Consider the following 60,948-nt stretch of genomic DNA (forward strand, 5'->3'; position numbering starts at 1 on the left):
GACCGGTTTCTCGACGATCAGGAAAAGTTTTTTTATTTATTTATTTTTTTTTTATTTCCTTTTGCGAGATCACTCCCCCTTCCTTGGCTTCATCAAGTAGACATGCAAATATTCTCTCGAAAGGTTCTGTGGAATTATTCGTCAGCCTTGTATATTTTTTTTGGGTTTTTAGCTGTCTTCTTGCTTCCCAGATATATTGGTCAGTTGGCCACAATACTACATTTCCTCCCTTATCTGCCTCACACATCTTCCCTATCTGATAAGGCCCTAACCTAAGCTTGACTTTCTTCCTTGTTACATTTTGATGGACCAAATTTACTCGGACTGATTTTTTTCAATATCCTGTACCGCTAGCTCAAAATACCTTGATAGGGGAAAGGCAGAAAAAATTAGGAAGGAAGGGTTCATCTTGGTTTAAACTTACCCTTTTGTTCATATCAGTCTCATCATTTTCATTTTCCATAAGCAGGTCCATCAGATCTTGTAGGACCTGCCTATCATTTTCATCCAGAAGATAAACTATTTGCCGTTTTCAAATCCAATTCATTGCCTTGATAAAACATTTGTTTCAGTGTTTCAGTGCAACAAAATAAATAAAAATCCTGCTCAGCCTCAGATGTCAGGTTTTTTTTTTGTAGGGGAAAAACTTAATCCTTTATGCAACACTTTTTGTTCCAAGGGTGTTAAAGCACAGTTGTCAGGTTGATGACCTGAAGTAGATCTACCTGGTCATTTTCCTCTGAGCTGTCCAGCATCTTCTTTCTGTTGCTCCTGTCTCCAGGGCTCCCTATTACTCTTCCCTTTGAAAGCACGGCCTACCCTTCTTCCTCTTTCTGCATCTAAAAAATCCGTACTGGATTCTGATACTGATGTGTGTACATGGGGATTCCAGGGGTAATATTAGTTATATTCCCACAATTAAATAAAAGATTTGCATAGTGAAGTCTACCATTTTTCCCTTTACTATCCTTTTTTTATACATCCAGTTATATGCCCTTTATAATTCTCATAGGTAGGAGGGATACTAGGGATGCGCCTGTTTAGTCTCATCAGCTGGTATTCTGTGCGTGGCCACGCACAAGCTAATTAAGTTCCTGCCCCCTCCTTCCTCCTCTTACTTAAACTTGGGCTGTCAACAGAAGTGACATAGCCCGGAAGAAGCCGCTAGACAGCAGCGAATTGCGATGGCGTTGGGTGGCCCATCTCCTCTGTGTTCCCCGCTGGTAAGATTCTCTCTATCTCCACTCCCTATTACTCATCATCCTAGACTACGTCTTCTCAGTAGCCCAGCTACCCAACTTAGTCTCACCTTGCCTTTTCCCCTGGGCTCTTTTTCATTTTATATCTTGCATCCCCTGCATACCCTTTACATAGCGTTGTTGGTGTCTCTCCATTCATTGCACTACACAGCTTCACAGGCTCTACTTTGTTCACAGTTTCCTTCAGTTCACGTTTCCTCTTTGACACGTCCTTTGCGATCTGTGTGCATCTGATCAGGTGCAAATTCATTCACCTTATGATTTATCACCTTGTTTTGGAATAATAGTGCTTGAATCTTTATATTAATTACCAGTTCCATTTTCTCATTGATAAAATATATATATATATATAATTGGATTTGTGGATTGTCAGAGCTACCAACCTGATTTTTCCCTGAGATGTACCTTACCTTGTCTACCTCATGTTATGTTATACATTATCAGACAACCCTTTTACTGGGTTTAATTGTTTTTATGATATTCTGTTACTTTTGATATATAATAAAGACACGATTTTTTGAGATTATCAGTGTGGTGTGGTGTTGTCTAGATCCCCTTTTTCGTCTTTTTGAAATCGAGTAATATCTCTGGTCGTTTCCCCAATATAAAACATAGCAAGAGGACAGATAATGGCATACACTGCAAATGTGGATCTACAGTGTATAAAGTTCTTCTTTATCACTCTCCAGCCCCCAGGTCTGGCTCTGGTGAGCCAATCAGGTTCTTTCTGTATTCTAAACTCACTTTTAATCACCCAGTCCCCAATTGTCTGGGTGTTATATGATTGAAGCCTTTATGAATAATATTTCCACTACATGTCTTTGTTAAGACACATAGGTGGTGAGCATAAGTAACCTTTTTAAATGAGGTTTAATATCTCAGATTATATAAATACAAAGTCCATAGTACAATTCTTCTTAGTAACATAAAAATAGTTTACAAAAAGGATTTCAAATGAAATAAAAATTTAAGTTTCTGTGTCTCAGCAAGTGATGGAATGTACGTAGAGATGAGCGTAATGGAGTAATTACGCTTTCGCGAAATTTCGCGTAATTAGTGTAATTACGTTTATGGCCGTAAGTACATAATCGTAATGAAGGATTTCGCGAAATTTCGCTTAAGCGTAATTTTCACATTGCAACGGGTATTACGAAATTAATGCGTATGGTCATGCTCCCGAAGCGGAAAAGTTGACGCATGTATCAATGTTAGGTAGCCGCCGACTTTAAGGGTTAATAGCAAAGCCCCCTTAAATGCTAAGAGCCTCAAATTTGGAGAATATATTAAGGAGATCAGGAGGAATAAGAGGAAAACAATTTTTTTCAAAAAGACCTTATAGTTTTTGAGAAAATCGATTTTTAAGTTTCAAGGGCGAAAATGTCTTTTAAATGCAGAAAATGTCAGTTTTTTTTGCACAGGTAACAATAGTGTATTATTTTCATAGATTCCCCCAAGTGGGAAGAGTTTTACTTACTTCGTTCTGAGTGTGGGAAATATTAAAAAAAGACGTGGGGTCCCCCCTCCCAGACCTCTTTAACCCCTTGTCCCCCATGCAGGCTGGGATAGCCAGAATGCGGAGCACCGGCAGCGTGGGGCTCCGCACCCTGACTATACCAGCCCGCATGGTCCATGGATTGGGGGGTCTCGGAAGGGGAGGGGCAGCCAAGCTTTCCCCCCCCCCTCCGAGCCCTTGTCCAATCCAAGGACAAGGGGCTCTTCTCCACCTCCGATGGGCGGTGGAGGTGGAGGCCGCAATTTCCTGGGGGGGGGGAGGTTCATGGTGGAATCTGGGAGTCCCCTTTAAAAAGGGGTCCCCCAGATGCCTACCTCCCCTCCCAGGAGAAATGAGTATAGAGGTACTTGTACCCCTTACCCATTTCCTTTAAGAGTTAAAAGTAAATAAACACACAAACACTTAGAAAAAGTATTTTAATTGAACAAAAAACATAACCACGAAAAAAGTCCTTTAATATTTTTAATTAACCATTAATACTTACCTGTCCCTTTAAATAAATGATCCCTCGAAATAGCCTCGGAAATGTTCTATCAGTTACAATGTAACAAAGTTATTACATTGTAACTACGCCGCACCCGACGTCACTCGCCGCCGCCGCACACATTCCCGACAGAGCTCTGAGCTATATAGGGGTTCCTTCAAATCAAAAGGAACCCCATTGGTCTGCTAAGGACCAATGGGGCTCCTTGGAGCCAAAATACAAAGATGCTTCTCAGAGCTCTGAGCTATATAGCTCAGAGCTCTGTCGGGTCCGTGCAGGACGCTAAGTCCCCGCAGCTCCCGCTGCCCTCCCCGCCTCTCCCACATGTCACCCACATGTCACCCACATGTGGGTGACATGTGGGTGACAGATGTGGGCGGGGTGGACAGCGGGAGCTGCGGGGACTTAGCGTCCTGCACGGACCCGACAGAGCTCTGAGCTATATAGCTCAGAGCTCTGAGAAGCATCTTTGTATTTTGGCTCCAAGGAGCCCCATTGGTCCTTAGCAGACCAATGGGGTTCCTTTTGATTTGAAGGAACCCCATTGGTCTGCTAAGGACCAATGGGGCTCCTTGGAGCCAAAATACAAAGATGCTTCTCAGAGCTCTGAGCTATATAGCTCAGAGCTCTGTCGGGAATGTGTGCAGCGCAGACGCGTATGCGGCGGCGGCGAGTGACGTCGGGTGCGGCGTAGTTACAATGTAACAAAGTTGTTACATTGTAATAACTTTGTTACATTGTAACTGATAGAACATTTCCGAGGCTATTTCGAGGGATCATTTATTTAAAGGGACAGGTAAGTATTAATGGTTAATTAAGAATATTGAAGGACTTTTTTCGTGGTTTTTTGTTCAATTAAAATACTTTTTCTAAGTGTTTGTGTGTTTATTTACTTTTAACTCTTAAAGGAAATGGGTAAGGGGTACAAGTACCTCTATACTCATTTCTCCTGGGAGGGGGGGTGGGCATCTGGGGGACCCCTTTTTAAAGGGGACTCCCAGATTCCACCATGAACCTCCCCCCCCAGGAAATCGCGGCCTCCACCTCCACCGCTTATCGGAGGTGGAGAAGAGCCCCTTGTCCTTGGATTGGACAAGGGCTCGGAGGGGGAGGGGAAAGCTTGGCTGCCCCTCCCCTTCCGAGACCCCCCAATCCATGGACCATGCGGGCTGGTATAGTCAGGGTGCGGAGCCCCACGCGGCCGGTGCTCCGCATTCTGGCTATCCCAGCCTGCATGGGGGACAAGGGGTTAAAGAGGTCTGGGAGGGGGGACCCCACGTCGGTTTTTAATATTTCCCACACTCAGAACGAAGTAAGTAAAACTCTTCCCACTTGGGGGAATCTATGAAAATAATACACTATTGTTACCTGTGCAAAAAAAAAAACTGACATTTTCTGCATTTAAAAGACATTTTCGCCCTTGAAACTTAAAAATCGATTTTCTCAAAAACTATAAGGTCTTTTTGAAAAAAAAAATTTCCTCTTATTCCCACTGATCCCCTTAATATACCCTGGGAATTTGGTGTTCCTAAACTTTAAGCAGGCTTTGCTATTAACCGTTAAAGTCGGCGGGTTTTTAAATGTTTACATTTTTCCTTTGAAACTTTAACATCGATTTTCTCAAAAACTATAAGGTCTTTTTGAAAAAAAATTTTTTCCTCTTATTCCTCCTGATCTCCTTAATATATTCTCCAAATTTGAGGCTCTTAGCATTTAAGGGGGCTTTGCTATTAACCCTTAAAGTCGGCGGCTTTTTTATATTATACGGAGCGTTACGGTTTAACGCGAAATTACGGTAGCGTTTAATGCGAAATTACGCGTTGAAAATTACGCTTACGGTATTTTCAATTACGATTTTAATGGCAATTACGCTACTGTAATTTCGAATTGTAATCGCAAATTTCGCATCGTAATCGCAAATTTCGCATGCGTAATTTTAGTAATGTGAAATTACGAAAATTTCAGCTCAACTCTAAATGTACGTGTGCCAACCCCTCTTCCTTCATTTAAATAACAACTCAGCCCCTGACGTCTCAGGTTCCAAGCTGCCTTCTGATTGGTTAACTCAAATGATACTAACTTCTATCTACTAACATATTACTCAGCTACTAAACAAATGTAATCATTAATATTAAAATCTATCTACTCATTAATATACATATATTCTCACATGTATATCACTAATCTAAAGATGCTATAGTTTTCTTTCAGATACACATTTTTTTAGAATTCCTATATACCTCCTATATATCATTTCAATAGCCCCATTGTCCTGTTGTGGCTAAGGAATTTCCTCCCCCAACCCTCAATAATAGAAACCAGATGGCTAGCTACCTCGTGGGGGAAGGTGGCATATACATACCAATCTCTTCTCCACCAAGTAACTCTTGAGAGCGAGAAATGATGGACAAAGATTTCTGATCTTTATGAAAGCAAGACATATCTCCACAAATCCCTTGTTCACCTTTTCTAATATTTCCAAATGGGAGATTCCTTTTACATTAATTTAACAACCTCAGATATAAGTCTAATCAACAGGATGCTTGTCAATTAAACTTTATCAAAATACATCTCATATCTCCCCCTTGAAAATATTATTTATCACGTGCATAACTCACATTCTCGTCACGTGTATCCATTCATACTGGTTTATGAAGATTTGCCAAAGCTCCTCTTTCTGCTGAATCTTTGTCCGCATTAATCAAATTTACTAATTTCCTTTGAATCATAGTTTTGGTATATAATTCTGCTTTACTAATTTCTATTTTGATTAGTCTATAAAATTTCCTAATTCGAAATGCTAAAATTATTTGACATACAATGCAAAATACTACTACTATAAACTGATTATAGGATGTAGTAATAAATTTCCTGCAGCTGATGTCACTTAAGTTTTTTTCCTAAAGTACTTATCGATTTTTTTTTTCAAACTATTCCAAAACGACGTACTAGAAAATGTAACAAAATCATGCTCTACATTTTCCAATATTCCTTCTTTGTGGGTAAATCGAATTTCTGCCGCATGCAACTCTTTAGTTAGGGTTAACAACAATCCTTGGTCTTTAATTATTTCTTTTGTCAATTTGTCCCAGGGAAATTCATTAATTTGTGAAACATTATATTGTATAGGGAGACTATCAATATCTTCAGATATCAAAGATGTGATATTGATTCTTAAATCATTTAAACTGCATCTATATCCCCTTCTACACAATACAAACCGCTAACTAACTTTTCTGAATGAACACATGATTTAAAATGCCCTTTAACCATTTCTTCACTAGACATTACTTGAAAACAAACCTTCCTTTGTTCCACATGTGTAATTAGATCAGTGTGAGTGTTAACCCTTTCAATTCTTGCAGTGCACAGACTTTGATTGTGATAACATGAATGATAAATAGGTTTTCCCTGATTAGGCAGACAAATAACCTTTGATTGAAAATGTGAACATGATAAATCGATCAACATTACTTCCTTCATCCATGGCAAAATCATTATAAAACATTTGATAATACAGTAATTGTGTATCACTAACTGGAACCCCTAATATTTGTCACAGGCACTAAAATTTGTTCTTTACCCGCTATTGGTTTCATTGATGTACTAATGCATTCATTCTGATTGCATCCGTACCATTAATCCACAAATCTGATTCAATGCATATTTATATTTCTTAGGTAAACTTTGTAATATTCCTAGAGGTGTTAATCCTTCTTGGAAAGCCTGTGCAATAATTTTAAAATTTGTTGAATATTCAGTTTGGGTTTCCAAACATATCCTTGTCAACTGATTTTTTTTTTATCACTATCAATCAATATTAAAGCTATATCTTGCAAATGTGATACAGAAGGACCTAAAACAGATGCAGTTTGTATTATCATATTCTCCATCATTGGTTTATATTCCTTTGCACCCTTAATATTTTACCTCCCAACAAACCCACTGTTTCTAAATCAGATTTCCAAGTCTTTACATCCAAGCTGTTAGTTATGGCACCAATGGTTCCTGCACCTCCTAAAATACCCTCTATAATGCCTCGCTTGTTCCTAGGAAAAGGTTCAAAACTATTTTCAAACCATTGTTCCATTCCATGTATCGAATTTGCAAGATAATTTTGGCATATTGGATATCTTGTGGAAATTTTTCAACTTGAAATATTAAACTTCCAAACAATTGTCACAAATCTACCTTCTCTTAACAGTGGTTTTGTCTGGAAATGATTGAATTGAAAAGGACTCGCCTTGTAGAACTTTTTATCATTACAAATGGTTCTTTCAGGAGATTTGACTGATTTGAGTCATGTCACGTTTAGTAGGGAATCCTTGTAGACTAATACATTTATAGATGCCATTATCTTCCATAGCCACTTCAATTAAAAAATAAATCAATTTAGGCTTTATCCATTTTACACTCCCTTTGGCACCTTGATTAATCACATGGATATTACCCTTATAAAAATTTCCTAAAAATTCATTATTTTTACTCCATGTTAAAGTCGCATTTGGAGTTAACAATACACTAGTATTGCATATCATTTGTATATCCTTATAACCTTCTTTGATTTCTAAAGAACGTGGCATAACTTTAATCTCTGGATACACTATTTGTCAGTCAAATTTATTTTTTATATTTGCTACTACATCTCCTCTAGATATTTGAAATTCCCAAAATCTATTGATATCTCCTTCAACATCACTTTTGATTACATTACTATCAGGAAATAAGAATATCATATTTTGAGTCCATAAATTAATATTTTCTGCATTTTCACCATAAGTATTCGCATTTCCCTTTGTAAAATTTCCATACCAAGTCGCTGTATCATTACCATGAATTTCTACTATCCAATAATTTCAGTGAGTTTACAATTTTATATTTCCTATCATGTCATTATGTATATATTGACCTGTCAATTTAGTGAACACATTTCTTGACTCTATCAATGCTTGTACATCTATTTGTATTGTGTTGGAAGAACAATTGTAGACAACAATCACTATTTGAATTTAAACAAAAACATCCTACAATGTCATTCTTGTTATCTATTGTACTTTTTAGGAAAAATTCTCTGAAAGAGTAATTTCCTTTCGCAATCCATGGGTTACCTTTTTGATGAAACTTCAGATTCTAAGTTTGTTTGTGCAGCTTGCACAGTCAGCGTTAAACACTGGATCACTAAAGTAATCAGTCACACAGAGTAAACATCAGGAAAACGTCAATCAGTTTTTTTCTTTGTCTTTCATGGCATCCCCCTCGAATCCACTCTTTGGATCAATCTCCTTCCACTTGGATTTATGCCCAGACATACCTGTCAAACACATGCAGGATAATTATTTTGGAACATACAATTTGCATTGATCTACATGAACCCACATTTCTTGCTGCCTACGAACATTTTTAGCAGATTTGAGGTCTCAATTTTAATCATCACTTGGCCCAATGTATCAATGATTTCAAAAGGACCTTTCCAATTACTGTGCCATGGTCCTTGTTTTTTTAAAAATCGTGACCATCACTAATGCCCCTTTCACAAATTTTGAATTATGAGGTGGCACCATTTTCTGCATATGAGATGCAGCATGTGGCAAAATTGCATTCAAATTTTCCTGCAACAACTGTAACCATTTCGTTTTTTTTCTATAGCCTCTCTCTGTGGAGTAGACAATCTTGGTTCCTAAGGAAATAAGTGGCATTTTCCTTCATGTCATCAACTCAAACGGAGTATTTAGTAGTTCCATTAGGAGTGCTCCTAATACCCATCAAAACAAAAGGAATGGAATCCACCCAAGTATTTCCTTTCTCCATTAGCATTTTAGCACTTCTTTGTTTGGTTGTCCTATTCATCCTTTCCACAATGCCTGCTGACTGTGGATAAGGCACATGTAATTACTGCTTAATTCCCATGATATTACACATTGCTTGCATCACTTTTCCCGTAAAATGTGTTCCTCTATCACTAGATAAATTTTGTGGAATTCCCCATGTTGCAAATACATGACTGAATACAGTACTCAATGCATCATCTTTTCTCAAGGGAAAAACTTCTACCCATTTTGAAAAAACATCGACAACGAACGCATATCTAAAACCTTGTTTACCCATAGGCAATGGACCTATAAAATCAACTTGCAATGTAGACCAAGGACCATCTGCGGGTGGAGTTTTCTGTAAAGGTGGTTTGTCCTTTTGGCCTGGGATTTATCTGTGCACAAATCAAACAAGATTGAACTACATTCTGCACTGTTTCTTCCATTTTCTCCCAATAGAACTCCTCTTTCAAAACTTCTAACTTTTCCTGGCCCAAACTATTATGATTGAATTTAACAAATTCCACTTGTAAATGTTTAGGAATTACTGGATACAGAATTCCTCTCAGTTCGTAAAACATTTGATCCTTGCAAAGAAAAGGGGATTTAGGATCTGTCATTTGAGCTACTAACGAAGGATCTTTAGTCTGCTCTGCTGCAAAAGCTACTTTTGTGACATCATCTTTCCTTGCAGCTGCAACAGTTTAGATTTTTCTGTTCTATCTCTTCACCTCTCATTGCTGCTTCTTTGGCCAACATATCTGCCAAATTATTACCTTCAGACAACTCACTATCTTTTCTGTGAGCGGAAACCTTTACAATCGCACAAGCTAAAGGATTTCTTTCTGCAATCTCAATTGATTGTAACATGTCTTTATACACAAGAGCCTTGTTAGATGAATCTACAAAACCTCTTCTTTTCCAAATTGGCAAACCTAGCAATGAACGTGTTAACCAAGAACAATCAGTGTAAATCACTAAAGGATTTTTATTCTCCTTTTCATCCAATTCCAGCACTGTTTTGACAGCTTGCAATTCTGCTCTTTGTGCTGAGTAATGACCAGGTAATTTATGCTGGATCGCATAACCTCTTTTAGGATACCAGATTGCATAGCCTGTACAATATTTTCCATCAACTTGATATCTAGAGCCATCTACAAACACTGGTTCGTCAAACTTTTGGCCTTCCCGCTGGAAGAGAGGGACAAACGTTTCCGAACTCTCACAAGGACATGTATGTTCTTGCCCTTGGTAATCCATAAGTTGAGGAAGAATGTACTTAGCATTGTGATCTATCTGGATTTGTTTTGTCGACAAAGCTAATAACCACTGATTGAATCTTTGATTAGTCACACCTGGCAAATTCCTCTCTAGCAAAAGTTTCAAAGTAGAATGGGGCGTCTGCAAAATGTTAAAGAGACTCCGTAACAAAAATTGCATCCTGTTTTTTATCATCCTACAAGTTCCAAAAGCTATTCTAATGTGTTCTGGCTTACTGCAGCACGTTCTACTATCACCATCTCTGTAATAAATCAACTTCTCTCTCTTGTCAGACTTGTCAGCCTGTGTCTGGAAGGCTGCCAAGTTCTTCGGTGTTGTGGTTCTGTGATGCATCTCCTCCCTCCAGGCCCCTCTCTGCACACTGCTGTGTGTTATTTAGATTAGTGCAGCTTCTCTCTGCTCTATTATCTTTTACAAGCTGGATAAATCCTCCTCTGAGCTGGCTGGGCTTTCACACACTGAGGAATTACATACAGGCAGAGCTGTCTGTACTCTGCAGGAAGAAACAGCCTGACACTTCAGTGGAAGATAGCTGCAGGGGGAAAGAAACACACAAATGGTCTCTTGAGATTCAAAAGGAAGGGTGTATACAGCCTGCTTGTGTATGAATGTATTTTCTATGTGTGGACATACTGTACATCAACCTACTTCCTGTTTTGGTGGCCATTTTGTTTGTTTATAAACTTTTTAAAACTGTTTAACCACTTTTAATGCGGCGAGGAGCGGCGAAATTGTGACAGAGGGTAATAGGATATGTCCCCTAACGCACTGGTATGTTTACTTTTGTGCGCTTTTAACAATACAGATTCTCTTTAAATCCCACAATATGCTCAGTTGCTTTCACTGCATAATAAACTTCCAGCAAATGTCTGACACAAAATTCAAATCATTTTTCCACAGGTGTCAACAGTCTAGAGAAATATCCCAATATTCTCCAATTTCCACTTTGTTTTTGCAAAAGAACTACTGAAATGGACACATCTGAAACATGCACTTGAATAGCAAAACTAGCTTCTGGTGACTCATCAATTGTTGCTAAGGCTGGTGCATTTTGCAAAGCCATTTTCAAATGCCTGCATATGTCGATCTTCCCATGGGCCAAAACAATCTTTACTTTATCCTTGCAACAATTCATACAAGACTGCTGCTTTTTCAGCAAAGCCTTCTATGAATTCTCGCGAGTAATTTACAAGACCAAGGAATTGCCTCAGTGCTTTGTGATTGGTTGGAATGGGAAGAGACATGACAGCTTTAACCCTTCCCTGCAATGGCTGTCTTACACCATGGGCGATTTTCATTCCCAAGAATTCCACTTCAGTTTTCAAAAGTTTTACCTTGTCGGTATTTAATTTCAGACCTGCTTCTGACAAAATCATAAACAATTAATGTAGCAGTTGCAAATGCTCACTCTCTGTTTCAGTGAAAAGCAAAATGTCATCAATATAAGAGATAATACAATCTGGTCTCGAATTTTGATAACACCTTTGTCATAGCTTGACAAAAAATTGAACTTGAAGAATGAAAACCCAGGGGCAAACGCATAAATACAAATTGTTCGTTATTGTATTTAAACACAAATTTGTATTGACAACTCCTTGCCAGTTTAATGGAGAAGTATCCATTGGCTATGTTCAGACTTAAAAAATATTTGGCATTAGCTGATAATTTTGACATGACATCTGGGGTACTGGACACTATCAGTGTAATTTGGCGTATATTAATCATACGGAGGTCCAACAGGAAGCTGTCCGTTTGATCGCGTTTCATGACACTCCATAATGGTGAATTACATACAGAATTTGCCTTCAGTATTGCACTTTGATCTAATAAATCGTTGATTAATTTCCCGATTGATTTAATCGCATCTGGCGGCAGTTTGTATTTTTGTGGGGGAGGGTCTTTGCCCTCAATGTTGACTACATCTTTCATACTCCCCACTTCACTTCGAAACTGAGTCCATAGCTGAGGATACTTTTGTATGACAGCTGTCAAACTTGGATTGTCGTCAAACTCAGGCCATTTACGACAGGTGTTTTTGACTTCTGTCATGCAAATGCTATCCACTTCATGGAAATCGTTAGGGTCTATCAACACTGGTTTACGATTGATAGAATCTTTCCAAATCACTGCATTGCCAAGGTCAAGGACCCAGCCTCTTAGTGACATCACATCTGATCCAATTATAGACTCCGCCCCTTTGTAATGCCAAATATCAATTTCAGTCTGCAAATAACCTGGAATTTCAAGACACATTTTTGCACAAAGTAGCTCTGTTTCCTGTCTTGCTGTCAAAACCCACAACCGCAAATGTTTCCGCCCCAGGCTGCAATGGCAAATCTTTTGTTGTGACACTGATCTGGGCGCCTGTATCTAACAAAAATTAAAATTCCTCTCCCTGTAAAATACCTTTCACAAATGGTCTTCCGCAATTGTCTAAAAACAAAGGTGCTACAAATTCCAAGTTCCTGGTTGGTTTAACCTCAGCTAGTCATGGAGTTTTTAACAACCCCACTGATTCAAACCTGTCAGTTTCATCATTACCATCATAGCTGATCTTGATTTCATGTAACTGTTTGATCAGAGGTGCATATGGTGAAGAAGCATTAACTTCTTCCTCTGCACCTGGTGCAGAAGGCTTGGATTGAGAATTGACCAATCCATTCTTTGCCCAAATTCTTCCTCCTCTGCACATTTCTCAAAAACCTATAACACTTCCACTTGGTGTGTCCAGGCCTATCACAATAATAACAAACCATTGGAGATTTCTGTTATACCTGCTTCTCCTCATTCCTGCAGGGGGCAGCAACAGCTGGTTTTGAAGAAGAGACCTTACCTAAGTCTCCTCCCTGCATTTCAACATTTGCAGAAATGTTAGCTTTGATATTCTTAGTTTTGATCTGCCTGCGAATTTTGTCAAGGAACGCAGCTATTTGATTCAGATTCTCTTTTTCTACAGCAATGGTAGCTGAGATAGGATCCAAATATTGAAATTTCTTAACAAAAGCTTTTCTTAAAGCTAAATCAAATTCATCATCCACTGTAAGCAGCATGTTATATCTTTAAAAATTTCTGATTAAATTCAAAAGGATCAGTTTCAAGAGTCGCCTTTAATGACTCTAACAAATAAAAATTTGGAACTTCATCTCCAGTCATAAACTTTAGTAACTGTCTTAGTCTATCATCCTCACTGTGGTCTTTCTTCACCTCCAGCTGATAAAATAACGCTTGGTTCTAACCGTTAACTCATGTGACTAAGTAACCATAAACAGAACAGTCTTTTTTTGTTGGTCAGACAAATTAAATCTGTCCGTAAAATCTTCAAATATTGTCAATTTAACTGCATCCAAACTTTTATTAAAAGCTGGAAGCATCTGAAATATCTTCAACTGATCATGTATTTTTAATTTTAATTTTCTAGCTCTATCTAGCATTTCTTTTTTAAACATTTCTCTAGGACTCTGTTCCTCCATCTTTCTGACCTTCTGAAGTATAACTTACTCCACCCTCAATACATGTCAGTGAATCTGGGAATAGTTGCATTTTACTAGGATATCCACTAGGTGGAGCCTTTGATGGAGAATCTGTTGTGCCTGTATCTGTCCCAGATTTCGTTACTACAGAGATCAAATTGTTTTCTCTGTTTTTCAATCAATTGCTGTGCTCTAAATTCTAATTGCTTCTTCAATTCTTCTAAATATGCTGCTAAAATATCACAGTTGGGACACCCCTCTGACCCCTGCTGAGCTGTACAGATCTGAGATGCAGATTGCACGTCTGTGGCAACTTGTGACAAATTTTGCCTCACCAATCAAAGAATTAAACATCTGTACTAACTTCATTACATTTTTCGTTTTCTTTTTAATCTTACACAAAGTAAATGTAGAAGAATCTATTTCTTCTTTTGCAGCCATGCATTGGTTATACATAGAAATCCACAACTCAGAATCTCTGGTAAATCTCCCTAAATCCTTAAACATCAAATTACTCTTTTCTCTGCGGAAAAATTAATAAAATCCATACTTATCAGACTCTAGTCGATGGACTCCTCAACCGCCACTGGAAAAACGTCACTCCTCTGCGACCGTTAATTAAAGCTTCAGTAGATCCTCTTGGAAAATATCCAACACTTTCAGATATAGGAAGATTTTCTTTTTTCCCGCCAAAACCAGTTAAATGAATAAATTCTTCAAAATATCAATCCTCCCCGTGATGAAAGTGATTGAAAATATTGAAATAGGGATTGAAAATATTGTTTTCCAAGCCGTGCTGGCTCGCCAGTTGTTATGATTGAAGCCTTTATGAATATTTCCATTACATGTCTTTAAGACAAATAGGCGGTGAGCATAAGTAAACTTTTTAAATGAGGTTTAATATCTCAGATATGAATACAAAGTCCATAGTACAATTCTTCTTAGTAACATAAAAATAGTTACAAAGGAAGTTTCTTTGTCTTGGTGGGTGTGTGTGTGTGTGTGTGTGTCTAAGCAAGTGAAGGAATGTACGTGTGCCAACCCCTTCTTCCTTCATTTAAATAACAACTCGGCCCCTGACATCTCAGGTTCCAAGCTGCCTTCTGATAGGTTAATTCAAATGATACTAACTTCTATCTACTAACGTATTACACTCAGCTACTAAACAAATTTAATCATTAATCATCAATCTACTCATTAATATACTTATATATATTCTCACATGTATCTCACTAATCTGAAGATGCTATAGTTTTATTTCAGTTACACGTCGTTGTGTTAGAATTCCTATATATCTCCTATATATCAATATTTCAATAGCCCCATTGCCCTGTTGTGGCTAAGGAATTCCCCCCCCCCCCAACCCTCAATAATAGAAACCAAATGGCTAGCTACCTCATGGGGGAAGGTGGCATATACATACCAATCTCTTCTCCACCAAGTAACTCTTGAGAGCGAGAAGTGATGGACAAAGATTTCTGTTATTTATGAAAGCAAGACATATATGTCCACAAATCCCTTGTTCACCTTTTCTAATATTTCCAAATGGGATATACCTTTTTACATTAATTTAACAACCTCAGCTATAAGTCTAATCAACATGATCCTTGTCAATTAAACTTTATCAAAATATATTTCACTGGGCCAGTCTAAATGTGACCAGGGGGCGTTCACCCAGCTGAGGTCCTAGTTCTGGACATTTCTTAAGCATATTCCAATTTTTAGTGACTGCTCCCCTGATCTTCTGGGCCATAGGCAAGTAATCCAAAAATAAAGGGGATTGGAGACTTTGTATTACCAGGGGGATTAAACTCAATTATCCTTTCTCCCCTTACTGTTGAGATGCTCTCTCCTCCTGCTATCTGCCTTGTTAAAGGCCTGGACCAGCAAGGAGAGGGGATATCACTGGTTCAGAAACATAACACTTAGTTCCCTGCTCTGCTGGACAAAATCTTCCTGTTTACTGTTTCAATCTTAAGAACTGGCTATAGGGGATCCCATCATATTTATTTATATCTTAAAGGAAACCTGATGAACAGGGTGCCCTTATAATAAACATACCCCTGAAAGTGTGTGCCAAAAAGGCTATTCCTGTCATTTCTGTTCTCGTGCTCATTTTATTCTTTTTCCATTTTTCTCCTGTCTAAAATCCAAGATGGCCACCATTTGCTTCCGGGTCAGTGTCACTGTGTGTAAAGTTCTCCATCAAATAATGTATGCAGGGACATATAATATTAGGAAAAAAGCCTGCAGACATATACACATGGGCACAATTACTTTTATGTATTCCTGGAAAACCAGAGACAAGCACAGCTGATACTGCCTGAGATCTGTGTGCCGTCATTATAGAGCAGTGTCCCTGTTAGTCCCAGGTTTAGATGGGGAGAGATAAATAACTCAAGCCCAGATACAAATTAGCTGGGTAGATAAAACTGTTTCCTGAGCTGCTTCTCTCATCACAGGCACTGCTCTCTGTGATGCTGTCCTGTGCACAAATAGGGAGAACATAAGCAGAGGAGGCGTGCTTGAGCAGACTGCTCTCACAGATAAGAACACAGGCAGAGAGAGGAGGGTGGGCTTGAGCAGACTGCTCACTGCTATAGAGCTTCCTGATAAAGCAGCAGGGGGATTAGAAGCTCACAGGACAGAACAGAAAAACTGACAGCAGGGTAAGTGTCTACTAGTACATAGTATTAAAGCAGGTTGCTTTGTCTCTGGTACACTTTAAAAACTGGCTGTAGGGGTTCCCATCAAGTACATGCTGAGGGTGTTAGAGTAGGCAAAGAGAATTACCATATATATTCGGATACAAGTCGACCCCGTGTATAAGTCGACCCCAATATTTGACCCTCATAAGCTGGAATTTTTCAATTACTCATGTATAAGTCTATCCAGCAAAGTTAATGGCTGCACTCGAGGATCAGGATGGGTAAATGGATGAATTTCATCCAACATTGTAGTCATTATACCCTCCTGGCCCCCAAGTACAGCCAATAACTCTTCAAGCACACATTCAGTCATTAACCTTCTGCCTGTAACTCCATATCCCAAATGCATGCTGCCTGCAACTCCCCCATACCCATGCTGCCTGTAATTCCCCCCTCTCCCACCCACCATCACCCATAGGGAGCACCTGTCTCCATTTCACCCCTCACCTCCCACCATCACCCAACACTTGCTGCCTGTAATTTCCCCCTCCCTCCCACCATCACCCAACACTTGCTGCCTGTAATTTCCCCCTCCCTCCCACCCACCCACCATCACCCAAAAGGAGCCGTCTGTTTCAATTTCCTACTTGCGCTGTGTAATCTTGTGTGTTTTTAATTCCCTCCTCCCTCCCACCCACCATCATCCAAAAGGAGCCGTCTGTATCCATTTCCTACTTGCGCTGTTTAATCCCGTGCAAAGTGATTCCCGCAGCAGAAGCCATCACCCCCATCACGTGTGCTGCTTTCTCTCTTCTCCCTTCACTCGCACTGACCTCCGTGCTTTAGCATAGCTTCCGTCTTCTGACATCGGGAGGTGGGGCTATGCTACAGCACAGAGGTCAGCGCGAGTGAAGGGAGAAGAGAGGACACCGCACGCTGATGGGGGTGACGGCTTCTGACACGGAAATCGCTTTGCACAGGTTTAAGTCGCGCAAGTAGGAAATTGATACAGACGGCTCACTTTGGATGATGGTGGGTGGGTGGGAGGGGGAATTAAAGACACCGGTATATTGGCTATAAGTTGGGAAATTTAGGACTACTAGTGTATAAGTCCCCCTCCCCCCCCACACACACTTTTATACTTTGAGTCAGTCCTAAATTTCTCGACTTATAGCCGAGTATATACGGTAGTGGCAGTAGCTTAATAGCGTCTTGATAGAAGCTTCCCCCTGTAAGACTATACGTTGATTGCTTTTGGCAACAACACACCTTTATTCCAGCACCAGCAACTCATTAGTAAGGGCTGCAAATACGACTCATCACAGCAAGCAGTATAGGAGATTGAAGATGCCTAAGAAGTTCTAAGTTCTGGGCCTGCCAAATCTTCATAAATTCAATGAAGCCATGTTATCAAGGAAGAAATTTATAAAGCTAGATGGGGACAGTTTAGGACTGCAATGATGGCTGAAATGCAATGGTAGAGGCAGATTGCATGGGCCCCAAAGGAGAAGTCCAGGGAGGGGGAGGTGAAAAGACCCAGAAGATGCATGTTGGGGAGAGGAGCAAGCCCACCCCTCCAGTCCTGTTGTCAGGTCTGGGGGTGTGACTGAGGTGTAAACCCCCATAGAGGGCTGCAGTACAGTCAGAGGGTCTGAGCCATGTCTCTGTGAGGGCTAGGAAGGGGAGGAATTTAGATATGAAGAGCTCATGAATGGATGTGAGCTTATTGAGGGTAGACCTGGCATTCCAGAGGCCACCGGAGAAAGGTAGAGCATGCCTAGGGGTAGAACGAATGGGAATGCGGTTTTGCTGAGGGGATCTGCAGGTGCGGGAAGAGTATAAAGAGGATGAGTGGGAGGTGTGTGGGGGTTAAGGGCCGAGTGTAGTCCTAAGAATGGAAGGGGAGAGGGCGGATGGAAACAGAAGGTGGGGATGAGGTGTAGGAAGTGGAGAGCACGTGGTGGGGTATGGCAAGATGGGGAAGGAGATGTCCCAACTGTTCTCTCTAGTGAACAGTCCCTGGATTCACCTTAGGCACTTCCATGTTCGCTAACTTCCACATTACTGCAATAATAATAATCATAATCATCATCATAATCATAATCATCATCATAATCATCATAATAATAATAATCATAATATAATCTGAACATTTGTATAGCGCTTTTCTCCTGTCTGACTCAAAGCGCTCAAGAGCTGCAGCCACTGGGATGCACTCAAGAGGCCACCCTGCAGTTAGGGAGTCTTGCCTTGAACTCCTTACTGAATAGATACTTGACCAAGCCAGGATTTCAACCCTGGTCTTCCATGTCAAAGGCAGAGCCCTTAACCAGTACACTATCCAGCCAGCTACTAGATGCTTTCTCAGCGAGGACACATGGTTGCCGGGAAAGTTTGTGCAGTAATGCAGAAACTAGTGAACATGCAAGTGACCCCGAGCTCATTCCCCAAGGTCTGTTTGCAAGAAAACAGTTTGGGACATCTCTGAGGAATGGTGGAGGGGTCAGGGAGTTTTTGGGACATCTCTGAGGAATGGTGGAGGGGTCAGGGGGTGAGTTAAGATGGAAGAGGTACATTTTGTACTGAGGGGATAAAGTAGGTTGGGGTGTGGAGGGTGGAAGCATAGACAGGAGGGCAGCAGTCAGACCAGGATGAGATAATCATCATCAATGTGACTGAACGGGTTCAGTGAAGTTGCACCGATAATCAATTTGGGAAGGAGGCGTCCGCAGGAGGTCAGCAGTGGTGAAGTCAGCAAAAGGTCAATGATGGCAAAAGATCCAGCTGAATGTGAATGAGGTGTCTGTTTGCTGTAACTTGACAGCATGTCAGCGATGGTGCAAAGGTTGGTGATTGATCAGACGGCGGGAGGACAGCAGTGGAGCAGCCAGCAAGGATCAGCAGTGGTGTGGATGGTGGAGCACGGTGACACCATCGGTAGTTTGGTCAGCTGGTGTGCAGGTTATAAATTCAGCTTTTGTATGATGAAGGTGGTAATGAGGGTGCCTCCATGCAAGGTATTATAAAACCCAGCAGATGAACAGCAGCAGTTTTTATTCTAGTTCTCTTCGGTTCCCTTCTGGTTCAATCAGGTCTAATTCTGGTTGCCTAAAGTACCCTTTATATTTATACCCTTAAATTTTATACATTGCATACCATATGGTCTGCTTATATATCCATGGCTAGATTGATGCTAACAGGCAAACTGATTTCAGCTGTGAATATGCTAGACACTAGCCTCAGAGGCAGGGCCAGTCTAAAACTATGCAAATGCTGAATAATGAAATAAGAAAATGGTAGCACAGGAAGTGGCTCCAATGAATAACTCTTAGATGTTAGATGCAGAAATTAAACTTTAAGCATAGAGGGAGATAATGAATCAGTTGCATACCATGGTTCAACAACTTGGCTATTTCCGCCTGGCAGAAAGTACCAGACTATCTTTGCTTCCACAGCCATTGGCTCAAACACACAGGGCCCAGCACTCACACCTCTGACCACTCACACCTCTGCACTAATCGATATGGAAGAAGCGGCTAACCTTTCTGCCCCCCCCCTCCACCGTTCTGCCCACCACCAGAAGGTACAAACTCTACAACCTCTTCCTCACTAGCCCCCACACCACCTTACTATTGGGCTATTTTAGCTATCCACAATCTTATCACCATATATGGTGTCTACTACTCTCCTCTCGAACTGTGGTAGATATGACAGTCTTGGACTCCTGAGCTACAATCTTGTCCGTGGCTACTTCAGTGGTTGTAACGTTCATGCTTACCTCCACCCTCCATAACACCAACACTGTGCAGCTCCTGGTATCTCATCAGATGAACCACTTTGCCCGGTGGAATTCCCAGGCTGGTGCACATCAGCCGAAGCATTGCTGTTAACAGACCTGGATGCCCCAACAGGTATTACATTGCGTACAGTATTGCCCTTTGATTGCGGCAGTAGGTATGGTCAGACATGCTGATTTTAAATTCTGCGTAAATCCTGATTCCATGGATTTCAAGTGTTTTGCATTCTCTGATAAAATACGGTACTTCTGAGTTGACTCTGCATTCTCTGGTCCAATGCTTCTTAATTCTGTGACTGGGCTACAATTACTGACTTGCATTAATTTTTTTTTCCTGCAAAAATCCAATTTGTTTGGAAATCTCAGAAATGCAAATTTCCAATTGGAAATGAGGACATTTCAATTCTGCAGAGTCATAAGCATCCCTAGTCTGGATACCGATTCCGAATTCAGAATGTTTTTAAAGGAAATGTCTTGTCAGTTCGCATTGATGAAGGATTCTGCAAATTTGATATGCTAATTCATGCAGCTTGAACATGGACCATCAGTTTTTTATCTCAGCGGGATTTGTCTGGTTTATTTTCAAGCTATATAAATTTTCATACAATTTACATACTGCTGCATCAACGCAATATTTGCATGTCATTGACCATCCCTACTTGTCTGTATTCAGAATACAGGGCTTCTATAGATGGCATCAGACTTTAATATGACATCAGAAGTCCATGCTTCTCTTGTAGAAACCCAAGCAGATGTCGCTCCTTTCCATGGCAAATGAACATATTTCACAATGTCCGTGACGGAGCACCTCTTATTGTCATTGAGGGCCAACATGTCCAAAACATCTGCATGGCTGTAAGTGAGATGTTTTCCTAGTTTCCAAGTTTCTTGGTATATCACTGATGTCCTTCCTCTCCTGCCAACTGGCAAAGTCCCTGTACTTGCTATCTTCATGAACTGCTGATTGCCAAGGGAAGGAACCCAGGAGGTCGATGTACAGCAGGAGGCCAAAAGCCCACACATTCATACTGTAATGCAGCAGAAGGCTTTCTCCCTTACCCAGACTACATAGCTCAGGAGCCATGTAGGGGATGTACCAGGACATTGCAGGGGGAATGTTCCTTGCAGCCTTGTGAGACCAAAATCTGATAATCTATCAGTAAAATGTTCAACTTGGTGTAATGGTGGATCAGCCCATGGCTAAGCATGTAATATAAAGCAGTGCATATCTGTGATATACATTGCTTCTTGATATAATGGTGGATCAGCCCATGGCTATGCATGTAATATAAAGCAGTGCATATCTGTGGTATGCATTGCTTCTAGATGTATTGGTGGATCAGGCCGTGGCTATGCATGTAATGTAAAGCAGTGCATATCTGTGGTATACATTGCTTCTGGATGTAATGGTGGATCAGCCCGTAGCTATGCATGTAATATAAAGCAGTGCATATCTGTGGTATACATTGCTTCTTGATGTAATGGTGGATCAGCCCATGGCTATGCATGTAATATAAAGCAGTACATATCTGTGGTACACATTGCTTGATGTAGTGGTGGATCAGCCCATGGCTATGCATGTAATATAAAGCAGTGCATATCTGTGATATACATTGCTTCTTGGTGTAATGGTGGATCAGCCCATGGCTATGCATGTAATATAAAGCAGTGCATATCTGTGGTATACATCGCTTCTTGATGTAATGGTGGATCAGCCCATGGCTATGCATGTAATATAAAGCAGTGCATATCTGTGGTATACATTGCTTCTTGATGTAATGGTGGATCAGCCCGTGGCTATGCATGTAATATAAAGCAGTACATATCTGTGAGATACATTGCTTCTTGATGTAATGGTGGGATCAGCCCATGGCTATGCATGTAATATAAAGCAGTGCATATCTGTGGTATACATTGCTTGTTGGTGTAATGGTGGATCAGCCCATGGCTATGCATGTAATATAAGGCAGTGCATATCTGTGGTATTCATTGCTTCTTGATGTAGTGGTGGATCAGCCCGTGGCTATGCATGTAATATAAAGCAGTGCATATCTGTGGTATACATTGCTTCTTGATGTAGTGGTGGATCAGCCCAAGGCTATGCATGTAATATAAAGCAGTGCATATCTGTGGTATACATTGCTTCTTGATGTAGTGGTGGATCAGCCCGTGGCTATGCATGTAATATAAAGCAGTGCATATCTGTGGTATACATCGCTCCAGCCACTATTCTTTCATACCAAACTTGTGGAAAATAGGAAATTATCAATAAGAGTTCTAAAAATGTTTTAACATTTCATCAGTTTATAATATAGGAACTGAGATGTAGCATGCGCACAGCCCTTCTTATGGTTACCAAACCTTTCTGTAACCTGCTTTAGGGCTCGTTTCCACTATCGCGAATCCGCATGCGTCCAACGCATGCAGATTCGCACATGTAATGCAAGTGGATGGGCCCGTTTCCACTAGCGTTGTTGAGGTTCGTTTTTTTTCAGTGGTGAAAAAACGCACAAAAGAGCCGCAGAATTCGCCTGTGAGTGGAATGCATGCGAATCGCTGCTAATGTATTTAATAGGAAATTTGCATGCTGGTTTGGTATGCGAATTTTCATGTGAATTTGCATGAAATCAATGGAAAAAGCACACCGGCATTATCATGGTTAAATTCGCATAATCGTCGTCCATGCGAATTTTCATGCAAATTTGCACGCAAATTCGCATGCACATGCGAATTTAGCCGCAGCGATTTTGCAACGCAATAGTGGAAACGAGCCCTTAAAAAAAACCCAAAAAACAAAAGCAAATGTGGTTTCAATACCTATATAGGTCTTAACAGCAGGACTTTTTCTTGTACAAATTTTTTTTTTTTTTTTTTTTTACAAAAGATAAGCCTCTTTTCTGTAAAAAAAAAAAAAGCTGTGACCATCATTTCACTATGAACAAAACCTAGCCTTATTCATTGTGCGACCAAACAGGCCACAATATGTGTATGTAAAGTGCTTGGCCGATTAACTGGTCACATAGTGTATGGTTGCACAAACTTGTGTGCAGCTAGCAGTATCTTATTGTAACAATATTTCATTTTTGAGCACTGCTGTGGGGTTGTTTGAAGGCCTGTTTGAGGGAATGAGTAGACATCTACTTCACTTCCTGAGTAAATTTGGACAACGCATCATTTTATCTCTCGCTACTACTATACAATGTACCATAGACTGGTGCGTGTTGCCCAATGCAATGTCTGGAGTTTTGATCAATAGCCGATAGAACGATTAGGTTACAAGTACTTTTCTGCTCCTTGTTCTCCTGACTTTCCCAATCATCGTAGAAAGTGGCAGTAATTTTCTCAAACAAAACCTTATTGGCTGCATTGTTCTGATATTTGGCATGTTGCTTATCATACAGCTGAGGATTTGCTTGCATCCTCACTATAAGGTCATCCACATCAAAATTAAAGCGTTTACATCCACGTCCAGCTCCTCTTATTCCTCGACCTGTCATTTTTAGCTTCACCTCACAATTCTTTTAACCACTTAAGCCCTCGGTCGTTTTCACTTTATGCATCCGAGCAATGTTCACCTCCCATTCATTAGCCTATAACTTTAACACTACTTATCACAATGAACTGATCTAGATCTTGTTTTTTTCCGCCACCAATTAGGCTTTCTTTGGGTGGTACATTTTGCTAAGAGCTACCTTACTGTAAATGCATTTTAACAGTAAGAATATGAAAAAACTGAAAATTCATTCTGTTTTTGGCTGTTATAGTTTTTAAAATACATGCCATAATTAAAGTGAACCTTAAGCCAGAAAAAATGTTTTACTCACCTGGGGCTTCTACCAGCCCCCTGCAGCAGTCCTGTGCCCTTGATGCCACTCACTAATCCTCTGGTCCCTCGCTGCCAGCTAGTTTGACTTTTGCTGACAGGCCTGTCAGGACTGGCCACGCGTAGCTTTTTCTGCATTCCTGACTGTAATTAGCACTATTGCGGGCCGCAACGCGTACAAAAATACGCATTGCCGCATATCTATGCGTTCGTAATGCGGTAACGCGTATTTTGGCACCGGGGGACCAGAGGATTGAGTGGCTGTGAGGGCACAGGACTGCTGCAGGGGGCTGGTAGAAGCCCCAGGTGAGTAACTTTTTTTTTTTTCTGGCTTAAGTCTCTTTAAAACCCACTTATTGTATTTGTCCCGGTTATTTCACCGTTTAAATTATGTCTCTATCACAATGTATGGTGTCAATATTTTATTTGGAAATAAAAGCATTTTTTTCAGTTTTGCAGCCATCACGATTTACAAGCTTATAAAAATTAAAAAAAAAAAAAATCTTTACATAGATATTTAAAGTTTAGACCCTTAGGTAATTTTTTTTTTATTGTAATTTTTTTTTTTTATTAAACATTTTGTGGGTATTTCTGGAAGGGTGGGATGTAAATAGTATTTGATTCGGGTAAATATGTATTTAAATTTTTTTTTTTTTTTTTTACTTTTAGATGTAGTTTTACTTTTTGTCCACAAGATGGAGTTTACATGACGTCACTCTAAGCGTTACATGTGCGCTTAGACTGATATAGGAGTCAGAAAAAGCGAAGCTTCCGAGAGACGCTGTCACTTTTTCTTCAGGGGAGAGGAATCGGTGATCGAGCACCATGGCCCAATTCATTGATTCTTGGGCTAACGAATCCGTGGCTGGGAGCACGCGTGCACGCGCGCGATCGGCCGCGGGAGCGCACATGTTTTCCTTGACGTAGAACTACGTCAATGAGGACAAAGTGGTTAAAAATTGAGCACTTGTGAGCCACAATTTTATATCATCAGGACATGACCTTAAAGAGAACCAAAGGTGGGTTTCAAGAATGCTATTAGAGCACAGAGGCTGGTTCTGCATACTATCACCAGCCTCTGCGTCTGTACAGTGTCCCCCCCCCCCAGCCGCCCCCCCCCCCCAAGCTCTGCTGTCTTCCATTAAAAAAAAAAGCCATGCTAGCGGCATGCAGCTCGTCACTAACTGCCTGTGTACCTGAATGGTGTCAGTCAACGCCGCTCCCCACCTGTGTCCCTTTCCTCCCCGCCTCTGTAAGCTTCCTCCAATCGGCTTACAAGGCAGGGCACAGTGTGTATATAAGTGTGACCGTTCATAGTGCTTGACTGATTAGTCGCATAGTGTGTAGTCGTACAAACTTATGTGCAACTAGCAGTATCCTCTATTGTAACAATATACATTTCTGAACAATGCTATAAGATTGTATGTAGACCTTTCTGAGTTTTACGTTTTTTTATATGTAGTTGAATGTGAAACAGAGGCACCAGCAGGATAAAAAATGCATTAAAACCTTTAAAAATGCTTGGAGGAAGTGGTAGGCTTGCCTCCCAATAGCAGACAAGAGATCCTGTTTTTCATATAAATTAACATTTATTATACGGTACCCCAAGCAAAAATATGCAACGCGTCTCGCTGGTGAAGCCCGCTTCATCAGGCAATATTGCGGGAAAACTGTAGACAGAGGCAAAAACAATAATGGCTACAATGAGGAGTGCTATACAGTTACTGCAGAGTGACAATTGTTGACTAGAACAGTGCAGATGACTTTCAAAAAATGGAAATACATGAGTAAACAGTCACTTAAGAAATGTTTACTTATTGGAGAATGTTTGTATAGAGTGGACACGGGTGGGGAGGGGGGGGGAAGGAAAAAGGGGGCAATTGGGGTACGGGTCAGTATAAGGTATATTGGTGCGGGGGTATTGTATAGTGAGATGGACTAACAAAACGGGAGAGGTGAATGATATAAAAGGACCTGGATGGAAAATGTTTTCAAAATAGCATATAGAGTGAGCAAAAGTTATAGTGGTATGGGGGTATTGTGTGATGAGTTAGCAGGCGGAAGGTAAAAAGATCAAGTATATATGCAAAATCACAAATGAGGAAAGTGGTCTAGAATGTAAAAAGGAGCAGCACTTACCAGGAGATCTGTAGTAACAGGATTAGAGCCTCAGTGTTTTTCTGAGGGTGCCCAATGTCCTTTGTGTGTGGAGTTGGAGGGAAAACCGATGGCGTGGGAGGGTGTAAATGGGCGGAGTTGTTGTGCCTGGTGGCCAAATGGTGTATAGAGCTCGGCATGGATGTGTTATTGGTGGCTAGTGGGGAAATGCCGTGCAGTGATGAAATCGCCGCTGTTATTGGCGTGTAGTAGTAAGAGGGTAAACGGGTGATGTCAGCAGATTGAGAGCCAATCCACTGCGGGTGGGCGTGTTCGTGAGGTGGCTTGAACGCCGCACCACGTGGACGCGTGTGGTGCGCAAGCGTCATGCGCACCGTCAACGTCACACTTCGATTGACACGGCGGCCAGGGAGCCGGGTAGTAAGGGTCATGCGTGCATGCGTCCGGATTGATGCAGTACGCATGGAGTGTAAGGCGCATGCGTGGGAGCGATAGACCATTTTGAAGAAGGGCAGGATGCCCATCTCATCCGTATTCTGACAGTATATAAAAAGCAGCATGATTAAGTGTATAATATACATGAATAAGAACATAAAAGGGCATGCAATATAGGATCAAAGTATATTAAAATTATAGATTTGTTACAAATGTCTCCTAGATTCAAGAGACTGCGTTATAAGAGTGGTGTTATGCTGCCATCAAGTGGCTAAATTTTGTATGGCCATTATAATAACCTTTGGTGAATTGAAATGTATTCGAATGCTCGTTTGTATGGTGAATACACTCTCTGTGCGATGGCCATTGTGCCCCATTGTATAAATGATGAAGATAAGTGTGTGTGGCATAAGAACATGATAAACGTAAAAACCATAAACGCAAAAAAATAAAGCTTAAAAGAAACATCAGGGTAAAATAAGATAAAAAAATACATGATTGTAAAAGAGCCACATGATTAGTACAAACTGCAGATGTGGTCACCATGGGTCCGTGATTCAAACGTCCTTGTAAGCATCAATATTTCTACATCATTGTGTATAAGTACCAACATAGACTTAATAAAACAAAGAGGATAAAAAAAAAGAGAATTAAAAAAAGGGATAAAAGAGTGGCTGGTTAAAAGAAAAACAGGATAAGGGTGTTTAGTAGATTTTCTCTAGGACTTAATTTAAGCCCTCTGGGATGAGGGTTTTTAGGGTTTGGATCCAATACATTTCATATTTTTTCAAATGTTCGGAAGCATTTGGTGTTTTACATCCACTGAGTCAATCAGTATGATATTGAAGAAAAGTGGGTTGTGATTGTGGTGAGTGCTAAAGTGCCGTGATACGCTGTGAAGGGGAAAACTGTTGATGTTTCGTTTATGTTGTCCGATTCTACTGCGTGCGAATTGAGTGGTTCTCCCCACGTACTGGAGGTGGTAGGGACATGAGATGAGATAAATGGCAAACTTGGATTCACATTTTTTATGGGGTATTTATTGCCTGTACTAGTTGATATAAATGATGAGCCAGACTGGATGAATTGGCATGCTAGGCACCGATTCTTCATGCAAGGGGAGCAGCCAGGCTCCTGTGATGGTTGGTTAGTGGGAAGAAGTGAATTGGTTGGTGTACGTAGTTTGCTGGGTGCTAAGATGTTGCAAAGATTGGGAGCCCTTCTGAAGGTAACTGAGGGTGTTTTGGGTAACAGGGGTCGCAGAAAGGGGTCCTGCATGAGGATATCCCATATATTTTTCAGTATATTGTGTATGGTGATGTGTTGGACATTATAATGGGTAATCTTGGTGGGTCGGTACTATTGGCCTTTGAAGCAACGTCTGAGGGTGGGTGGGGATGTTTGGCCTTGTTTGGCGTCCTCAACCTCCTTAGCGGTAACCCCGTGCTGGACACGGTAAGCCGCCGAGGAAGATTCCTCAGGCCCTGAATCATTTTTTTTTCCAAACAAACAGCTAGCACTTTGCTAGCTGCGTGTTTGGTCCGATCGCCGCCGCCGTTGTGCCGCTATTCGCCGCGATACAGGCCCCCCCCCGCACGCCCCTTGCGCAGCCTGGCCAATCGCCGCCAGGCTGCGCTATGGGGTGGATCGGGATTCCCTGTGATGTCACGACGTCTGACGTCTCTCCGTTCGTCGCCATGGTGACGGGAGAAGCCCTCAAGGATATCGCGTTCAGAACGGGATTTCCTTATGGGCAAGTGGTGCAGGCGGCGATCGGACACTACGAGGGGACGCCGCAGGGAGGGGGGAAGCATGTAGCTAGCACTAGGCTAGCTACATGCTGAAAAAAAAGGTGAAAAAAAAACCCGGCCACGGGAATCCTACCGCCAGGGAGGTTAATGAAAACTGTTAATGGAAACTGTTGAAATGTATATAGTTATTAGCATCAACTGGTTTGAAATAAGTCTTGGTTTTGATGCAATTGGATTCGATATACAATGTGAGGTCTAGGAATTCAATGGATGAGGGGTGGTGGTGATATGTGAACTGAAGGTTTGCTGGGTTGGAGTTGAGAACTGACGAATTTTGGAATAAGGACATCGCCTTTCCAGATGAAAATGAGGTCATCTATATAGCGCTTGTAAAATATTATGTTGTTGGCGAATGGGTTCTGTGGGGATAATTTTTATTTTTCTAGAAGGCCCATGGTGAGGTTGGCATATGAGGGGGCGAATTAACTTCCCATTGCTGTACCGCTTGTTTGATGGTAGATTTTATCGTTGAAAGTGAAAATGTTATGAAGTATAAATTCTGCGCATTGTAGTAGGAAGGTTTGTTCTGTGGGGGGCATTAGTGGATTGGTTGCTAGGGCATGTTGTAGGGCTTGGAGACTGAAGGCGTGAGGTATATTCGCATACAGGGCTGTGACGTCACATGTGAGCCAGACGAAGTCTGTATGCCATGTGACGTCACGTAGAAGGATGAGCTGTTGTGAATCTTTGAGATAAGAAGGAAGTGACTGTACGTGCGGTTGTAAATGTTGATCCAGAAATTTTGATTGCAAGTGATTGAGTTAATGCCAGAAATGATGGGTCTGCCTGGTGGTTTTTGTAAGTTTTTGTGTATTTTTGGTAGGTAGTAGAATATGGGGGTTGTTTGGGTATTTACAATAAAATTTCTTGTTTTTTGTGATTATATTTGACATAAATGCGGTATTGATAAAGGATTTGAGGGAGTTAAGATCAATAGTGGTGTCTGTGGTCAGAGTTTCATAATGTTTTGGGTTATCAAGAAGCCTGGCTGCTTCCTCCAGATAGTCAGCGTGATTTAATATCACTATTCCCTCGCCTTTGTCTGCTGGTTTTATGACTAGGTTGAGATTGGATTGGAGTTTTCTTTGAGAGCAAAAGATTCTTGATGAGTGATATTTGGTTTGAGTGGGTTGAGTCTTGTATGTTCTGTATGTCTTTCAGGATTAGGGAGTAAAAGGTCTCTATGAAGCAATCCTTTGAGGCTACTGGGTGAAACCTAGATCTACCTTTAAGATGTGTGGTGATATATTTTTCCAGGTTGAGATCAGGGAGAGAAACGGTCGTGGTGGGTACAGGATCGTTGGCTGTGATGAGGGAAGTGGTATCAGTATTGTCGGTGGATTTGAGTTTTTTCATGGCATAGTGTCTTTTTAGGGTTAATTTACAGATATACGTATTCAGATCTGTAAAGAGTTCAAAGCTATTGATTTGATTGATGGGACAAAAGGAAAGGCCTTTTTCCAAAAGGGTGGTTTCGTGGGCGGTAAGGATGTGATCGGATAAGTTGAAGATGCATTTGGTCGTGGATGGGAATGGGGCTGGTGTGATTATAGTTTGTTTCTTTTTCCCTTTCCTTCTACTTCCTCTTTCTGTGTCTGTTAACTGTCGTTTTGCTTTGTTGATGGGATGGAGGAATACCTTCTCTGATCGGGGGCTCGGTAGTTGGGTTGCCAGAATGTTCTGTGATAAGGCTGAGGGAAGCTCTAAAAAAGAGGGGGAAAGGGTATGATTGGCTGAAATTGGGTCTGAGGGGTGGTGGTTTTCTTCACTAGGTTGAGAAAAAGTATTGGCATTGGTTTGTTGAGTGGTTTTTTATTATATGGTACAGGTGTCAACATTTACAGTGCATGTGCAGTATAATGCTATATATATTTGTATTGGTTATATTCCACCTGCCTTGCTTTTGGCGCATGCACATTTGTCAATTACATACTGCTTACAGAGTAGTTCCTTAAACTCAACATGAGACTGCAGTTGTTGTGATGTTTACAGTGCTTGTGTAGCTTGGCTAATGTCAAACTACAAGACCATCTTTTATATAGTGCTTTTTCTCTTGGTGGACTTTAAGTGCCAGAGCTGCAGCCACTAGCGTGCACTGTATAGGCAGTAGCAGTGTTAGGGAGTCTTGCCCAAGGTCTCCTAACTGAATAGGTGTTGGCTTGCTGAACTTGAAGAGCTGAGATTTGAACCCAGGCCTCCTGTGTTAGGGGCAGAGTACAGTAACCAGGACACTATCCAGCCACTAGGTAAATTACGAGAGGTTTTGACACATGTATTAGTATATACTATGTTTTGTCTCGCCCATTAAAGCCAATGCACTTTTGAACATAATCTTCCCATGATGGTTGTGATCTCAGAAGCCCCCAATCAAAAATATCCAATCCTTCACTTATTGCACCAGCGGATCAGGTAATTGACACTCCTTTCATAAAATGTAATCATTTGAGAATAGAGCGGTCTTGTAGCAATCTCTTAAACTCCTTCACCTTGCTTCTGTACTATCATGATAATGAACTTGTCTTGCTCTTTCCCTGCATTTGTCGTTATGGTCTTCCTAAGATCTGTACACTTCTACACATATTGCAGTCTGAATTTTCCGTTTGCAGAGCAGCTGCTTGAAATGTTGCACAAAATATAATCACAGCTCTGCAGAAAGATCTTCAAAAAAAAGTTTGCAGCAAAACCAGGCATCTTCTAATGAGAAAGTAGGATTTAGTGCAGAATGTTGTTAGAATCCTTTCTGTAACTGGCATCGTTCGCTATCTGGTTTTATCTGTAGCTTAACAACTTCTGATACTTTACTGAAACAAAATCACAAAATTCTTGGAAAGCAATAACTCGAACTGTCGATGTAGAAGTACATATAGATCTTGTTAATGACTTGTATCTCCCGGGAGACACTCAGATGCTGATTGAATATCCTCATGAACAATGTGTGCTGCACATCCAAGGCCAAGGACTTTCAGTATTGCATTTTAGTTTGCAATATACAGTAGATTTATGTGGTAGTGTGATAAAAGCGCACTCCTCAGTTCAAGCAAATCCAAGATCTGTTGCCAAGGTGCCCAAATCAACTCTGGTATCAATGTCACTTATCACTCAGCGCTAGATGTTGTAGCTCCAAATCATAGGCTCTGCAGTCACCTAGTAATCAAAACAGCATTTGTGTGGGGACCACCACCAAAACAAGCCAGTATCAAGTGGTATGCTAATAAAACAATTTCAGTACATAATCCATAAAATATTGAGGATAATACTCATTGTGGGCCCATACAACAGGGACCCTACACATGAAATAAGTGTTATATGTGCTTGCAGCACATTCACATACGCATCCTATTGGTTGGTATAAGTGCCCAGTCTCCAATCTCCGACCGGTTTCGGCGTTCCATCGTGAATGGAGACTGAGCTGATAGGCACAAATATAAATAGATGTCACTTACAAGTCTATTAGATGATTGCAGGTGTCCCCCTTGCTTAACAACTGGCAAGAGCAACTGGTCTGCATGAAGAGCGCAATAGGCTAGAGCCCGACTCAATTGAGAAGATGATAGGATCATAGGAGTGACGCAATTGGAAAGCGAAAGTACGCTATCACATTGGCTGTGTAATCACGTGACCCACACACAACCGGCTGTGTATGGTGTTCAAACATAGTTGTCGGCACTTGCGTACATGGATAGGTTAATGGTCTATAACGTGTTGCATTCGCTTGCATAAGGAAGACTGATGCACTATAACAGAATATGCATGCCTGATGCTTAAAATGTGGGAATATAAAATTAATGCGCATATCATTGCTTGCAATGAAATGAAACTGAGAGCCCATTAAAGGGACACTGTAGGGGGTCAGGGGAAAAAGGGGAAAAAGGAGTTGAAGTTACCCAGGGCTTCTAATGGTCCCCCGCAGGCATCCTGTGCCCGTGCAGCCACTCACCGAAGCTCCGGTCCCGCCTCCTGTTCACTTCTGGAAATTCAGACTTTAAAGTCTGAAAACCACTGTGCCTGCGTTGCCGTATCCTCACTTCCGCTGATGGCACCAGGAGAGTACTGCGCAGGCCCAGTATGGTCTGTGTCTGTGCCGTGCGCCTCCTGGTGACATCAGGGGAAGCAAGGACACGGCAACGCAGGCGCAGTGGTTTTCAGACTTTAAAGTCTGAATTTCCAGAAGTGAACAGGCGGCGGGACCGGAGCTTAGGTGAGTGGCTGCACGGGAACACGATGCCTGCGGGGGACCATTAGAAGCCCTGGGTAACTTCAACTCCTTTACCCCTGACACCCTTAGTGTCCCTTTAAGTATATGTGGCTACACATTTTAAAAAGCCTCATTCAAAATATAATTCAGACAAAACACTAAATATCATTGGTCAATAAGTTAAATTATGTGCAAGAAACAGGTTACTCATGCACACGGCCACAAAATCTGAAGATAAATTGTATTGTCATTCAAGTTGCATATAGGATGTATGTAAATTAACTACTTAATGCTAGAATATCAGTATACTATAAAATTGTTTGGAATTGGTTGGTGGCAAAACCACTTCACAGTACAGTCACTATGAAAAAAAAGCATTACATTGAATACAGTAAATACAAATATAGCACTGAACCCAAAGGCAGTTGTTAAAGGATATTTTCACTGATATTGCATAATTAGTCAAATATATCATATATCATGTCATAGATGCTCATATAGTGCAAAAATTTAAGTACACCGTAATAGCACCAATAAAATTAAGTCAAGTCTTCTATAAACAATTTTAGATTCAAATCTACATTAAGACCCTTAGGTTTGAGAGTTTTCATACTTGAAAATCCATTTAGTTTCTAATTTTATACAGGTCTCGGTCTCTTTAAAACCAGTAGGGTTCTTGTGTACTTCCTTGAAATGGTTTGGTACTAAATGAGCGATCTCCGCTTTATAAATATTATATACCTGTTCATATAATCTTCTTTTGAATTCCCTGTCTTGCCTATATACTGTAATCCGCATAGGCATTCCAAAAGTTAAATGACGTGTGATTACAATTATAACATTTCTTTATAGTAAAGGTTTCACCAGTAAAGTTGCTCTCCTCCTAGGCAGTCCAACACATGACCTGCATCCATAGCAATGTTTACATCTGAAAAAACCTTCAATTTCTAGAAACATCTTCCTAATTGATTTTTCAGTGTTAAAAGTGCTTTGAGTGACCACATTTTGTAGATTAGGAGCTTTACAGAACTCCACTTGAGGAATAATAGTCCTCAGGTCTGGATCCAATGTCAAGATTGGCCAGTGTTTACTGATTAATATTCAATATATGGATGTTTAACTAAAGTCAGTAATGAATGGACAGCTAAAATCCTCCTTTGCACCTCTGTTAACATTATTGGAAATCACCACATTCCTATCCATAGACACTATTTCATTTCTTGTGTTAATCATTTGTTCATAATTCTTTCCTTTTTTTCGGTAAACTGTTGAATTAAAATGTCATTGTACAATTATAGTCACTAAAAACAGAACAATTTATGAATATCCTTTGGAGCTGGCTGGTATAGAACTCTGCCAGCTTGGGTCATGACAGCTCTCCACAGGAATGTAACGATTATGATTTTTTTAATTACGTGTTGGTACTACATTTAGTAGGCTGTCATAATAGATCCAGGAGGCACAGACTAACCAGCAAGCTCATGGTGACCCAGAACTCATTGGGGTGTGTAAGGGACTACAATGGTCCTAAAAGCCCCCTTACTAAGATGTTAAGAAAAACAAAAGTTTGCTTTCCTAAAACGGTAAAAAAAAGTTTTTCTTAACATCTTAGTAAGGGGGCTTTTAGGACCATTGTAGTCCCTTACACACCCCAATGAGTTCTGGGTCACCATGAGCTTGCTGGTTAGTCTGTGCCTCTCGGATTTACAAGCCCTACTCCATAGAGCCAAATTAATCCATGCCATGCACTGAGGATCAAACAATCCGAAACAGTCTGTATGCATGTTGGATTATTTTGGCTCTGTACATATTAACAAGCTGACACATCATTGCATTCCAGCGGTTCTGGAGGTGTGTTTAGCTTCTAAGGGTACAATGGTTAATTTGCATATATTCAGCAGTGGTGCCTGGGAGACATCTCGAGCTCACTCCAACCTGAATTATCGCAAATTCTTTCTGTTTTAGGAAAGCAAACTTTTGTTTTTCTTAACATAATAGATCCAGAAAATACTTTCTTTACTTTTACTCACAAAACATAAATTATACTCATTAGTATTAATACAATCAATTCCCTTATCTTCATCACCCTTCCATATGAAGACCTCTAAATCTTTTCCAGATAAGTAGTTTTGTATGCTCTTTGCTATATATGAATTCTACCCATTTTGCCATAAATAAGTTGGCAAGGCTAGCTAGGAGCATATCTAGCCCCCATCGCCACACCAGTTATTTGTTGGTGAAACATTCCATTAAATGAGAAGTAATTTCTACTCATTGCGTACCTTAATGCTTCAATAAGGAAGTTCACAGTATCATTGTTAAAGCTAGAATCTGTTTGTAAAAAAAAACAAAAAACATTCCACTGCTTTCAATCCAGCTTCTTGATTGATTACTGTATAGAGATAATACATTTGCAGTGACAAGATAGTAAGGTGCTTCAAAATTAAAATATAAGATTTGGATTTGTGCTCCGAGTCTAAGGTAAGACTGAATCTTAATGACAAAGGGTTGTAGAAAGCAGTCAGTGTCCCAATCTAGAGGAAATTGAGTTTATTCCACTCACTATAGGTCTTCTGTAGGTCTTCAGTGAGGAATGGAAAGGAGAAAGGACTCCTATTTGAAAAAGGAGGGTACAATATCTAATTCCATTACATACAAAAACACCTGTTCTATACTGTCTGTCCAAAAGACATAAGGAAAGCAGCAACCCCTCCAATGAAGACACTGCTGTTGTGATCTGAGAGGTGGGGGACGACCCGGGAACTGTCCCAAGGCTTATACTGGCCTGTATGGTCAGTGGATGCGGTGAGTGGCACACAAAGGGTGCTGGTCGTGGTGATCCCTGTTCTGTAAAGCATTACATCTGCTGAAGCCAATGCATAGGATTCAAAGGGACCTTGAAGCAATCTGTGGACTTTTTTTTAGGGGCTGTTCATAGAAATTGATCTCTTTGGCATGAATGTGAATGTGTCTGTATTGGCATTTTTCCTGTATCACTAGACCTGGAGCGCCTACCTCTTGGTTTTGCGATAAGATAACATAAAATTGACAATATAATTAGGTATAGGTGGATCAACAAATATACTAAAAAAGCATAAATATAACAGTGAAGAGTCCATATACCAAGGAAAATAGACAACCTGATATCTAAAATTCAAATGGCTATATACATTGCAGGAAAAACATTTAAAAACAGGGACAGGAGTCCATAAAAGTGTGAATGTGGCTGGAATAGTGCACTGTGTGGGATGTCTGTATTGCCAAAGTATTATATGGCAGTGCTGGAAGGCAACCAGGGGTGCGGGCAGGGGGTGGCCCAGAACAGAGCAAGGTGGTGGGTATAATGAGGTATGGGCGTATAGTTGGAATCCCCGTGTGGTAGTACAACTAGTATGAGACCCAGGTATAAGCTCTGGGTAAGGGACTCCTAAGCGGCTGAGGAGCTAGTGGTGGTTCAGCAGATACTAGAATATGTAGACCTAAGGATCCCTACAGGGTGCAGATATGGTTGGCATGAGTACAGGCATGGAGTGAGTACAGGCCAGCTGAATAGGATGCGTAATGTGCCCTAATAGGGCGTAATGTGCCCTATGTTGGAGATGGCAGTGTAGGGAGATGCAATGAGCGAGAGGCTGAGACTCGTTTAGGGAAAGCAGAGTACCAGAGTAAAGGTCGCTTACCTTACTCAGACTGACACAGCTTCTGGGCGCCAAATGGGAGCTGTATGGCATGGGCGCGCGGAAATACTGTTCCCTGTACGGAGAGCATGCGGGGGGTGGGGACCGTTGCGTCCGGGGGTGGGGACTAGGCCAGAATTACTGTGGAAGGGTTGCCAAGGTGGAGGCGGGGCCATAAGGGCGATGTTAATCCACCAAAGAGCTCAACTGTTAGACGTGGAGTGGTAACTCCTGTGGGCATGTGCGGCGTTACCATGGCAACGTCGCAGCTCCATGTGGATAGCGAGGATGCGGGAGGTGGGGGAGAGGAGGGAGCCTGTATGTGGCTCACGTGTGTGGGATGAGAGACCAGGGGCATGTCTAGCTGTCCTATATAGCTCCTATGAGTGGCGGTCAAGGGAACTGGACGCTGCGGGCAGATGAAGGCATCAAACCTAGGCAGCGTTAGAGCTGCAACTGGGGGGGCCATAGCAGAGACTCAGTGGGAAGGTGCACATGTGTGTACACACTTCTGACCTGGATGAGCATGTGTATATATACGCAGGGCAGCAGAATATAGGCATTTTTATTTCTTGCATGGCATAGAACATAAAACATGAATAAACCATGTAACATTACAGTTTCATTGGTGTATATACATATACAATAAAAATGAATACCTCTATTCCCTGGTTAGTTCTTTTTTACTTTTAGTACGAACAATTATAGTGTGGTGGCCGGGAATAGGTTTTAGTTTAGACCTTGGTTTATGTGACAATACATGAATTTGTTTTGACATACAGAATGCATGGGTGGAATAAGGGTTTATTAATCTGATGGCTCATGTATATATGAGTGCCCATATTAGGAGTATAGCTAAATCACATAAACTAAAATAAAAATATTGAATTTCTATATTAGCTGTAGGAACCGGCTGGCATGTTAGTTGAAGGTGATGGCTATGGAAAGGAACAGTCGGATTTTGCTCTCCACTCCCCTGGCAAGACACGTCCTGCATCAATGTCCTCTCTATCCACCGAGTGCTGAGGGAAGTAGATCACACCGTACTCTTTTTGCAAAAAATTATGTCAAACACAGCAGGCAAAAACAACTTGATCTATTTTGTCCACTCTCAAATGTATTGCAGTGTGTAGAACTCGAAAACTATTAGCAAGGATACCAAAGGCATTTTCCACTAAACTCCTTGCCCGAGAGAGACGGTAGTTGTATACTTTCCGTTGGCTGTTGAGGGTTTTCTGAGGGAACGGTTTTAAAATATGTTGGTGCAAAGGAAATGCCTCGTCGGCGACAAACAAAATTTTAAACCAAACTTGGTCTCTGAAGTCGTTGGCTAATTAAGATTTTGTTTTCAATTTAGACATAAAGGATGTTTGGTCCACCACTCCACCGTCAGACATTCGTCCATTTTTACCTATCAACATAAATAAACTCATATCTGGCATTAAAGATGGCCATCAAAATAATACTAAAAAAACTTTGTAGTTGTAATAGTATGATCCGGTATTTGCTGGTGGACGAATCCTAATATGCTTCCCATCTATTGCTCCACCGCAGTTAGGAAAATTCCATAACAAAAAAAAATCTTCAGCAATTTCCATCCACTCTTCTAGTGTTTGTGGAAATGGTGAGCAGAGAAAACCATAACATAAATACACATGGTAGCATAAACACTGAAATGATAATAGTAAGAAATATGACATGCATACAGAGTAAAAAAAAAATACAGATTACACTTTACTAAACATCAACAATAGTTTATACTGACCTTGAAATATTCTGTTCTTAAGCCATCTATTAATGCCTGTCCAGAAAAATTATTCTAAGAGATTGAGCTGAAATGCCAACACTGAATTTGAGATCTTGCAGTGACCTGCCAGTTGCTAAATAGCGGAGAGTGGCACACAAGCGCTGATCAGGGCTTATGCTTTTTCTCATCCATGTGTCACATTTTTGAATGTCAGCAGTCACTACAGAGAAGAAAATAATACGCACTGTCTGGCATCCTCAAATAATTTTTAAAGTCCGCAGGGCTAGTAAGGCGCAATTCCCGCACCAAATTGTCATGACTCAACAGCTCCCGTTTCTGGAGCCAACTCTTCACCCAAGGACGACCTTTCTTCTTTTGTAAAAAGAGCATAACATTCCTCTTCACTTAAATAATAAACCTAAATATGCAACTGCAGCTCTCTTGCGCCTAGATAGATGGCAAGGCATGGCCCCCCAAAAAAGCACAATGTTGTAGGTTGACGAACGAATGGTAAGTACTGTCCGGAACGTATGTTTACGTATTACTGTGCGAAAGATGGGTAAATGTGAATGCTTTTATACGTTTACGACGTCATTTCCTATAATCGATCATTCGCTACAGAAAGATCGTCTGACAACTGTCACTTCCTAAAATCTACTACACTTTCGGACCGTTAATTGATGTCATTTCCTTTTTTCTATTGGCACAGACAATATACGTCAAATATTTCAATTGATAACATCGTCTACAAAGTTTATGCACAACCGATGTGTATTGTCATTTCCTGTTGCGTGCGCAATGATCGTTCGTGCACGAACGAACGTTTTAAGTCGCACTCCGTAAACGACCATCGGCCGATACTAACCGTAACATAGTTTGTCTTTTGCTACAAACGATTGTTATCGCATGTCTGTACGTAGCCTAAGAGCGGTAATCCCGTGCCTGAGTGAGTTATATGCAGGAGCTTCTGCAGATCTCTGTGGTGTCTTTTTCCTTGTTTTTAGGGTCTAAAAACTTCAGAAAAAAATGTAATGGCTTTTAGACCTTAAGTCTGGAAATAATCATAACACCAGGGAGGTTAAGAGAACGCTCACACATATGTATGAACTGCTGTAGTGCCCTTATGCATTTGGATATTAATATAAATATGAATCTCTAGGCATATAGATATGTCTAGTAGGAAGTAATTGGAAGTATTTAGGAATTTACAGTAACAGTAGAAGCTGCTTACATTGTTTTTTCTGTATCAACCCTCCCCTCCCCCACACCTTACTCGCCATTTTACAAATCCCAGTTTAAAACGAGATGAAAGCAAAGCTACTGTGTACTTTTATTTTTCATGTAAAATACTTGTAAAGCCCACAACTACTATAAATTGAACAATGCTTTACCATTCCCTCATTTACATCACTGACTTTACTTCCCAAGGCATTTTAAATCTGCTTCTTCCTTCATAATTGTTGCCTTTGAAAGAATCCAAAATAAAAAAAAACCTTAACATCCACATGCGGGGCCTGGGGCGAGTGTCATATGCGGGGCCTAGAGCCATAGGTGTAGGCTATATACCTTACCACCACACTCACGGGCTTGTCCACCTCTAATGCAGTATGCCTTTATTGTTAAAAAAAATTTTTCAAGGCCACTAAGACAACCAATATAGGAACAATTACAATCAGGGGCGCCTCTAGCCTTTTCGTCACTCCAGGCAAGAAAGCCTGTGGCGCCCCCCCATATGGCACCAACAGGTGTATATCAATGGCATACAAATACAGGTATTGCCAGGTCTTCTGGTATCCTCTTACATACCAAAACTGGAACGTGGGGAGCACACTGCATCATATCTGTAGATGGGGGTTGGTGGCACACTGGTGCTGCTGGAAAGGGGGTTGGGTTGCTCTGCCTGTGGCTGGGAAAGGAGGGGGGGGGGGGTGTGAATGTGATACTGGGTGCTGCTGCTGGAAGGAGGGGGGGTTACACTGAGTACTACTGGCTACAGAGGGTCCCAATGAGTGCTGGTGGGAGAAAGGGTGAGACTTGCAATACCTCAAGGTGCAGACATATGATGTTTTCAAACAGAAAAACGAAATACTGAGCTATATTAATAAAATATGTATATGTATGTACATGAATAAACCCTGCCAGTCTGAGGTTCTGATTAGAAATAATAGTGGGCAGCACGGTGGTGTAGTGGTTAGCGCTCTCGCCTTGCAGCGCTGGGTCGCTGGTTTGAATCCCAGCCAGGTCAACATCTACAAGGAGTTTGTGTGTTCTCCCCGTGTCTGGGTTTCCTCAGGGCACTCTGGTTTCCTCATACATCCCAAAGCATACAGACAAGTTAATTGGCCCCTAAAATTGAACCTTAACTATGATACAGGCATCACACGATTCATACATAGACACATGACTATGTGGATAGGATTAGACTGTGAGCTCCTCTGAGGACAGTCAGTGACATGACTATGTACTCTGTAATGTGCTGCAGGAGATGTCAGTGCTATATAAATACATAATAATAATATGGTAGGACATTAGACTATGACTATGGTAGGATTAGATAGTGAGCTCCTCTAGGGACAGTCAGTGACATGACTATGTGCTCTGTAATGTGCTGCAGGAGATGTCACTGCTATATAAACATATAATAATAATATGGCAGGACATTAGACTATGACTATGGCAGGATTAGAGTGTGAGCTCCTCTGGGGACAGTCAGTGACATGACTATGTACTCTGTACAGTGCTGCAGGAGATGTCACTGCTATATAAACATATAATAATAATAATATGGTAGGACATTAGACTATGACTATGGTAGGATTAGAGTGTGAGCTCCTCTGGGGACAGTCAGTGACATGACTATGTACTCTGTACAGTGCTGCAGGAGATGTCACTGCTATATAAACATATAATAATAATAATAATAATATGGTAGGACATTAGACTATGACTATGGTAGGATTAGAGTGTGAGCTCCTCTGGGGACAGTCAGTGACATGACTATGTACTCTGTAATGTGCTGCAGGAGATGTCAGTGCTATATAAATACATAATAATCATATGGTAGGACATTAGACTATGACTATGGTAGGGATTAGTGTGAGCTCCTCTGAGGACTGTCAGTGACATGACTATGTACTCTGTAATGTGCTGCAGAAGATGTCGGCGTTATATAAATACTTAATATATGGGAGGAAGCCAGCAATAACAAGGCACCAGGTTGACTCTCTACACACAGGGGAAGCAGACTGATAGACAGCAGGAGGATACTGACAGGACTTGCAAGCCTTCCATTTTAAGAAGGCAAATTTCACCAAGCATTGCTTATTAGTAGGAGGGCTCTTTTATCCCCCTATACACTCCTAGTGGTTTGGGTCACCCTGAGCTGCTTGGTTACTCCGATGGACTTGTAGTCTATTTTGCCTCTCTGCGAACAAGCACTCCACACAAAGCCTCTCCTTATGCAGACAAATCAAAAACAGCACTCGGCACCTAATATGGAAAAGTGGCTGCACAAATCTGCCCCCTCCACCCTAGCACTACAAGCACAGACTTTTCCAGCTTAGCAAGGGTTAAAGTACACTGACAGCCAGGCCCAATGCATATAGAGAAACAGATGCCATAGCTGCTTATCAACACAATTAACTTCAGCTATTGTTAAAGGGTTGTAAATCAGTAAAGCAATGTGAAGCAATGTGAGCCCCTGGAGAGCAGAGTGAGAGAGAGAGAGAGAGAGAGAGAATATGTCCACTACCTCTGGACGATCACACTTGAGCAGCTTGTCCTGGGACTCTGAGTGCTGGTGGGAGGTGATATCAGATGCTCTCTAGAAATGGGGAGATGCTGGGTGCAGCTTGCCTTGCAGTCAGATCTCCAAGTCGGATCAGCAGAGGGCTTTCTCCCAGCCATGATCCTCCTTGCCTGTCTTTGAATTCTCCCGGCAAGTCTCCCTCACTGTGCGGGCAGGGGGCGGGGCCTCTTCCCTTCAGCAGCCATGTGGTCCTGTATGTACTGCACAGACTACCTGGCTTTAGAGGAGGAGGGGTGGAGGAGAGCAGTGTTCTATATCTCTATTGGCTGAGAGAGGAGGGGGTGTGTGTATCAAGGCGGAAGTACATGGTGGTAGTGTGCGAGTGCTGCTTTCGGCTGGTGGGACTGCTCAGTTTATAAGTAAAATACATGACTGCTGCTCAGTGTCATGGAAGTAGCGGCAGGGGAGAGGGGGAAGGGTGCGTTTTCCTCCCACAGCGCCTCAGGCATTGGCTTGTCCTGCCTATTGCTAGAAGCGCCCCTGATTACAATACATAATGTAATCAAACAGCCAATGGTACTAACATTCACTGATTATATTACGTATTGTAATTCTTATATCGATTTAGTGGCCTTGAATCAACTGATGGGTTCTAGGCTGGCTGGGGATGGGTGATAGGCAGAATGGGGAGTCCAAAGCTTGTATTTCTATCCAGACACGCTCCCACCCAGCCTAGTACCCATCCCCAGCTCCCCAGCCAGCCTAGCATCCATCCCCAACTCTTCACCCAGCGGTAGACTGATGACGGAGCGAAGGATGCGCACGTATCAGTACGCGTGATCGCCTGCAATACCCCGCCCCAAGACTTGATGCCTTCCAGCGTCAGCTGGTCCTGTGGCTGCCACCCTTCCACTACCGATAGGCGTTAGGCGGTTGGGAGGGGGTTAAAGAGAAAAGAAAAAAAAAGGGAAAAAAACTGTGTGCACTAAACTACAATTATCTGTGGAAAAAATATATGGTCAGCAGAATTCAGACCTACACACAACACTGTGCTTTACTATATTTGTACTTGATTTAATATCGATCTCTCAAAATGCACTTAAGATTAAAAGAAAGGTGTCCACTGAAATCTATAGAAATAAAAATGGTTTTAGCCAAAATTCCGAGAAAGTGTACTAAGGATTTAACTTACATATTCACAGAACAGGTCATCAGGCTTTAATGTCACATCCAGTCCATGCATTTCTTGTAGAAATGTATGTGCCTCCTTTCCATGGCAAATGAACATATTTCACAATGTCCATAGCTGAGCACCTCTTACTGGCATTGAGGGCCAACATGTCCCAGAACATCTGTCTGGCTGTAAGTGAGATGTTCTCCCAGTTTCCTGGTGCTGCAGTATTTGCATCTCATTGAGCATCCCTACTTGTCTGTATTCAGAATACAGGGCTTCTATAGAGTGCATCAGACTTTAATATGACATCAGAAGTCCATGCTTCTCTTATAGAAACTTAAAGCAGATGTCACGCCTTTCCATGGCAAATGAACATATTCCACAATGTCCGTGGCGGAGCACCTCTTATTGTCATTGAGGGCTAACATGTCCAAAACATCTGCCTGGCTGTAAGTGAGATGTTTTTCTAGTTTCCAAGTTTCTTGGTGTATCACTGATGTCCTTCCTCCCTTGCCAACTAGCAAAGTCCCTGTACTTGCCATCTTCATGCAGAGCGGATTGCCAAGGGAAGGAACCTATGAGAGCAATGTACAGCAGGACACCAAATGCCCACACATCCAGACTATAGTGCAGCAGAAGGCTTTCTCCCTTACCCAGACTACATGGCTCAGGAGCCATGTAGGGGTTGTACCAGGACATTGCAGGGGTGAATGTTCCTTGCAGCCTTGTGAGACCAAAATCGGAAAATTAAACCCGATGACACTCCGGATCCATCAGTAAAATGTTGTCCAAATTGACATCGTGGTGTATCAGCCCGTGGCTATGCATGTAATCCAAAGCAGTGCATAACTGAGGTACACATCGCTTCAGCAGTTCTTCGTTCATACCAACCTGTGGGAAATTATGAGAGAATGATCAATAGGAGCTCATAACGAAATTAAATATTTTATCAGATTATACTAAATGTTTAGAAATGCAGCATGAGTACACCTCTTACTGTTACCAAACCTTTCTGTAATGTTTTATAAAGGACACATGAGGTGAAATCTGCATGTAAAGCTTTACTTATATGTGGAGCTTCTTCCACCACCTAGAAGTCTGTCTGTTCCGCTGAGCTTGTCGTGATAGTTTGCAAATTTGCAAGAGCACCTATGCGCTTCCGCAATTACACAGAATCCATTAGGTCAGCGATCATTGCGGAGAAGACTGAAGCAAAGCAGAACTGCAGCAAGGGACATAGACTTCTAGAAGCTGGAAGACACCTCAGGTAAGTAAAGCTTTATATGCAGATTTCACCCTCAGGCATTCTTTAAGATAAAAGCAGACATATAATTATATGTACTTGAATTTGAACTTCTGTAATTCTAGTAAATTACTTTTTTGGAGCAGAACCTTATTTTAGGTTTAATGTTATTACATTACCAGATCTATGCAGAATAATTGCATGCACACTCAGCTTGGGCTTTACCATGGACAGCATAGTCCCAGCTGGTGCCACTTCCTGGGCAAACACATACTCATTGCTGGTTTGAAACGCTACGTCGTATGTTGTGATAATGTGTGGATGGTGGCTGAGGGAGATGCCGTACTCCACCAGGAAGTTGTCCCTGGGAGTCTTCTCCTTTCTCAGAAATTTTACTGCAGCCATTTCTCCTGTTAAATGGAAGAATAAAGATGAATGTATCATTTTATAAAAACTTAGAGAAATAGATTCAAACTTAAAAAAATGTCAAATGTATTTTCCAGTTCGAAGACGTTAACCATTTTTTAACCACTACCTGGCTATTATCTAAAGTTCATCTGTTGGAAGTAATGTATGGAGGCCTGACCCAACTTTCTGGATTCCTTACTTTACTGGTTTTAATACTTAAGCTCTAAGACTTTGAATGACTAATGTATACCGTTTAGAGAGTTGCCATATCATTCCTTTATCCAGCCTATTGCTAATCCCCAGCTCTTCAAGGCAGCCTAGCACCCATTCCCAGCTTTTCAGCCAGCCTAGCACCCATCTCCAGCCAGCTGCGCACACATCCCCCGCTCTGAAGCCAGCCTAGAACCCATCCCCAGCCAGCTTGGCACCCATCCCCAGCTCCCCAGTCCACATAGTACCCATCCCCAGCTCGTCAGCAGCTTAAAACCCATCCCTTTGCTCCCCAGCCAGCCAAGCACCAGTCTCCAGCTTTCCAAGGCATCCTAGCACCCATCCACAGTTCCCCAGCCAGCCTAGCACCCATCCACAGTTCCCCAGCCAGCCTAGCACCCATCCACAGTTCCCCAGCCAGCCTAGAACCCATCCACAGTTCCCCAGCCAGCCTAGAACCCATCCACAGTTCCCCAGCCAGCCTAGAACCCATCCACAGTTCCCCAGCCAGCCTAGAACCCATCCACAGTTCCCCAGCCAGCCTAGAACCCATCCACAGTTCCCCAGCCAGCCTAGAACCCATCCACAGTTCCCCAGCCAGCCTAGAACCCATCCACAGTTCCCCAGCCAGCCTAGAACCCATCCACAGTTCCCCAGCCAGCCTAGAACCCATCCACAGTTCCCCAGCCAGCCTAGAACCCATCCACAGTTCCCCAGCCAGCCTAGAACCCATCCACAGTTCCCCATTGAGCCTAACACCCATCCCCAGCCAGACTGAGTACATACCCCAAGCTCCCCAGCCAGCCTCTACCTATCCCTAGCTCCCAATCAAACGCAGCACCAATCCCCACCAAGTCGGAAGACTCCAGCCTGAGCCTCCTCTGGCTCCAGTGTATGCTTGACTGACCTAAATGCCCCTGGGGCCCTCAGGCTGAGGCTCTTGCATGTTACCTTAAACTGACATTTGGCAAGCTACACGTCAGTGCAGAAATTCACTACAAAAAATGCGAACGGCATAGTACAGTAAAGTATGCTGAAGACAAAAACCTAAGCAATAAAAGGGAGGTTGGCGCAAAATATAAGGTGCGTAAAACCAAAATAGGAAGAGCTGTGTATTTGTTAATGACACACCGCTCGGAACACAGACAGCTAGACTTCTGTAGACCTTTCCTTCACCACCACCAAAATGAGCATGGTGTGCATGACTGCGGGGCCCCCTTCAGGTGAGGGGCCTGGGGCGATTGCCCCACTTCCCCCCCCACCCCACCCCCAAAGGCTGCCTCTGTGCTTGAGTACCAGGACAGTTTGTATTTACAATTTGACCAGTAGATAGTGTTATGATCATGTCTGCAGCATGTATTGTTGGCGGCAGTTTGATTGAAGACAAGCAGTTTTTTATGTCATTACATGCATTTGCTTGCATAGTTTGGTTTGCACTCAAACTAGTTGCTGACTCTATCTGCAGTCGCTCTGAAGTTAATGACAGTTTAATATGCTTTTGTGTAAACAAACATTGTCTGCTGCAATGGGGTGGCAATCCCTTTTATGCAGGCTGCATATCATTGTCTGCCTTTTCCTGCTGTCAGCCTGTGATTAATTACCATTCACTTGTGTGGGAATCTGCAGGTCTGCTCCCATTGGATGACCTCAGTATAAAGAACTGCTTCCTGCAATGCTTCATGGGCTACCATAGTCTCAGATTCTGTCTGTTACTCTGCTCGTGCCCCACCTCGTTCCTAGTCCGTGTGGACTGCGCTGACTCCTGCGAAGGGGTCAGCGAGTCCTCCTAGTTCTGCTCTTGTTCTAGAAGTTGTTACTTTGCTTGTCTTGTGTCATATATTGGTTCATCGCCAATATATACGCATACTTGCACATTTTGTTATTTTTCTTGTATTCGTGTTACGTTGATACATCAGTGTCGCTGATATATACGTACACGAACTGTTTATTTTCTGTGTTCAGTTAGTCAGCCTTCCAGCACGTTTTGGTAGGTTGCGCGTATCGTGATCACCCGTGCTGAGTTAGTATCCTGCTCCTGGTTCTGTTTGTGGATTGCGTTCTTCTCTGCGAAGAGATAGCGAATCCTTCTGAGTCCTGTTCCCTGTATTGCTCCAGTGCTAGTCAGTGTTCCTGCTTATGTCATATATTGGTTCATTGCCGATATATACATATGTTAGTCAGACGTTACAAATAGTTTCATTGATAGCTGTAATTGTAATACGCTAGGAAAACATACTTATTGTATATTTGTCTGTGTTACGTTCATCTATCTTGATCCTCCTATTTCCTGACTATCCTGTCCTGTCTTTGTGAGGCACGCCATCGCTGCAAGCATTGGCTGCCTCATTCCAGTCTGTCTTGTTGTGGACGCTTGCTGTCACTAAGTAGTGGCTAGTTAAGCAAGCGTTCATTCTGTCTACCTGTCCTGATCTCCTCAGTCCTGGTTTATGCGTCTCAGCACTACTTGCGCTGAGACGTTATTACGAAAGTGTTGTTTGTGGCTGTCGGATCTGCACCGGCTCTGTGCACCACAATCTCCTATTGGAGTCAGTCCTCCCCTCCACTATACTAGGGATAGCCTGTTTCCTTGTGCTGGTGTGTGTACCTCCTCCACGCCAGCTCATGCGTTGCATGCTGACTGTGGAGAATACACCTCCAAGCTTAACAGATATAGGTTGAATAAAAAACACAATGCCCTAGGGTTAGGGATAGGTAGCCAGAACACTGCCCTCCAAGCACAATATAGGCTGTAAGCCCCCCCCCCCCCCCGCATACAAAAACCCCCTAAAATAGTCAATTCCCCAGCATAGTCATCCGGAGCCACCCACACAATCCCATACAAATGTCTCTCTTAACACTATATCCCCTTGGGGGGAGGGGGTTGGGAGCACATACAAGGTCGCTACAGAGCCTTTCAAACTCCACAGGCTGCCATATCGATTTACCCTCTAGGCATCCACATGGACGGGACAGAAGAAAAGGAAAACAGTCCTGCTCCCTGCATATGTACAACCCCGTAAGTACAGCCCCCTTTCCATCCCACCTCCACAATGCCAATCCCTAAACAAACCAGCACAGGACCACAGCCACCAAGCCATACATCCCTTGGGTTCCATGATGCATCCAAGTTTTGCTCACTCATATGCAGGCACCGTGTGCCCAGGTCCAGCATTGCTGACCACAGGCGGGTAAGGCCCCTCCCTAAAAAGGCTTGGCACATGACATGGCAAACAGTACAACATACTACCCCACCCCCCAAACTGCACCACAGCGTTCCTGTTGTTGGAAAAAAAACACACAACCACAGTTAAGTTTGCCTACATGTACACAAGATACATCGAGAACATGAACGTTTCAAAGGGACATTCAAAGGAAACGAATTAAAAACACAGTATACTAACATTCAATGCATGCCTCATCATTGCATATTGTCAAAAAATTACACCAATGCATAAAACCTTTTGAGTCACAAGTATATTACGTAAACATACCTTATTATTATAGTAAAATTATTTAAAATACATGACTTAGCTGAAAATGAATATTACATATTAACCTCACCGTCAGTTCCCCTCAGAAGCTCACCATTTTCTTCTTACAGTGATCCCTTCCAGTTGCTGTTGGTAGAGTTGAGCTGAAATTTTCGAAATTTCGCGTTACTATAATTACGCATGCGAAATTTGCAATTACGGTGCGAAATTATGGTAGCGTAATTGCCATTAAAATCGTAATTGAAAATACCGTAAGCGTAATTTTCAATGCGTAATTTCGCATTTCGTTCATACCGTATTTTCGCGTTAGACCATAACGTAATTTCGTGTTATACCATAACGTAATTTCGCGTTAACCATAACGTAATTTCGCATTTCTTCGTAATTTTGCGATTTTCGTAATTACTTGTTAGCTATAAATATAAAACGAAATTACTTTCATTTTCAAAATTACAACGTATTTCTAATAGTAATTACTATACACAGGAAAGTGTCTGGGTATTGGAGATTGTCCAATCATATTACAGGCTTCTTTTGAGATACATCCTAAACAACTAATTGTAGTTTGACCCACCCTCCTAGTATATAATCTGGCAGCCATGTCAGTTTCACTTTGTGGGTTGTTGTTTCTGTAGAAGGAGTGAGAGAGAGCACATTGCAGAACTCCTATACACCATTTCTTTGCCTTTTCTTGCATTTTGTTTTATTTTAGTCATTGCTATAGACTGTGAGGAAGTTTATTTGTTTAACTATTTTAGGGCATTCAGACTGGGATTTTTTTGTTTCAGTGTTTATCAGCTATTTCAGACAGATAGAGACCCAGTGGTCGGCTCTGTCTGTGTTCAACAGCCAGTGATATATATATCTGTCTGTTTTTATCTTTAAAGAGAAACTCCAACCAAGAATTGAACTTTTTCCCAATCAGTAGCTGATACCCCATTTTACATGAGAAAGACAATGATTTTCACAAACAGACCATCAGGGGGCGCTGTGTGACTGATTTTGTGCTGAAACCCCTCCCACAAGAGGCTCTGAATACTGCGGTACTGCTGGCAAACTGCCACAATGTAACAATGTTCAGAGACAGGAAATAGCTGTTATTAGCTGTCTAACAGACAGAGCAGCTAGAAACAGCTAAATAACCTGCCCACAGTAAAAATGTCACCATGTAATACATGTCAGAATGTGAATCTGCGAGAGGAAAGATTTTACAATGAGCAAACACTGACTAAATCATTTATACATAATTATGGTAAAAAATGAAGCACTTTTTTTACTACATTATTTTCACTGGAGTTCCTCTTTAAGTACTTGTTTTAAGTGTCAGTAACAGGCAGACACGACATAACCCCTGTATGTAAGTTCTGTTTTTCCACTGAGCCAGTGGAAGTTATTTGGATTTATTTTCCTTTTTTTTTTTTTTTTCTAATTTTCATTTTTTGTACTTTTTAAATTGTTTTATTTAATTTAATTTTGCTAGTTTTATTTTTTTCCAACAATTTCTATTGTACTGTTGCCCATCCCCTACAATAAAGTTCTATCTGTGTTACTACTCCCCAAAACTTTAGTAACATGTCTGAAAGACGTGGTGATCGTGGCATAAGCAGGGGAAGTACTGCTAGAAGATTTCTGTTCGGTGATTTGTCAGGCAGGGATCAGCCAGCCTCAGGCAGGGGACACTCCACATCAAATGTGGGACAATCAGTGACAGGCAGGGGAGGGTCTGATACAGGCAAGGTACAATCTGCACGAGCCAGGGGACAGTCCACAGCAGGCAGGGTTACATCATCAGCAGGTAGAGTCGGCTCAGCTGCAGCAGGTGCTGGCCACTCAGCATCAGGCAGTTGTGATGAACCACCAAAAAGAGGCTTAAACCTAATGCGGTCCTTTTTATCTTCAAAGGCACCACAGCGCATTGGTGAAAGACAGGCTGATGAAATTGTGGCCTGGGTGACAAGGGACACTAGTAGCCAGTCCCCTAATGACGATTCACCTAGCAGCTGCAGTACCATGAGTATCACACCCATGCCTGCTCAAAAAGCTGGCCCCAAAACTCCTGTACCTGAGGAGTCTGCACTGTTATTTGATGACCATATTTCCAACCTTGTGGATGAAGCTCTTCAGCAGGCAGACATAAATCTGCCTGATGGCCAGAGTTTACTGGAGGTTGATGTTGAGGAGAATGCTAACCTTGACATCACGCATGCAGTCGTAGCAGGTGATAATGAGAGCATAGCGTGCAAACCCAATAATCCATTGCAGCTGTCAAGGGAGCAAAATTTAAACCCGGTGGAAGTCTCCCCGCAACAAGTTCCTGCCTTTGGTGTTCATGATGAGGGGGTGGGCTCTGAAGAGGGAGACAGTGATGATGAGGTCTTGGATGAAAATTATAACCCTGACTGTGATGCCAGTTCTGATGAATCCAATCGGCAGAGGAGGAAGCGGGTGCATCGGCGTATTATGGCGTCTCAGCCTAGTGCCCACACGGTCTCCTCTGGTAGTGTAGGTGCAGCAAACAGTAGGCAGCAGCCGCAGACAGAGCCTTCATCTGAAGGCACCCTCTCCCATACTGGAGGGCCTGGGACTGTAACCTCATTAAAAAAACCTTCACAGAAGAAATCACCAATTTGGAAATATTTTACCGTCTCAAACGTTGATCCTCTGTCATTTGTACTATTCCAGGGTGCGATGTCAGGATGCGCAGAGGGAAAAAATTGTCAAACGTGGGAACAGGTGCACAACACTCCCACCTAAAAAACTACCACAAGAGGCAGTATAACCTTATCCAAGAAGTTCTAGAGGGCAGAAAAAGCAAAGAGTAATACTGTACAGTCCCATTCGCCGACGCCTTCCCTTTCTTCTCCAGCGTCTGACATTGTCCCGCCTCTTCCAACTAGGTTTCCCTCTGCAACACAGTCAGGTGACAGAGGCCAGACCACATCCTCCTCCATTGCACGATCCTCATCATCTCGCAGCACCCAGCCCTTGATCAGCGAGGTAATGCGACCGACAAGGCCACCACTTCCCTCCAATCGTAGAATCCGTAGGCTAAATGGCCTATTGGCACAGGCTATGGCCCAGCAGCTGCTGCCCTACTCTATTGTGGAGGAGGGGTCCGCTATTCGCCAATTACTTGAGTATGGAATACCAGAATGGCGGATCCCAAGTCGCCATTATTTTTCTAAGACCGGGGTCCCTGCTCTGTATCAACACACGCTGGAGAATGTTACCCTGTCACTTGATCATTCAATAGGTGACAGGGTACATTTCACCATGGATGGATGGAGCAGCAGCCACGGGCAGGGACATTACCTCTCATTCACTGCGCATTGGGTCACCCTCCATAATCAAGAGGAGGGTTCCGGTCCTGGGCCTGTCAGTGATCTGGTTTCACCACCTTGTGGTGTCAAGGGGAACAGTTGTGCATTTCCCTGTGCCAATGTCTCTACTGGTACTGTAACCCCCACCCCCGCTAAGTGAGCACGCTGTTACACCAATGTGGCTCACCGACGCTGTCAGGCGGTGCTCCAGCTTGTGAGTGTTGGGGAACACAGACTTACTGCAGTCAACATCCTTTCCATGCTACAGCAACAGGTGCAGAAGTGGCTAACCCCACGAAGACTGCAGATTGGTCACGTCGTTTGTGACAATGCTGCAAACCTGCAGGCTTCCCTTAGAAATGGCAATATCACTCATGTGCCTTGTTTTGCACATGTACTTAACCTAGTGGTTCAGCGATTTTTGCGATCCTACCCAGGCCTGAGTGATTTGGTAAAGACTGCAAGGAGTATCGCTCTTCATTTCAAAAATTCCTCAGTTGCCAACACATTGTTCACTCAATTGCAGCGACGCCATGGCCTGCCCCCCCACAGGCTCATGGTATATAGTCCAACAAGGTGGAACTCCACCCTCCACATGCTGGAGAGGTTATGGGAGAAGAAAAAAGTAGTAACTGAGTACATCCTGGAGCAAAGCACCCAGAAATCAGGTGCAAGTGCAACACTCAGATACATCACTAGGGAAGAGTGGCATATGATCCATCAGTTCTGCTATGTTTTGGCTCCATTCCATCAGGCTACTCTGATAGTGAGCAGTGAGCAAGTCAGTATTAGTAATGTGCTCCCTCTTGTGTTCATTCTGGATGAGTCACTCACTAGCCTGTTGACAGCTGGAGAGGATGCCCTTGCTGCGATGGAGCAACAACACTCACTCCAAAGCAGCCAGTCTCAGCCACAGGTGGAGGATGAGGATGTAGATGTTGTGGAGGATTTCCTGGGGGTGCTTGAGCATGATGAGGAGGGAGAGCAGAGTAGTGCGGCATCTCTGGTTCATGGTTGGGGTGAAACTGTAATGCAAGATGAACATCAGGATGATTTTACAGTTTTAAGTACACGTGGGGAGGATGTGGAGGAGCAGGCTCTGGTCTTCCCAATGGCTGGTCACATGATAAGATGCTTCCAAAGGGACCCCCGGATACGCAATATTAAGGAGAGGGAAGAGTATTGGTTGGCCACCCTCTTAGACCCACACTGCAAGGGTAAGCTTGTTCAATTCATTCCTTCCAGCCGGCAGGAGGAGAGGATGGGTGAGCTACAGCAGGCCCTCGTCCAGCGTCTGTTAGCGGCTTTTCCAATGCCTCAAAGCCCAGCTATCCTCACTCATCCCACGCAGCAGGTGTCTGTGCCAAGCAGAGCCAGTAGACCAGGAGACCTGTTTGGTGCCATGAGGCAATTTTATGGTTCAGATCAGCCTGCTGCAGCAGCAGCAGTACCAGGAAGTCGGGAGCAGCGGCTTCATCGTATGGTTGCTGACTATATGGGGTCACTCAGTGCACCAGACAGCATGCGCACAGAGGACCCCATGGAGTATTGGGCCGCCAGACTTGATACCTCTCGTGAGCTGGCTCAGTATGCCCTTGAACTCCTTTCATGCCCACCTTCCAGTGTCATATCAGAGCGGACATTCAGTGCGGCAGGCGGTGTGGTCACGAATAAGCGATCCCGTTTGTACACGGATTCGGTGAACAGACTAACATTTCTAAAAATGAACCAGTCCTGGATTGCCAGTGACTACTTGGGTTGTCCTGTCATATCAAGGGACAGAATGGGTGCACATTAAATTCCCTCTCCATCGCTAGTCCTGTTTTTATTCTTAGCAGTGTTCCCACCATTAGGAAGCTTAATAATGGTGTTGTCCTCACCATATCCATATACCAAAAAGCAGCTTTGGTTCCCACCATCAGGATTCACTGCCCCGCCCCCCCCCACCACCACCACCACATAAACCATAACTATAGCCTGTTGCTGTCATTCATCTCAGTGTTACCACCATCAGGGTGCTCTGCTGAATACAATTTTCTACAAAAACCTGCTGCTGTCTTTCATACTAGTGTTTTGTTGCTACTCCCCTCTCATTGCTAAGATTAATTTTTTTTTTCACACTTTTGACAAATGTCCTGGGAATGAGGGTGATGGTCTATGTCTAGGCTGAGCCGCTGCTCCCCTCTTTGTGTCACAGATTAATAGTCTGTTAATTTACACTATGTGTCCTGGGAATGAGGGTGATGGTCTATGTCTAGGCTGAGCCGCTGCTCCCCTCTTTGTGTCACAGATTAATAGTCTGTTAACTTACACTATAAGTGTCCTGGGAATGAGGGTGATGGTCTATGTCTAGGCTGAGCCGCTGCTCCCCTCTTTGTGTCACCGATTAATAGTCTGTTAACTTACACTATAAGTGTCCTGGGAATGAGGGTGATGGTCTATGTCTAGGCTGATCCGCTGCTCCCCTTTTTTGCTAAGATAATTAGTTTGTTAAATGAGTCCAGAAATGTCATTAGAATGAGGGTGATGGTCTAGGCTGAGCCGCTGCATCCCACTGTTGTTTATGACTGTTTTTTTTCTTCTTCTATATATCCGGTTTGAAGTTGTTTATTAAGCACATAGAATTAAAAAAAATAAGATTAAAAAAAAATAAAAATAAATAAAAGACGAAAAAAAAAAACAGAAAAAAAATAAATTAAAAAATAAAAAATAAACTGGGCATAGCTGCTACCTCCACGTGGTGCCTGGTGGAAACGGCGAAAGCTGGCAAAATGCAGTATCAAAATACAGCAAAATTTTCCAATTGTGTCAGGAGAAAAATGTGTCTATACAATGTCTGTAATGTATATAGTCATGTACCATGTATAACATACCATATCGCCGTAGACAGCTGAAGGGGACAACAAATATTTCTCTGCCCAGGGCAACCACGACCCTAGAGCCGCCCCCGCTGTACATTTTGTACTCCGATATTTCTTCACATCGATTTCTCCACCATCAGGGTGCTGTGTTTTAAAGAATGTTATCCAGAAACCTGCTGCTTATTGGTTGAGATGATGTGTGGCCAGCCATGGTTGTTGTAATATTGTATTTAAACATGGTCATTCAGTGATTCAGTGCCTGTTATAGTATGTAGCTGGTGCTGTGCTGCTGGGTGTGGTCTCATTATCTTTTCTTGTTGCTGAACCTTGCCTGTACTTGTATTACCTTTGAGGCTGCATGTATTGATCTCAGAATTGCCTTTACCTATCCTGTGATTGACCCCTTGTGTACTGCAATACCTCACCTGTGTATGACCCTGAATTCTTATTGGTTTAGCCCAGTCTTACGTTTTTGTACCTAAATTACCTGATGTACTGTGTATGCCCCTGGCCATGTTTATGACCTTTCCTGACCATTTATCCCCGGATTCTGTGGTTTTCCTTGTCCTTCAACCTATCAGCCTTTGCACATTGCACACTCATATATATATATTTGAAACCTTGAAATTATCATAAAAATATCTTGTGTTATTACCAGAGGGTTAAAGGACAACTGTAGTGAGAGGTATATGGAGGCTGCCATATTTATTTCCTTTTAAGCAATACCAGTTGCCTGGCAGCCCTGTTGATCCTCTGCCTCTAATACTTTTAGCCATAGACCCTGAACAAGCATGCAGCAGATCAGGGGTTTCTGATATTCGTGTCAGATTTTTTTACAAGAATAGCTGCATGCTTGATTCTGTTTTGATTCTGATACTACTGCAGCCAAATAGACCAGCAGGGCTGCCAGGCAACAGGTTTTGTTTTGAAGAAACACATTTATCAGCCTCCATATACCTCACTACAGTTGTCCTTTAAGCATGGTCACTGTGTCCAAGGCGATGTTCCTATCTGCCTCTGGAATTTTTTTTATTTGTACACTGCCTGCTTCTCCTGCATTATGGTGGTGATGACCACTCTGACCGAGCCGATGCTCCCCCCCCCCCCCACTGTTAGTTTATGCGATATATGTACCACTGCCTCATCTCCACTTCAAATAACAAAAAGAGGCTAAAATTAGCACGAGCTCACCAAAATTGGACAGTTGAAGACTTGAAAAGTGTTACCTGGTCTGATGAGCCTCCACAGAGTCGGAATGTGGCGTAAACACAATGAGAACATGGATCCATCATGCCTTGTTACCACTATGCACACTGTTGGTGGTGGTGTAATGGTGTTGGGGATGTTCTCTTGGCACAGTTTAGGCACATTAGTGCCAAATGGGCATAGTTTAAATGCCAGTTCTGAAGGCGAAAGGGGGTCAAACACTGTATTACTATGGTGCTCCTAATAATCCTTCAGTTAAATGTATACTGAGAAGTGACAACGATCTCTATGCTCTAAAAGATACACAACAGTATAATAACCTTTAAACAAAATTGTTAGCACCGCTTTGTGAATCAGGCCCATTGTGTAAAGAGGAACTCCAGTGAACATTTTTACTGTTGGCAGGTGATGTAGCTGCTGCATGGTTTTTGGCAGTTGGAAACAGCTGGAAACAGCTATTTCCCACAATGCAGCAAGGTTCACAGACAGGAAACTGCCAATAGTACGTACTTTTCTTGTTTCTTGTGGGAGGGGTTTCACCACAATATCAGCTACACAGCACCCCCTGATGGTCTGTTTGTGAAAAGGAATAGATTTCTCATGTAAAAGGGGGTATCAGCTACTGATTGGGACAAAGTTCAATTTTTTATAACAAAAAAAACTATTTACAATACAAAAAAAAAATTATGCATCAGGTCTCCCCCTGACGCCCATCAGCTGAGCAATCAGCTCCTCATGCCGGGCGGACCTTTCTCGCAGCTCCAGGACCTGCTGCTTTAGAATGGGAATTTCCCGCACCTTCCTCCTCAGTCTCCGCAGTTCTCCTCTCACCCTGAGGTGAGAGGCTAGAGAAACTGTTGAAAAAATTGGGAAAATAGGTTAACCAGTTGATATACAATGATTATACTTTTTATATTCTTATTATTATTATTATTATTTATTGTATTTATAGAGCGCCAACATATTACGCAGCGCTGGACAATAAATATATACAATGATACAAGGATGACATACATAGGGTTATACACATAGAACAAAGTTATACATACAAATTGTACAAAATACATGATCATGCAATATGGGCTGGTTAGGTAGGCCCAGTAATACAAGTACAGGCTGTCATAGGACAGGAGCACATGATCCTGTAGATTACACTAGGGAGTGGAGGACCCTGCCAGAGGCTTACAATCTAAAGGGAGGGGTGGAAACACTAGGGGGGGCTGTTAAATATTCCTTAGAGAGTTACTGTGTGGTAGGAGGTGGGTAGGCCATCATAAAGAGGTGGGTTTTGAGGGCTTGCTTGAATGTGTTGAAAGAGGGAGCAAGTCTGATGGGTGGTGGAAGGGCATTCCAGAGGGTGGGGGCAGCTCTTGAGAAATCCTGCAGGCGGGCATGGGAGTGTGAAATGCGCGGGGTGGTGAGGCGAAGGTCGTTGGAGGAACTGAGGGGGCGACCTGGTGTATACTTGTGAACAAGCTGCGAGATGTAGGTAGGGCATGTTTTGTGCACAGATTTATACGCCAGGCATAGAATCTTGAAACTTATCCTGAGACGGATAGGGAGCCAGTGCAGGGATTCACAAAGGGGAGATGTGGATGCAGAGCGGTGGGAAGAATGGATGAGTCTTGCAGCCGCGTTCATCACTGATTGAAGGGGGGCAGTGCGTTTCAGGGGGAGGCCAGAAAGGAGTGAGTTACAGTAATCAAGGCGGGAGATGATGAGGGCATGGATGAGCAGTTTGGTCGTGTCCGGGGTTAAGAGGGCATGGATGAGCAGTTTGGTCGTGTCCGGGGTTATATGAAACAATACCACCATTACACTAATAAATTTAGTTAATCATGTGATTGATATAATGTGTTTGGTTTGGTTTCTTTGGGGAAAAAAAAATAACCTGTTATGCATAGCTTACACAATAACATTTAGGGCCCGTTTCCACTAAAAAAGTGATGCTGATGCGGCTACCTTGTCGTATGAAATCACTTCTGCTTTCCTTCACATCACTTCTGCATCTCCTGATGAGGAAGTGAATAGAGGAGATGGGACACGGGCGCAGGCAGATGCAGCTGTGCGAGAATCTGTAGCATGCTCCACATTCTTGGATCACTACACCGCTCCGCATAACCCGCATGCAATGAAAATTGTTCCACTACCATGCATTGGTTTCAGGACAGCCGTGGTGGTATGCGGCTATGTAGCCACATCGCACTTAAAGGATACCCGAACTGAAATGTGACATGATGAGCTAGACATGTGTATGTACAGTGCCTAGCACACAAATTACTATGCTGTGTTCCTTTTTTTTCTTTCTCTGCCTGAAAGAGTTAAATATCAGGTATGTAAAGGGCTGACTCAGTCCTGACTCAGACAGGAAGTGACTACAGTGTGACCCTCCCTGATACGAAATTCCAACTATAAAACACTTTCCTAGCAGAAAATGGCTTCTGAGAGCAAGAAAGAGGTAAAAAAGGGGAATTTTCTTATCAGTGAGGGTCACACTGTAGTCACTTCCTGTCTGAGTCAGGACTGAGTAAGCCTTTTACATACCTGATATTTAACTCTTTCAGGCAGAGAAAGAAAAAAAAGGAACACAGCATAGTAATTTGTGTGCTAGGCACTGTACATACACATGCAATAAATACTCCTGGTGCACAAGTCATTAATTTTAAGCAAATACTCCCCGTTGAGTTTGTGTTTTGATACATGAAAATAAAGATGATAAGCTTTTAGAGAACTTGGGTGTTCTTTTTTGACTGTACATACACATGTCTAGCTCATCATGTCACATTTCAGTTCGGGTATCCTTTAATGGAAACAGGCCCGGACTTGATACCAAATGTGGGATATTAATTATAAAAATTTTCACCATATTGGGGTGATCTGTGGCGTGCCGCTCGCCGTTGGCTGTGGTGGGAAGGCCCTGGCGAGGAAGATCTGGAGCAGCTGGGCCCGGCCACTCTGCGGTGTCGCCGCTGGCCCTGGGGCTGTGCAGGGGGTGGTGGAGCATTTCCAGCTGTAATTAAAAATACATAATATATTGTGAAACATATTTCATAAAATGGATAAAAGGGATTAAATTTTTAGTCGAAGTACAATTATTTTTATTAGTACTTTCAAAAATCAATAGAAAAGACCCTACTTTATTTAAATCCTTATGACCAGCCAAGCATTGGGGGAAACACATAGTACTTATAGTACACGCCTCCAATGAATGTGGCCAGGCAATTTGCATGACAACGTATGCAAATTCCTCTGCAAGCACAAGCTGCAAAACTGACAGAAAATCCTCCAGGACGACCAATTGTTTCGGCGATTGGGAGCCCTACTCAGCGTTTGGGACAGTATATAGATAAAAAAGTCTGCCCATTGGTCCAGGCGCTACCTTCTTACATACAGGACACGCGTGATGTCCTGGGTGTTTTGGCCGGTTTCGAGGTGCCCCCGGGGTCCGTCCTTGTCGGGATCGATGTGGAGTCTCTCTACACGTCGATCCCACACGAGGAGGGACTCCGGGCAATGTCCTTCTTCCTCCGTGAGCGGCATCCCTCTGCAGTGACCCATAACGCGTTCATTGTGGAGGCCATGAGATTAATACTTACTAGAAATTGTTTCATATTTGATGGCCAATTCTATCAGCAACTACGCGGAACATCGATGGGGGCGTCGTGTGCACCGGCCTATGCATGTTTACATTTGGGACTCTGGGAACGGGAACAGGTTTATCCCAGCCCGGAGTTTGGTGCACACGTCGCCCTCTGGATTAGATTTATCGATGACTTGTTGATGGTCTGGAAAGGCACTATTGAGGAATTGGAACAATTTATAGTTAATCTAAACGGTAACACCAAGAACATTCGTCTGACCTTCTCCTTTGGGAGAGAGATCCCATTCTTGGATCTCCTCCTTAAGGTTGAGGGTCAGGCGATTGTAACAACATCATACCGCAAGCCGTCGGCCGGCAATACGGTACTTCATGCAACTAGCCATCATCCATCTTCCTTAAAGAAGGGAATCCCATATGGGCAGTTCCTCCGCCTTAGGAGGAACTGCTGCAGGGATGATGACTTCAGGAAAGAAGCACGCAATATGTACCGGCGGTTTCGCGAGCGCGGATATCCGCATTCGATATTGCGGAATGCTTTGCGGCGAGCCTGGGATTTGGACCGGCAGGAATTGCTGGCCCCCAGGGGGATGCCGCGTAGTGCGGAGGAAGATGGACATATGCGCCTTGTGACTGGCTTTGGGGCCCATTGGAACAATTTGCGGGAATTATTGAGCAGATTTTGGCCAATACTCACCTCTGACAAAGAAATTGAAAAAATAGTTGGTCCACGGCCACTTTTAACTGCTAGAAGAGCACCTAATTTAAAAGATCGATTGGTACACAGTGAACTGCAAAAGAATCCAGTGACATGGTTGGACAGCAGAAGGCCCACAGGGATGTTTAAATGTTCCAAGTGTAAGATGTGTCCCTATGTTGATCATACCAGTGTGTTTTGTGATAGCAGTGGCAATAAAGAATTTGCCATTAGATCCTTTATAAATTGTGACACCAAAAAGGTAGTATACATGATACAATGTCCTTGCGGACTAAAATATATTGGTAAGACCAAAAGGGCACTTAAAGAAAGGGTCTTGGAGCACTTTGGAAAGATAACTAAGGGGAAATCAACAGGGGTCATTTATGACCATTATAGAGAGTGCCATCAGAATAGCCTAAGGGGTACCACAGCTAAGGGAATCTACAATTTAAAAATATCAAATAGACGTGGTGACTTTGATGACATACTTTACTGTAAGGAAGCGATGTGGATCTTTAAGCTCAGTACAGTGACACCTAGAGGGCTAAATGCTGAATTAGATTTGTCCCCTTTCCTTAGAGCGAATAGATATTGAGACACTGAACTAAGAATACTGTTCTGAGCAAAATTAGTATCCATCATGGGGCGTATCTGTTTTTGTTTTGCATAGATATTGGTTAACACTGTGATGAAATGGGTAAAGTATGTGTACGGATGGATCCGCAGTGATTGACAACTGTGCCTTTAAGGATAATATGTGCCTTAGTGATGATCAATTAGGTCTGATATGCAAGCACATAACAGGAATTGACCTGCGTGGTAAGGCAGAGTGGTCTTTGGTGATGAACCATATCATAAATTGCATGCATTGTTTTTGTCTCTTTTTTTTTTTGTCTCTTTTTTCTTGGGTCTGCTGTCATCT

At 42.4% G+C, this 60,948-nt stretch overlaps 1 pseudogene; it reads right to left on the bottom strand.

The window, feature by feature from the left end:
* Positions 1 to 43,400: 43,400 nt before the first annotated feature.
* LOC137544348 (serine/threonine-protein kinase SBK1-like) lies at positions 43,401 to 44,637 on the bottom strand (annotated as a pseudogene).
* Positions 44,638 to 60,948: the final 16,311 nt, after the last annotated feature.

The sequence above is a fragment of the Hyperolius riggenbachi genome, chromosome 1, assembly GCF_040937935.1.
Source record: "Hyperolius riggenbachi isolate aHypRig1 chromosome 1, aHypRig1.pri, whole genome shotgun sequence".
NCBI classification, from domain to species: Eukaryota; Metazoa; Chordata; class Amphibia; order Anura; family Hyperoliidae; genus Hyperolius; species Hyperolius riggenbachi.